Genomic DNA, 72089 nt, shown 5'->3' on the forward strand with positions numbered 1-72089 from the left:
CACCTTTAGCTGCTGCTAAGGTGATAGAGCCTCTTGAAAACCCCCATGTATTGGAAGTGGTTCAACTAGTTCCCAGAAACTTAAAAACTTCTGTCCTAGTACCAATATGGTGTCATACCATTAACCAGGTCACTGTTGTGACTCCAACTTCGGTTAACACTGAGTTGAAAGAACCTCTTGAAAACCCACCTAGAGTGGAAGTGGTTCACCCTGTGGATAGAAACTTATATATTCCTGTCCAATCTATTACACTATGTAAAAACTCTGTTGAACCTGACAAGAACCTTAGTTGTCATGTCACACACCATGTGTGGTGTATGTCCTTTAGAATAAAGGCCCCTTCAGTTAAACCTATAGTGGCTGAACCATTTGAAAACCCACTTACAGTGGAAATGGTTCCTAAAACTCTAAACCTGGATACACGTACAAACCCACTTACAGTGGAGGTCAGATTTCCATAGACCTGGTAAATCTTCCTTTCTTGGTTCAACTCCAGAACTTTTTGCTTTTCTATTGGGATATTTTTCAGTAATACCCCAGTGAGTGGGAACCTTTTTCCACACTCACCTGTCTTTAACTCTTTTTATGGGTGTCATTTTTAAGACTCTCCATAGTGTCTTTTTTAAAGTTATCATGTCTAACAGCTTATTGGCAATAAGTGCCTGTTGTTGCTGGGTTGCCCTAGGGGCTCCCCATTTAACTTTATAGTGCTAACCTTGAGTGAACTACAGTTCCCAAGTGTAGAAAGGATCTTTGGATCCCTTTTACATTTTATTCTGTGAAACCAGCACACCCCACCTTATGCGGAGTGCTGGGGAGATACAATGTATCCCCTTTCACATTTAAACTGTAACAATTCTGTTAAAGTGACAAGCTTACCTTTAATGACTGGTGGCAGTGATACCTTTTACTAATTTGGTGCACCTTTACCGCAGGCTGTAATCACAGCTGCAGTAAAGGCACCTAAGGCTGCTCATTTTACCAAAATGGCCCATGTCTTCTTTTTCTGCCATTTTAGTGTTTCTTGTCGTTTCTTGTTCCTTCCCCTGACATCCAGGGTGGGAAATTCCTTTGTTTGAGTTTTGTCTTTGCCGGGAGTCCCCTGGACACCCCGTCCAGGCTCCAGTCAGTCTGTAAGCACAGGAAGTGGGGGAGGAGTCCAAAACTTCCCCCTCCTTTGTCTTAGGCCTTCTTTCAACTGGGCCAAATCCCAGTGGGGTGTTGGCTGTCCTGATTGGACAGCCAAACGCCCCTTTCTTGTAAAATGCGGGGAGAGAATGCAAAGGTTGTGTTGCAGTTGCTGATAAATACTGGAAACCTGGAAGCTGAAGTCATGCCGACCACTGGAACTGAAAACCGAAGAGGATGACGAAGGAAAAGCGGCGGGAATGATTTCCAGCGGCCGGAGAGCCTGCTGTGTAACCAGAGCCTGCTGCAGCCCTTCCTTCCGATCGACCTGGAGTCTCCGAAAACGACGACCCAAACCCAGAGCCTGGTGAGACCCACTAGACTCAAGAAGCCCTGCATTTTGAGCCATTCCATGGGTTGCTGCGACCTTGCGTTCTTGCAATACCCCAATACCCCGGGACCTCCAGCCACTGTGCGGTGCACGGTCTTCCGAATTCCGAATCTCGCTGAATCTTTGTGGGCATCCTGGTCTATCTCCAGAGACACGAATCGAGTCCAAAAAGTCCCCTCACAAGAGTGCTGGACCTTTTAAACGACAAGAATTCAACCGTGATTTTCTGTCTTCTTCTGTGCTCCTTGAAAAGGTGCCAAACCCGCAGAACCGCATTCTGCTGCGAGAGAAATCTTGCCTAGAGCCTTCTTCATTGATCCTTGCTGCAAAGTCCCTTCTGAGGTCTTGTGTTCAGTCTCCAGGACAAGGAATCCACTGACCGGGTATTTGGCTGCAGTCCTTGAAGTTCTCCTGCTGCCATCTCTTCTTCATTGCTGAGGTACTGTGTTGGCTTGGGTATATACTTACCTTCAGCCTGTTGGGATTTCTGTGTAGTCCTGGGGTGTTTTCTTTGATTGGGAGGTCCCTCGTCCAGTACACCCAGTCCCACTGCTAGAATCCTGCTGGGGTGTCTTTTGTGAAGCCACTGGAACCTCTTCTAACCCTAGAAGTAAAGTACTCACTTGTTTGCCAGTTTTCCTAAGGAAACTCTGACTTTTGCTACTAAGAACTTATTCTAACACTGCTTGTTGGTCACTAGTCCTAGTGACCCCCCTTCTGCCACTGAGAACACTCATGCTCTAAGGGAAAGACTTTGAAGGGATTGGGACTTCTGCCTAGAAAAGAAATCAAGAGTTTTACTTACTTGTAAAGAGTTGGTGGGTAACTATAATTCTCAGAGTGAACAGTTACAAAAGTTCTTACTGATATTGAATGTGTGATGCACTATTCTTAAAAGTATGGTTAACATCTTTTCTTCCTTAGCCACTGTTTTACCAGTCTAAAAGAAAGTAGATGTAAAGGTATTTTACTCTCCTGTGATTAGGTTGTGCCTCTTTACAAAAGTAATGTGTTGGTTTCACCAGATTATTCCTGTAGGGTAATTGTATGAGTGTCCTCCAACTGTTGGTATCACCAGGTTAGTCCTGTAAGGATAACTGTATGAGTGTCCCCCAACTGGGTCTTGCTTCCCCTGACTTGCTGCTAGCCTGTCCTTAATAAGTCTACATTAGGTTGTTGCCTACCTAGAATAATTATTCAGTAAAGTGCGACATTGGGTCTTACTTTCCCCTTCATTGTGAAGTTAAAGTAAGTGGGTTTTACTTACCTTGTGTTAGCTGTGTGCCATCCAAAACAAGTTATCAGAGTTATTGCTTACCTCAATCTGGGGTTCTCTGACTTCCAAAGCATCTGTAATTGCATATTACATCCTTAGGTTTTACTCACCTGTTATAACTGTGTGTTATGACAAAAGTAGTTATAGGTTTTTACTGCACCTAGAATAAGTGTTTCACTATTCACTAAAAGTATATTGTCCAGTTGACGGTTTATGTGATTTGTTCCAAGAGTGACTGTACAACTGGAAGGGCCTACTGTCCTTATATTACCAAAAGTAATCTAAAAGTAACCATTGGTCTTTTACTCCCAAAGAATAGGCTTGACCTATACTAAATGTGTATAACAAGGTTTTGACTTCCCTAGAACTACTGTTAGGTGTTCCAAATAAAGTTTATACTTGGGCCTGTGTGCTTTCAAGTATAGTGTTGTGTTTTATATTGTGATTTCATATAATGTGTTAGTACTTACTTAACCCCTAGATTTATCTGGGCCTACCTGTATTTAAATAAATCCTTTATTTTTACAAAACATAGTGTTTCAGTGTTTCTTTGGATCATTTGTATTACAATGTTCACTTGTACTGTATCTACTGCCCTCTCTCCCTCCTAAAATAAGCCTGGCTGCTCTGTCTACGCTACCCCGAACAGCCTTATACTAAGGGTGGAGTCTTGTACTGCCTCAGTAGAATGGTTTTCTAGGCCCTTAATTGGACTTCAGAAAAACTGTCCTAACACTGTTGGCATGCGCTGGGATCAAGGTGGATTGCATTACATTGATTATTGATATACTTTGGGCCTCATTACACGGAAGGCAGAAAGGGTTAACGGTCACCGGTAATGGTACCGGTGACCGTTAACCCTTACCGCCTTACTACGAGGTTCCTTTGCGGGTAGGTACTTTAACGTCTGCTGTTTAGCAGGCGTTAAAAACCAACCCGCAAAGGGACCAGGGTGCTAATTACGGTACCGCAATTTGCGGCACCGTAATTAGCGCCTTCCCCATTCCCATAGAGTCCTATGGGGCAAAAATGGGAATGGGGAAGGGCATTGGGGGAAGGGGGAATTACCGCCCCGCCAACCTTGGAATAGGGCGGTAATTCCCCTTTCCACCAAGGTGGTGCCCGAATTTTACTGGCATGGACCAAGGTGCTAATAGCACCTTGGTCCTCCGCCTACCGTGTAATGAGGCCCTTTGTGTCCAAAGGAAACCATCCAGTAGGTTTGGTTTAGCCAAGGTAAAGTGTACTTATTGTATTTAACAGAAGAACCAACACCATGGCCTGCTTTAGGCCTGAGGACTACTCTTGGGCTGCAATGGAAAATGTTGTCAAAATGTGTATAGAGAAGGGTCTCAATTGTGAAGGAAGTAAGCTTGAATTATTACAAAGATTATGGGACCATATGCATGGTTTCAGTGAACCTGTGTCCACTTCTTACAATATTGCTGGCAGTGGGGATGATGAGGGTTCAGACAGCTGTCCAAACTCCTCAGAGGAGGAAAATGAGGGTTCTGATGAGGAGGATGTTAGTTCACCCCCCTCTCCTTCTCTTGCCTTTACCTTAATGCCTACCATGTGCTCTGAGATATCTAAGGAACTGAATTTAAGAACTTTCCTGTGGGAAAACAATATGAAAATGTGGGAATATGAGAAAAAGTATAACAGGTCTGTAGAAGACCATTTTCTGCACCCCTCTTCTTTTTCCAGGTCTTCTGTGTCTACAGCTTCCAGGTTTCCAGAATTGGTGAGTCCGTATGAGATGAAGTATGACATTGTTGTATGGCTGAAAACTTTTGACCTCACTTGTAAAAGGTTTGGTCTGTGTGAGAGTGATAGAATACCCTGGGTTCTTTTTAGACTTCCCAAGAGAGACTACCAAGTGCTCTTGGATTTACCTGAAGTAGAAAGAGGTAACTGGGATAGGGTAAAAACAGCTCTCATGGATAGATATAAGAAAAAAGCTGCTACATATCTACGCTCCGTAAGGGACTATTAGACTAGAGGTAGGTCAAAAAGTGCTGTCTCCTCATCCCTTAAGAAATCTGTCAATACTGAGTATAGCAGAAAAGCTGTGGTCTTAGACTCAGCTGGGCCCCCTTGTAAAAAGGCTGAGGATCTTAAACTTGAAGTAAGAGAGGTCCCCTTAGGAGACCCCTCCTTAGAGATAAAAGGCATTAACTGCCACTCTGAATGGCACTTGGGTGTAGCACCCATAACTTCAACTAGGAACAAAACCCCTAGGCCCACAAAGCTAGAGGTCACTCCTGCAACCCCACCTTTAGCTGCTGCTAAGGTGATAGAGCCTCTTGAAAACCCCCATGTATTGGAAGTGGTTCAACTAGTTCCCAGAAACTTAAAAACTTCTGTCCTAGTACCAATATGGTGTCATACCATTAACCAGGTCACTGTTGTGACTCCAACTTCGGTTAACACTGAGTTGAAAGAACCTCTTGAAAACCCACCTAGAGTGGAAGTGGTTCACCCTGTGGATAGAAACTTATATATTCCTGTCCAATCTATTACACTATGTAAACACTTTGTTGAACCTGACAAGAACCTTAGTTGTCATGTCACACACCATGTGTGGTGTATGTCCTTTAGAATAAAGGCCCCTTCAGTTAAACCTGTAGTGGCTGAACCATTTGAAAACCCACTTACAGTGGAAATGGTTCCTAAAACTCTAAACCTGGATACACGTACAAACCCACTTACAGTGGAGGTAAGATTTCCATAGAGCTGGTAAATCTTCCTTTCTTGGTTCAACTCCAGAACTTTTTGCTTTTCTATTGGGATATTTTTCAGTAATACCCCAGTGAGTGGGAACCTTTTTCCACACTCACCTGTCTTTAACTCTTTTTATGGGTGTCATTTTTAAGACTCTCCATAGTGTCTTTTTTAAAGTTATCATGTCTAACAGCTTATTGGCAATAAGTGCCTGTTGTTGCTGGGTTGCCCTAGGGGCTCCCCATTTAACTTTATAGTGCTAACCTTGAGTGAACTACAGTTCCCAAGGGTAGAAAGGATCTTTGGATCCCTTTTACATTTTATTCTGTGAAACCAGCACACCCCACCTTATGCGGAGTGCTGGGGAGATACAATGTATCCCCTTTCACATTTAAACTGTAACAATTCAGTTAAAGTGACAAGCTTACCTTTAATGACTGGTGGCAGTGATACCTTTTACTAATTTGGTGCACCTTTACCGCAGGCTGTAATCACAGCTGCAGTAAAGGCACCTAAGGCTGCTCATTTTACCAAAATGGCCCATGTCTTCTTTTTCTGCCATTTTAGTGTTTCTTGTCGTTTCTTGTTCCTTCCCCTGACATCCAGGGTGGGAAATTCCTTTGTTTGAGTTTTGTCTTTGGCGGGAGTCCCCTGGACACCCCGTCCAGGCTCCAGTCAGTCTGTAAGCACAGGAAGTGGGGGAGGAGTCCAAAACTTCCCCCTCCTTTGTCTTAGGCCTTCTTTCAACTGGGCCAAATCCCTTCTTTCAACTGGGCCATCTCCCCGCATTTCTTGTAAAATGCGGGGAGAGAATGCAAAGGTTGTGTTGCAGTTGCTGATAAATACTGGAAACCTGGAAGCTGAAGTCATGTCGACCACTGGAACTGAAAACCGAAGAGGATGACGAAGGAAAAGCGGCGGGAATGATTTCCAGCGGCCGGAGAGCCTGCTGTGTAACCAGAGCCTGCTGCAGCCCTTCCTTCCGATCGACCTGGAGTCTCCGAAAACGACGACCCAAACCCAGAGCCTGGTGAGACCCACTAAACTCAAGAAGCCCTGCATTTTTTTTTTTTTTTAAACTTTATTTTATTAACATTTTCATAGTATAACAAACAGGCTGGAAGCATTAACATAGATTCAACATGTCATCAGCCCTCAAAGAGGAAGAGCCCCCCCCGCCCCCCCAGAGAAGAAAAAGGAAGAAAAATGGAAAAAACAAACCCTCCCCCCCATTAACTTGGATCCAGTAGAACCCCCTTTGCAGGGAGATGCGTTGCAAACTTTGTATAACCGGAGTTCGGGAAAAAAAGCAAGAAAATTCCAACTGCGTGATAGGCTGTATGTCTTCCATTCTCCCCCGGGACGTGGGTCCTCATTTCCATCCACATTCCCTCCTCGAGCCTCAGTGGACCTCCCATCCCCAGATCTGCTGTACTCCGTACCAGTTAGCCTGAAAGGAGTTCATGTCATTGTTCATCATCGCTGTTAGTTTGTCCATCAAGAACATGTTTTTAACCTTGTGTGTCCAATCCTCCTTTGTGGACATCCCCCTGCTCTTCCATTTCTGGGCCAATGCCACCCTCCCGGCCCTCAGCATTGTTTCCCACATCCTCGGGTATCTGTGTACCTCCGTATCCTCTGGGGGGAGGCCCAGCAGTATTGTTAGGGGATTGTGGGGAAGCGATTCCTCCGTGACTTCGGCGATCCAGCCCCTTACCCTCTCCCAGTATGTTTGCGCTTTCGGACAGTGCCACCACATGTGGCCCCTCGTGCCTGGTTGGTCACATCCCCTCGGGCAGGCGGGGGAAGTTCCCGTGAACATTTTTGACAGTTTGACGGGATCTCTGTGCCACCCCTGTAGAATTTTAAAATTGTGCTCCATGTCTGCAGTGAACAGGTTCCCGTGGAATGCTATTTTGAATATCCTCGACCAGGAATCCTCAGATATTTCTTCCCCGGCCAGCTCGTTCCAGAAAGTGCGGAACCCCCTCCTCTTCTCCAGGTCAACCGTGTTGAGGATTCTGTACATTGCAGATACCGCCCCCTTCCTGGAGGTTGCAGTGTCGAGTAGTTTCTCGAAGGGGGTCATCTGCCTCTTTAGCCGCTGGCCCCATGCTTGATCGCACAGGATACCCTTCAATCGGAGATACTCGAATATGGAGATTGTTTCCGGGCCGAGGGCGGTCTGCAAATCCTCGTATGGTAGGAAATCTCCCTCTTTGAACAATTGTCCTGCCCATTCCAACCCTGAGTCCGACCAGGACTGTGCATTACGGAACCCCTTGTTTCCCAGTCTAAGTGGGTGGCCCCAAAGGGAGGACATCGGGGACGGCCATGATGTCAGGTGTGCCGTTTGGGGGCCCTCCCTCCATATTGCCCAGAGAACTCCCAGTGTTGGGTGGGATTTGAGTCTGTTCGGGATGAATTTAGGTGGGGCCCATAAGAGGTCGCGTACCTTAAGTGGGTGCGCATCCATATCCTCTAGATACGACCAGTATGTGCCCATCCCTTCCCTCATGTGTTCCAAGAGGACGCGCAATTGAGCGGCGCGGAAATAGAGGTGAAAATCAGGGAGCCCGAATCCCCCCTCCTCTCTAGGTAGGGTAAGAACGGCCTTCGCGATTCTCGGGGTCCTACCCTGCCATACAAACTCGCGCACCGCGTTCTGGAGGACCCTGAATGTTTGGTCGGGGACGATGGCGGGGAGGGCGGTGAAAAGGTATAGTAGGCGCGGGAGTATATTCATCTTCACTGCCGTCATGCGGCCATACCAGGACAGGATCGTGGAGCCCCATCTCCTTAAATCGGCGGTGATCTGTGACATAACAGGGTCATAGTTGGCAGGGGCGAGTTTGTGCAGGTCCCTGGTCAGGAGGATCCCCAGGTATCGAATTGAGGTCTTCCCCACCGCTATTCCCCCCAGACTGTCCCGGGAGTCTAGTCCTGGGTCCTGAGTTCTCATAGGGAGGAGGACTGATTTAGATGTATTGATCTTTAGGCCTGAGAATCTCCCAAATGCGGACAACAGGGACAGGAGAGGTGGGAGTGAGGATCTTGGGTCCACCAGATAGGCCAGAATGTCATCTGCAAACAGGGAGAGCTTGAATTCTACATCGCCTCTCCTGATCCCCTTGATGTCTGGGTGTGATCTGATTGCTATTGCCAGAGGTTCCATAGTTAGGACATAAATCAGTGGGGATAGTGGGCATCCCTGTCTTGTTCCTCGCGATAGAGGGAGTGGGCCGTCAGTCTACCATTCACTTGGACTCTGGCCCTAGGGGCCCTGTACAGTGCGGCCACCCAGTCCCTAATGTGGGTCCCGAAGCCCATCTTCCGGAGAGTGAGCTCCATAAACCTCCACTCGACCCTGTCGAATGCCTTTTCTGAGTCCAGGGAGAGGACGCTCGCATCTAGGTCCGACCCCTGGGCGTAATGAAACAGGTCTATGGACTTGCGAATGTTGTCCGAGCCCTGTCTCCCCCTAACAAACCCCACCTGGTCCCCATGGACCAGCTTCGGTAGGACCCCCTCCACCCGGCTCCCGATGACCTTGGCCAGGATCTTAACATCAATATTCAACAGGGAGATCGGGCGGTAGGAGGAACACTCCGTGGGGTCTCTACCGTCCTTGGGGAGCACTACAATAATTGCCTCCATCATGGAGTCCGGGAGTAGACCACCCTCCAGGACCGCATTGAACACCCTGACCAGGTGGGGGGCGAGGGCCGACCGAAACCTTTTATAAAAGTACACTGAGTATCCATCTTCGCCCGGGGAAGTGCCCACCTTCATGCCGCTGATCGCATGTTCCACCTCCTCCTCAGTCACCGGACCCTCCAACCCCTCCGCCATCTCCCTAGTCAGAGACGGGACCTGTATGGAGTTTAGGAATTCCTCGATCTCCCCCCCGTCCCCTCTGTACTCAGACGAGTATAGCCTTTCGTAGTATCGGCGGAAGGCCTCTCCAATGTGAGGAGTGTCATGCCCCAGCTCCCCCACCTCGTTCTTTACTGCCTTCACCATTCTACTCTTCTGTACTTCCCTCAGCCTCCAAGCTAGAATCCTGTCCGCCCTGTCCCCCTTTTCATAGTACTTTTGTTTAATCAGGTGGAGGCTTCTCTCTGTTTTGTGGAGGAGAAGGTCTTTTAGTCAGAGCCTATAGTCGTCCAGGGCTGCCACCCGGTCCCGGTCTAAGGGCTCCGTGGGGGAGCCTCCCGGTTGAAGTTGGGCAATTTTTCCCCTCAGATGCCTCTCCTGGGCTTCCCTTTCTCTTTTCCTCCGGGTTCCCAGTCGGATCAGGACTCCCCGCAGGGTTGCTTTAAACGCGTCCCACAGGGTGTGTGTACGCACCTCACCGTTGTCATTGAATTCAAAGAATTCTGTAATGGCGTCAAGGACTTCCTGGGCTAGGACCTCGTCCTTCAGGAGGGCGTCGTTACACTTCCATCTTCCCCTATGTTCGTTAAAGCCCCCTCTCGCTATGGTGACTCGAACCAGGTCGTGGTCGGACCAGGGGACTGGGTCCACCCTATGGCCAGAGATAAATGGGTACAAGGTTTCATCCACCAGGACATAGTCTATCCGGGAAAATGATGTGTGTACGGATGAGTAGTAAGTGAATATGGGGGTGTCCGTTCTAGGGGACGGGACCGTGTCCACCAGGCCCAGCTCCGCGTTGACCCTCTGGAAGCCCCGTGCCATGGTCTCATCGAGTGCCCTGGGGGCCTGGGGACCGACTCGTTTCCTGTCCCGTATTGGGTCCAGGACCATGTTGAAATCCCCCCCCACCACCACCGTCCCATGGACAAAGCCTTTAAGTTTATCCCTCACCTCTTCCCAAAACTGGATTTGGCCCTCATTTGGGCCGTAGACGACGGCTAGGGTGAGTGGGGCTCCCTGTAGGGTTCCCCGCACCATCAGGTAGCGCCCCTCAGGGTCCTTCAGCACTGCCTCTTTCTCAAGCCCCACGTTCCTTGCAACCAGGATGGCCACCCCTCTCTTTTTGTTTTTATGGGAGGCACTGAAGACCTCCCCGATGCCTCCTCCCCGGATTTTGGGTTCCTTCCCCCGTGGCCAGTGGGTTTCCTGCAAGAAGAGGATGTCGAGGTTGGCCCTTCTGAACTCTCTACAGACCAGGGATCTCTTTGTGGGCGTATTCAAGCCTCGTACATTGAGGGATCCCACTCCCAGGGCAGGTAGACTGTCAGCCATAGTCCCAGGTTCCCTCCCTCTCAGTCATTACCCACGTGTCTCTCCCCTTCGCATGCTCCCTTGGTTCTACTTTACGGATCTCACCCCCTCCCCCCCCGGTGGGCCTGAAACTCCCCAACTGCCCACCGTGTCCCAACAGTGTCTGAACAACCCCTACTCCCGAATATGCCCCCACCCCCCTACCCGGCGTCCAGCCAATTAGTTCTGCCATTGCTGGCTTTTGGCCGAACCACCAGCCTGCCCACCTCGGCCAGGCATTTCACCCACAAAGCTCATCCCCTCGAGCCCCTAACGGTCCCCCCCGGTCGTATCTCGACCATGTGACCCCTGTACTTGCTGTTCGTGGAGACGGTGGTAGTGGTACACTCTCCGAATCTGCGCATGTCCGTCCCGGATTCAGTAGGTCACCCCCGTTCTCAGTCCTCGGAGTCGTGCCGTTCTCCCTCTTTTGCTGGAGATGGAGTGTTCATTTTCCGAAATTTCCTTGCGCCGGTGCGCCTTCTCCTCTCCCCGGATGGACCGGGGCTGTTCATTCTGAGGTTTTCTGGTCCCACTGGGCCTCTCCGGGGGTGCGGTTCTGCTGTATATTCTTGAATAGCGTTCCGGATGTCGTCTTCCGTGATCAGGGTTGAGCGTCGGCCCTTGTATTCAAAGCTCAGGGAGAAGGGGTAGCCCCATCTATAGCGCACGCCCTGCTCCTTGAATAGTAGTGTGAGGGGTCGGCATGCTCTGCGCTTGGCCAGCGTGTAGGAGGAAAGATCCTGATATATAGAGACCTGGGCGTTGTTGTAGGTGATTTCTCTGGCCTTTCGGGCCTCCTCCAGCACCTTTGTCTTCTCGGAGTAATAGTGGAAGCGGACCAAAATAGACCGGGGGGCCCCCGCTCTGCCCCCTGCCCTATGCACCCTGTCGAATGTTGGCTCGGTTGTCATTGCCTCTGCGAATAGGAGGGTGATGATATCCTTCACTATTCGAATGACGTCCCTCTCCGTCTCCCCCTCCGCTTCAGGCACACCGAAAATTCTGAGGTTGTTCCGCCTCTCTCTGTTTTCAAAGTCGTCCATCTGTCGAGCCCTTTCCTCGTCCCTCTTCTCCAGGGCTTCCAGCCTCATACATAGTTGTATGTCCTGGGCTGCTGTCGATGATTGGTTGGCCTCCACTTGTAATAGTCTATCTTCGACCTTATCCACCCTCTGGTCCATTTTTTCAAATTTCTGGGCTATATCTGAACGCATGTCCCTGATTTCCTGCAAGATCGAGGCAAAGCCTCTTTCCATTGCTGCCGACGAGGGGGCCGCATCTTCCTGTCGGGCCATGGTTTCCTTGGGGTCCGCGCTCATGTTGCCTCTGGGGGTCTCCTGGAAACGGTATCCCTGTAGGGCTTCCCGCCAGTTCATCTGATGTTCACCTGCACTTAGCAGTGTCGAGCCCCACCCGCTCCGGGTCAGTATCCGAACTCCCTCCGCGGTTCAGATGGGGGCTAGGCTCATTCCTGGGGGTTAGCCTTTGCCTAGGGGGGGCGGGCACACGCCCCACCCGTTCCTGGGTGGGGGCCTCACACCCCTCTCGATGTCGTTCCCCGTGCTCCGGGGCTTCTTCTGGCCCGCGTGAGTGGAATCGGTATGTCCCGGGGGTCCTCCCCGCGGCGTTCCGGGGGGGGGGGGCGGACCCCTCCGCGTTGCTGCTGCTCACTCTTCTCGCCCCCCTCCACCGGGACCCCGCGGTACGCTTCTTCTGGCCCGTGCGGCCTGGGCCCGTGGGTGCGGAGGGCTCCTCCGCCTCGGTGTTGCGCCCGAGGGCTCTTGTGGTGTGTGGGGAGGTGGGGGCGGGCACACGCCCCACCAACGGCGGGCGGGGGCCTCTCACCCCGTCCGCCCTGAGTTCTTCTTTCCGCAGGCGCGGAGGGCTCCTCCGCCTCGGCGTTATGCCCGAGGGATCTTGTGGTATGTGGGGACGGGCACACGCCCCACCAACGGCGGGTGGGGGCCTCTCACCCCGTCCGCCCTGAGTTCTTCCTTCCGCAGGGGGGGGGGGGCAGGGCGGAATCAATGCGCCACGGGGGTCCTCCCCGCGGTGTTCTTGAGGCGCGGGTGGTTGTCCCCACTCGCGCCAGCGGGGGGGGGGGCAGGTCTGGGCCCCTCCGCGTCGTTGTCGTACACTCCCCTCGCCCCCCTCCTCTGGGACCCCGCGGTCCGCGGCAGCCCGATGGGGGCGGGGAAGGCCGAGCGCCGGGCCTCTCCGCTCGAGCGGGGCCAGCCACGGGGGCTCCTGGCCGGTCGCTGTGCCTCCTTTCCTCTGTTCCGGGTGGTGGGGCGAGGGGGGAGCCCGTCTCCCAAGCCGCCGCCGGGCCTCCGGGCCTGCGGCTACTCGTCGCGGCGAGGGGGCCTCAGACGCGGTGCTCGCTTGGACGCGTTCACGCGTCCGGGCCGCGTCCTCCTCCGCTGTGCCTTCCTCGGGAACCCCGGGGTCTACGGGCTCCGTTCTTTTTCCCACGGGGGGCCCTGGGGGTTCACCCGCTCCGTCCGCCGTGTTGGTCCCGCCGGGGGGGTCTCGGGGGGGCTCGAATCCCGCTGGACGCCTGGCTTCGGGGAGAGCAGCACGTTCAGGCAGCCATTGCCTGCGCGCCCCCTGGTGGCCTCTAGAAGCCCTGCATTTTGAGCCATTCCATGGGTTGCTGCGACCTTGCGTTCTTGCAATACCCCAATACCCCGGGACCTCCAGCCACTGTGCGGTGCACGGTCTTCCGAATTCCGAATCTCGCTGAATCTTTGTGGGCATCCTGGTCTATCTCCAGAGACACGAATCGAGTCCAAAAAGTCCCCTCACAAGAGTGCTGGACCTTTTAAACGACAAGAATTCAACCGTGATTTTCTGTCTTCTTCTGTGCTCCTTGAAAAGGCGCCAAACCCGCAGAACCGCATTCTGCTGCAAGAGAAATCTTGCCTAGAGCCTTCTTCATTGATCCTTGCTGCAAAGTCCCTTCTGAGGTCTTGTGTTCAGTCTCCAGGACAAGGAATCCACTGACCGGGTATTTGGCTGCAGTCCTTGAAGTTCTCCTGCTGCCATCTCTTCTTCATTGCTGAGGTACTGTGTTGGCTTGGGTATATACTTACCTTCAGCCTGTTGGGATTTCTGTGTAGTCCTGGGGTGTTTTCTGTGATTGGGAGGTCCCTCGTCCAGTACACCCAGTCCCACTGCTAGAATCCTGCTGGGGTGTCTTCTGTGAAGCCCCTGGAACCTCTTCTAACCCTAGAAGTAAAGTACTCACTTGTTTGCCAGTTTTCCTAAGGAAACTCTGACTTTTGCTACTAAGAACTTATTCTAACACTGCCTGTTGGTCACTAGTCCTAGTGACCCCCCTTCTGCCACTGAGAACACTCATGCTCTAAGGGAAAGACTTTGAAGGGATTGGGACTTCTGCCTAGAAAACAAATCAAGAGTTTTACTTACTTGTAAAGAGTTGGTGGGTAACTACAATTCTCAGAGTGAACAGTTACAAAAGTTCTTACTGATCTTGAATGTGTGATGCACTATTCTTAAAAGTATGGTTAACATCTTTTCTTCCTTAGCCACTGTTTTACCAGTCTAAAAGAAAGTAGATGTAAAGGTATTTTACTCTCCTGTGATTAGGTTGTGCCTCTTTACAAAAGTAATGTGTTGGTTTCACCAGATTATTCCTGTAGGGTAATTGTATGAGTGTCCTCCAACTTTTGGTATCACCAGGTTAGTCCTGTAGGGATAACTGTATGAGTGTCCCCCAACTGGGTCTTGCTTCCCCTGACTTGCTGCTAGCCTGTCCTTAATAAGTCTACAGTAGGTTGTTGCCTACCTAGAATAATTATTCAGTAAAGTGCGACATTGGGTCTTACTTTCCCCTTCATTGTGAAGTTAAAGTAAGTGGGTTTTACTTATCTTGTGTTAGCTGTGTGCCATCCAAAACAAGTTATCAGAGTTATTGCTTACCTCAATCCGGGGTTCTCTGACTTCCAAAGCATCTGTAATTGCATATTACATCCTTAGGTTTTACTCACCTGTTATAACTGTGTGTTATGACAAAAGTAGTTATAGGTTTTTACTGCACCTAGAATAAGTGTTTCACTATTCACTAAAAGTATATTGTCCAGTTGAGGGTTTATGTGATTTGTTCCAAGAGTCACTGTACAACTGGAGGGGCCTACTGTCCTTGTATTACCAAAAGTGATCTAAAAGTAACCATTGGTCTTTTACTCCCAAAGAATAGGCTTGACCTATACTAAATGTGTATAACAAGGTTTTGACTTCCCTAGAACTACTTTTAGGTGTTCCAAATAAGGTTTATACTTGGGCCTGTGTGCTTTCAAGTATAGTGTTGTGTTTTATATTGTGATTTCATATAATGTGTTAGTACTTACTTAACCCCTAGATTTATCTGGGCCTACCTGTATTTAAATAAATCCTTTATTTTTACAATACATAGTGTTTCAGTGTTTCTTTGGATCATTTGTATTACAATGTTCACTTGTACTGTATCTACTGCCCTCTCTCCCTCCTAAGATAAGCCTGGCTGCTCTGTCTATGCTACCCCGAACTCAGGTGGTACAGCCTTATACTAAGAGTGGAGGCTTGAACTGCCTCAGTAGAATGGTTTTGCTAGGCCCTTAATTCGACTTCAGAAAAACTGTCCTAACATGTACCATATAATCAGAACATCGCATGATATGGTGACGTGTTGTTGCCTTTGAGCAGATAGTACCTCATTTAGCAGAGTTACCCAATCCTGTGGACAGAGCCCAATCTTCTAGCATACTGCGCACAAAAATGGTGGCCTGATAATATCCATATTCAGCAAACTACTGCTCTCCCGAACACGAAAGGTACAGCGGGCCTGCACTTCTTACGCTCGTCACAGTAACAATAACGCATCTTCATACTGAAAATACTTCCCCGCTTGCCACAACTGGGACCTCATACCACCATCTTTTACAAACGTGGCCCATGACTATGCATTTCAAAGTCTGCACTACATGAAATATTAAAGAGCCCAGCCCTTGTACAGTCTGCAAATATTTTTGTATTGTGCTTTTAGATAAAAAAAAATTACTTTATACATATTAAATACACATTTAGAAGAGTAGAATTTGGGGGGCGTGGCTTGGAGCCATGATGGCTATAGAGGCGCTCTAGGAGCTCCCGGCTCGCGCCACGCAACCAATGATGAAACACTGATGAAACAGCATTCCAGAGACTACAAAAGGGCTCTACCGGTCTCCCAGATGCAGAAGCATAACCGGGGCACTTTCATCCATCTGCCGACCCGGGTTCGCAACGCAGCTGAAGCAGGAAAGATCCGACATACGGCGTGAGCAAGATGGCGGACCACCACAGCCCAGGATCGGGACCGAGACCCAAGCACTAGCATCAGCCCGCCTGCGGAAACAGCAATGATTTCTCTCCACACAGGCGCGGGCTCGCCACACCAAGCAGCTCCCCTGCAGATTCAAACGCAGCGGCTCCGATGAGTGAGGGGGCACGGTGGTGCTGTGGGCGGCCTGGACAGTGGCCCGACCAGCGGCCCTCAGGGGTTGAGGAGACAGCCCACTGCCGCCCGGCGCTCGAAGAGGGGACAGACACCCGCCACATCCGCAGGGACTCCTGCTTCCCCCCACACCCCGGTAGCTGCACTTGGGGACTACAGCCGGGTGGGGGCTCGATTGACTCTCCTGGCTCTCCTGCTGAGTCTCCCGCAGTGCCCATCTGGCCCGCTCGGGACGCAAGAGGAGGCCGTACTGAAAGACTGCAGCAATCATAACCTGAGTCGGAGAGGAGGAAGAAAGACCAACCTGCAGGCGTACAAGCAGCTGAGGAGGTTCACAGTGGCAGACAGGGGGACCTGGGCAAACGCTGCTAGCCGTGTCAAGGCTTTGGCGTGTGAAGAGGGAGAATCCGCGAGCCCTAGTGACAGCGCTGCCGAAGGCGGGTGGACGTTCCTGGAGGCAGGGCTACTGGAGAGTCGATGTATATACGATGAGCCCAACGCATGCCGGTGAGTGCTGCTGCGAGGGCATGCTGCGGCGGTCCACTGCCTGACGCCCGTCCGGCTCCCACTGGTGCCTCCCCCCGACTCTGCACCCCCCCTGTAACGCCATTTGCGGAGTGGAGGAAATCACTGCACCGGCCTGTCACCGGTACACTAAAACAGAGCCCTCTGGGCAGATACGAACATATTCTACAGAAATAGTCCAGCTCCAGGTATTGCGCGAAGTGCCGGCACTGTCCCATCTACTGGAGCTTGGCAGGGAACCTCCCGCTTGAGGAGTCACAGACCGGTCGCGGGAGTGACTGTGTGATGGAAATTGAGGGGACCCAGTGACCGGAGGCCATAATACGCCTGAGATACAGCAGGGGTACCTGATCCTACCCTCGCTGTACCCACGGTGCCCAGGGCGGCCACGAAGGAACGGGGCTTAAACCCAGCCCTACTAAACCGTATATATGTTTGAGGTGCATCGACGAGACTCAATGGTGTTGGCGGAGCCTATAGCAGCACCAGCTACATAGTGAAATCCTGATCCCTGCCATTGACCGCGGGATGGTTCTCCCCACGCCCCGCTGACACGGATGAAGGTAGGGTGGAACATTCTGTGCAGGCACGAAGGCCTGACTCTGAAAGCACGCCCCTCTGCAGGACACAGTGGGACCCACCGGGTCCGGCTCGAGCCCCCCACAGAGCATCTTCCCCGGCAAACCAGACACAGGGCCGGGCGGCCCCTAAGGGGATATCCGAGACCCCTCAACAGTGCCCCAGCGACTCAACCTCCTCCCCCAGGCACCCAGCACCACTGAAGGAGTAGCACCACGAGCACCCACAGGCAAGCCTTAGGGGCTGATGCAGCTCCAGAGGTCACAGGATTAGCCACCTGGAATCCCAACCTCACATTTCCAGGGCGCGCAAGTCCATCTACAAACACCTACCAGACATCCCTCCAGCTACGAACCAAGGAACCCCCCCTCGAATTTGACCAAGGCCAGGCGGGAACCGCAAGAGCAAAAGCAGACCCTCCCCTGAGGTGCCACATAAACACTCATCTTGCCCAACATGGCCAAGACACTGAAAGCCACAAAACAAACAGACATCTCTGCCCTGCTGTCAACCCCGAGTACGGACAAATTCAAGAGAGGGGACCGCCCTGAGGCGACGGCTGCATGCACACACGCAGAGGTGGACTCTGTCCCCATGGCACAGACAGTGAACAAATCTGATCTGCAGGAGCTGCTACAGGCCCTCACAAAGGAATACCAGAAGGGCACAGAGGAGGTCATGAAAAAGATCACAGTCTTGGACAAACAGATGGGGGAAGTGGAGGCAAGAACCGAGGAAGTGGAGACAACCCTGTGCGAGCATAGCCATTAGATTGGGGAGGGCGCGGACAGGATCACAGCACTCAAGGCCAGATGCGAAGCCCTTGAGATTACGCAGGAAGACGCTAAAAACCGCTCCCTGTCTGAGAGGGATTCCAATGGCAGTCTCAGATGCAGAACTGGACCCCTATGTCAATGACCTGTTTTGATTCATCCTGACCCTCCCAGATGAGGCCCCACTTGGACTGGACAGAGTGCACCGAACGAGATCCAGAGCAAATACAACCACCCCGCCCAACGTCCTAGCCAGAGTACACTTCTATAAAGTCAAGGAGGAAATCATGCGGGAAGCTAGGGACTCACCCTGCACTCTCTTCAGGTGACGCCTCTATTTCCCTGTATCAGGATCTGACCACCATCACACTCGTGAAGAGGAAGGCCTTACGACCCATCACGGATTGGCTCAGAGAGAAGAAAACCACCTATCACTGGGCATTCCCCTCGGCCTTGGCCTTTACCTGGGAGGGCAAACCCCACCTCATCCACACTCTACAGGAGGCTGAGATGCTCTTAAATCCGGCATCAGAAGATGACAATCCCGACAAGGACACATCCTCCCGGTCGGCCCGAGCAAGGAATCCTGATCCCTCCTCGACGCGCGTGGAAAGACGCCGCAGGCTCCGAGGCCCGCCACCGAAGAGCAAGCCGAATGGCTAGGACTGAGCCCACCTCCCGCAGAAGGGCCTAAGCTATGGGCACCGAGTGGGAGCCCACAATACGGTCTACACCCCATGGAAAGCGCAGATCATGCAATCGTAGGTGCGGCAAGCTGGGGTGCCGGAATGTCGCAACTCTGCTGTTTCACAATAGATCATTTGAGGCACTGTTGCCTCCAAGTTAGTCGGTTGTGTTGGCCCAGCTGGATACCCCGTTGGCTAAAGGCTGGCCCTAAAGACTTGAATTGTTTTGGGGACGGCGGGGAGAGGAGGGCGACAGGGGCAGGGGATCATGAAAAGGAACTCGACAATCGACATGGGGACCGGTTTATCGGAGGAGTATCAGAAGAGGCAATCAAAGGAATTCATTCGCAGAACCTCCGCGAATTATGGAGACCACTAAAGAGCTCACCATGGTAACATGGAATGTGCAGGGGCTGAATTCACCCAGAAAACGGAAGTCTGTGGAACATAGGCTGGCTCACCTGGAAGCGGACATTGTGTGCCTCCAAGAAAACACCTTTTGGAACCGTACGAGAAGAAAGTGAACTTCCGACAATACCCAATGAAACTCTTTGCCCCATCGGGCCAGAAAAATAGGGCGGTAGCCATTTTCCTCAGCCATGCAGTGCCACTAATACGAATCTCGGTCAAGCAAGACCCGGCGGGGAGATATCTGTTGCTCAAGGGGGTCCTGATAGACCTCCCCATTACCATAGCAGTGATATACGCCCGAACACTGCACAAGAATGCTTTCTCAGCAACATCCTCCCCACGCTCACCTCTTTCACAGAAGGGCGCCTGCTAATTGGAGGAGACTTCAATCTCACCCCAGACACTAATATTGACAAAACTCTACCGACCTCCAGAGAGGACTTTTCCCAGGCGCTGGGAATGGCAGAGTTCTTGAGAGACACAGGCACCATTGATACCTGGAGATTAGCTCATAGTGGAGACCGGGATTACACATTCTACTCACATGTCCACATGGGCTACTCAAGAATAGACCACCTGCTGGTGTCCAGCGCACTCTTCCCCTGCATTGAGGACATACAAATCGGCCGCAGAGTGAGATCCGACCATGCCCCAGTTATAGCCCGCCTGCTAGTCGAAGGCCTCCCTGCACCTCCACAGAGGTCCTGGAAACTCCAAGACTACATCCTAGCAGACATAGCATCCAGCAGCGAGCTCCAGGACTCCTTCTTGAATTACTTCGCAGAGAATGTGGCAAAGAGCAACTCCGAAGCCAAGGACTGGGACGCGATGAAGCCAGTCATCAGAGGAAGGGCCATTAACTTCAGAGCGGCACATAAGAGGAGGCACCAACTCGAACTCTCCAAGCTGTAGGCGGAGGTGGCGGAATTAGAATCACGATTCAAAAAACACCAATCCCTTAAAGTAGGCAGAGAACTAAAAAAAGCAAAGGCGAAGCTTGAAATGCACTTGGCAGACCGGACGGCACGGGCCCTAGCCTTCACAAAACAATATTACAACGTAAACAGCAATAAGGCTAACTGACTGCTAGTGCACAAAATGAAGAAGCTACACTCCCGGAACAAGATACTAACCCTACAAGACCGGAGCGGCAAGCCCTGTTGCACAGAAACAGAGAAACTGGAAATTATCACCAAGCACCACAAGGGGAGATGTCCGGCCCCACCACGAGTAAAGAGGCACAATCCCAATACCTGCGATCAGCCCGACGGGATCCCCCGTTCCCACAGCTTGACACCCTAGAACTCCCTATCACCACCGAAAAGTTGTCAAACACAGTTCGGTCCCTGAAGAACACCAACTACTCAATTCTACAAAAAGTACGCCCACATCCTGGCCCCCCACCTCGGGTCACTGTATAACTCCTTCTTGGCCTCCAGTTCCATTACCCCCCCAATGGAGGAATCCCTAACGGTATTGATCCTGAAACCGGGGAAAAATCCAGAGCTCTGTTCCTTGTACAGACCGATTACGCTACTAACAATGACGCCAAAGTCTTATAAAAATTTCTGGCACGCAGACTGGCCAAATTCCTCCCAGAATTGATCCACCCAGACCAGATAGGGTTCATCCCAGGCCGCAGCACTTTCGACAACACCAGGCGTACGCTAAACGTCATTGAATCTGCAGGCAGGACGGGGGAGCAGATGGCAATCCTGTCACTAGACACACATAAAGCATTTGACATGCTGGACTGGGGATATATAGAAGAAACCTTAAAACACCTACGCGTTGGCCCTAGGTTCCGGAAATGGGCCCTGGCCAATTACCAGCATTCAACCATGGCGCTGAGGATAAACGGCAACAAATCACCGAGAATCAAGATTACCAGAGGCACACGACAGGCTGTCCTCTCCTCGCTTATTTTCGCACAGTCCATGGAGCCGTTCGCCTGTAGAATCTGCCAAAATACCCTAATAAACGGGCTGACGGTGATGGGGGAACCTTACAAAATAGCTCTTTATGCCGATGACGTCCGACTGACCCTAAGCCCAAAACCTCCAAGGAGGCCTTGTGGAGCGAATTGGCCAACTTTGGGGCAGCCTAAGGGTTATCTGTCAATCTTGAAAAATCAACAGCCCTTCGGATTAATACTTCAGAAGTCTTGGTAGAGACACTAGCCGCCAGCCACCCCATCCAGTGGGCCAGTTCACACTTCAGATACTTGGGGGTCCAGATCCCACGCAGAATAGAGGAAGTGTACAAGTTAAACTTCCCCCCACTATTCAAGGAGCTGCAGTCAGACCTGTTAAGATGGCAAAAGCAAGAGGTGTCATGGCTGGGAAGAATAACAGCAGTAAAAATGAACCTGGTGCCAAGATTACTCTACCACTGCCCTCCCAATCTCCATCCCCAGGAAAGACCTGCAGAAACAAACATCATGAAATTCATCTGGGGGGGAAAGAAGCCGTGAAAAGCCAGGAGAGAGATATTCCGGAGCAAGGGAGTGGGAGACCTGGGGGCTCCAGAGGTGGACAGGTACTGCCTTGCGGCCCAGCTCTCACCGGCCTTCACCTGGAAGCTAAACACCAACAGACCTTGCTAGATGAGGCTGGAGGAGGACTGGTGCTGCGGCCCCCTAGAAGCACTCCCACACCCCTAAAGTGGGGCCCCTAACAGTGACCAAGAACACTGCAGAAAACTGGAGGAAGGCAGCTATGCGATGGAAGTGCAGGAGCACAATAGGCCCCCTGTCTCCGATCTGGGATAACCCGGACTTCAGCCCCGGAATTGCGCGCAATAATTTTGACAGCTGGAAGATGTGAGGGCTGAAACATGTGGGGGACTTCTAGAAGAATGCAAGGGGAAATTTGGTGTGCCAGAAACGGAAAGATTCTGCTACACGCAGCTTCGACATTGGCTCTCACACAAGTCGATGAAATCGTATGGCAGTAGAGAACTAACGGCACTGGAACGAACACTCACACCGCTTCCCCCCACGGGGAAAATATCAGCCTTGTATGGACTACTGGACAGAGGAGATCCCAATAAAAAGGAGGCCTACATGGAAAGGTGGGAAAGGGACATTGTCAGAGCAATCGAGATGGAAGAATGGGGTCATATCTGGACCAGAGTACAGAAGAGCTCGAAATGCGTCACCAACAAGGAAGGGGCGATCAAAACATGCTAAAGGTGGTAATTAACTCCGGAGACACTGAACAAGAGCCACCCAGCGATCTCCCCGCTGTGTTGGAGAGGCTGTGCAGGTACAGACACCTTGTTCCATTTGCTATGGACATGCCCGATGTCCATGAAATACTGGAAAGAGATTCTGGACCTCATTAAGCAGATCACAGGCCTGACGATTTCGTGGGACCCAGGAATAATTCTACTAGGCAATACAGGAGACAGCCAATTTCCGCTGACCGGCAGTTTGGCAGACCTATGCACCCAACTTCTCACAGCAGCACAGATTGCTATAGCAAGACTGTGGAAGCATCCAGAGGGCCCTGCAGTGAGCCTGTGGTGGGCCAAATGCTGGGACATCGCAGTGGTGGAAAAAATAACCGCTGTCCGCCTGGGAAATAGGAACAAGTTCTTTGACACCTGGGCCCCCCTTTTTAGACTACGCAGAGCAATTCCCCTGAATGGTGAGGAAAGCACCGTCCCTCCGCATGCTGTCCAAATATGACTAGTGAAATCCGAACCCCGGCCAGAGGCCCTCATCGAACATACCCCCCAGGCTCTGGTAACATGGAGTCAGGAGCATTGGCGCTCAATGCGCACACCCCGAAGCGCTCCTACCCCAGACGTTGATTAGCCAGGCCTCCCTGCAGAAATCAACAGTTCAAAACAGGACCCCCATGTCCAACAGCATCCCCGCCCGTTCTGTCCTCCCTGCTCCCACTGTCCTCTCTATCCCCACTTGGTTATGTTCTTGATTTGTTGTGTTTCATCTCTGTATTGATCTCTCGATAATCAAACGTTTGCTCTTGAGATGCCTGTTTACTGTCAAAATCAAATAAAAAGATTTGTTGAAGAAGAGTAGATTTTTACATAAGAAGTGAAATATGTCTAGTTTTACAATTATTTACAGACTTCCTTAGTTTTGTCAAACACAACTTCTCTTGATTTCACAACTGAGCACATTATGTTGTACATATTGTGTTTACATTATCATCTACATTTTCTACATTATACACTACTTATGCGCAATTTTTCTCCAGAGCCCCTTCCATACTTGGTTTAAAATTCACGTTTTAATAACGATTTCCTGTATACTTGCTAGGTTTTATTGTACAATACTACTAACATTGAAAATACAGGCTAAAAAGTAAATTAAAAAGAAGAAAAAAATCAAGGTTGCACGTATCTCATCCCTCAGTAAATTCTGTGTTTAACTTTTCCATTGCATAATGCCATACCTTGTATGAAGCAGTGTTCTAGAACAACAAACATTTAATAACAAAACACTTTTTTAATACACGTGTTAGGCAGAATCCTGTGCAGTTCCCTTAGGGAGCACTACACAAGATTAGGACTACAGGTGAGAGCAATAAATCCCCTTTTGGTATCAGTCTGTACCACAAAGATTTAGTTGGTAGCTGTGGCTGAGCAGTTAGACTTATCTCAAGAGGGAGATGAGTAGTATTCATTGTTTACACAATAGGCCCACTAGACTATGGCACAAGGAAACACTGATCAAAGCTCTGTATTTAAAAAGTAGATATATATGTATTTTAAACACTTCTAATAAAACACATGTATCACAGTCATCAAGCAAGTTAAATTGGGTCAAAGGGAAAATATACACACTTCCAAGTTAAATTGTAGACCAAGTGAACCGGAGTGAAAACTGGGCAAAACGGCACAGTGACAACTACACACAAGGGATCCTCTAACAATTACTCACAAGGGAGGGAAAGCACAAGTTGTATAGAAATAGGTTCTTACACACCCTAGCAACACTTCCCATCAGTTTGTGAACCAGTTTAAGCAAGGCAGTGCATCAGTATAAGCAATACTTAAATGAAAACTGAGCAAAATGGCATTTCACAAGGTTAAACAATGAGAAGGGAAGGGGTAGTTAAAAGAAAATAGGTGCACCACACAGTTCTAGCTGAGAATCAATCTAAAGAAGGCAGATCTAACAAATGTGACCAGAGTCAGTAGGCCTGTGCCAAAGTCAGTTGGTACAGGGCAAGGGCCCAGGAGCAAAATGTTCTTGTAGCTGCAGTCAAGTCTGTGGTTAACGAAGTGGAAAATGTGGATGCAGACGTTGAAAAGACAATGTTAAGAGAGAGAGGTGGCCAACCCAACAGGTAGGTAAAGGATGTAAAACACCTTTAGTGCTACCGCGAAGAAAGGGCGGCCTGGCGGAACAATGTACCTTAAAATGGAGAAGTGGCTCCTGCGGTGGCGGTTGTCCCTGGTAGTTCCTGCAGTCTGGGTGATCCAGCAGAGAAAGAGAAGCTCTTGACGTGGAGGAAGGTTCGAGTTACTGCACCACCCAGGGATGAAACCAGCCGTGGTGCTGCTCGACGAATAAAAGGTATGCTCCTTTAAATCGCGGTCCGGGTGGACTGGTGCCTGGCTATCCGGCCTCCGAGTACAGGGTACGGGAGATTCGACCAAGGCAGGTCCGGGAAGGCGATTGGCAAACTGGTTGGCCCCACCAGTTCAAGGGAAGAAGGCTCTTGCAGGTGAAGATCTTCTCTCGTTGTGTGGAGAAAAGTGGTGAGACGCTGCAGCAGGGCTTCACCGGTGGTTCAGTCGTTGCAGATGTCTTTGGCTTCTCTCCTCTTCGACTTCTTAGTTCCAGTGGCGACGTCTTGCTCTTCCAGTCCTCAGGACCCTGCTTTTATGCAAAAAGATCCCCATTCATACAGCCTAACTGTCACTCACACAGTGGAGTGGTCATCTTGGCGGGAGACCCTCCAGCCTATCAGGATAGAGTGCGACATGGGTTGCTGAGGCAACCCTGTCCAGGGGTCCTACTCCCCCTCCCACACAATGGACCCACCCCAGACTCAGTGGCGCCGAAAGGAGGGCTTCTCGGCAGAAGCCCGCCAAAAGGACGAACAAAGGATCCCCGACCTGGGTTAGGAGTTTAGAGGAAGACACGAGAAAGAAGTTATATTAAAGTCCTGGCAAATAAAACCCACCGGAGTAAAGTTAAGGTTGGTAAAAGGGATTTAAGTGTTTACAAAATTACTTTATAAGACTATGCCGTCATTCACACTGGAAGGGATGTTGTATATTTCAAACTAAAATCACCCCCATGCCATTTGGCTATATGATAATTAATTAAATTATTACTTGGTAAGAAAAAGTTAGGGATCTACTTCTGCATACCACAATAAATAACGGGAATGTATTAATTCAAACAGATACCCAAAATAATTGGTTCTGTTGGACAAGTTTACTTACATTGAACATCTCTGGGTTTTGTGCTCAGGAAAAAACATCAAGCCCACTGGGCCATCTCCTGGTAAAGGACAGGAACCTGGTCAGATTCCAACATCTATCCCTCTATTTGCCTCTTCTGGTTATGGATACCCAGCCTCTGTCTCTTTTCCTGGTTTCCTCTTGCTCCATCTGTCTCCCAGGCAGTGTTGGCTCTCCAGCAATTTTTCAGCAGTTCCCACTCAGATCATTTTGGCCAGCTCTTTTTTGTCAGCTCTTGATTCTGGACACACAATCCTCATTTTGGCAAGAGAACCCTTTTTCCCATTGTGCATCTCCTTTTAAACCCCTAATCAGACCCCAAAATATCTAAATTATCAGGTGACAGCTTATTGGCTCATGATTCAGATTGCACATCTGTTTGTCCTCCCCCTAAATTTTGCAGGAGCTGCTTCAACCTCTAGGACACCTGGTACTTCAATCACTGATAGCTCATCTGCCGCGTCGGATACAATCAGGGTGTCCCGTGTGAATGACAGCCTATCTTTCTTGTTACCTATAAAAGTCGAGAATGGACCTCCAGCGGTTCATGGTGGGGGTTGGAGTGGGTAAACATTTTTGTCAATCGTGTCTGTTCTCATAGGTTTGCTGGAGAGTTAAAGTTGCTTCCACTGCAGACATCTCACCCAATTTCGTTTGGAGATTGTAGAATAAATTTAGGAGTGAGTTGTTGTCAATTTTTGGGGATTTAGATAGATTACCCTGCCCTGCCTCCTCGGAATCCTGCCACCTTTTAGGAGTGTCTATGTCCTGTCTGTCGGTCCTCTCATTTGTACCCATAGTTTGTTTCACTGCATTCGTTGTAGGGTGACATGGCATGAACTTCCCCATTGGATGTTTATCAGAGTACACCTGTACTTGTGAACTCTGCATCGGTCGGGAGTGCGTTCCGGTTTTCCCATTACTTGGGGTCTCACACTTTTTAAAGGCTCATTGGCCTCATCTGAATGTGCTTTTGGTCAGAGAATGCCTTCATCACTCTCGCCATAGCTCCCCTCATCTTGTTTCTAGTATTCTAGATGTTTGCATGGTTATATACACATGTTCTGAGTAGCTAACAACCAGCTCTCTCCTTCTTCCTTTATTATTTGGTTCAAACGCACTTTGGCGAACAAGCTGTTTATATGTAAACTTGGGTGTTCAGCTTGCACAGCTCACACTTCATCCTGGCAAAGAATGGTGCACTGCCAAGCACTACAACAAACAGCTCAATGGGTCCTAGACCCACAGTAACTGTATGTCTTCCCCTTTACGTGGAATAACAAACATTAATGGCGCATTGGCTCGTCGTTAAGGCGCGCATTGAGTTCAAACTCCTTGCCATCACTGATCGCTGCCTTCACAACACTGCCCCCCCTTACTTCACCCACTGCATCACAAAAAAGCAAAATACGTGCCGCTTACACTCCTCCTCCTCCTCCTCCTCCTCACTACTCACCTCTAGAGTCAACAGGGGAGCTGGAGGTTCCAGTTTCACCGTCATCGCCCCCACCCTGTGGAATTCCTTACTCCCTTGCATCCAAGAAAAACCCTCATACCCTCTTTTTTAGAAAAAGGTAAAACTGGCGTGACGGCCCTACATGTAATGTTCTGTCAGGAAACCCACAACTGCCTCCTCTATAATGACTACAATGTATTGTTCCTCCTGTAACCCATTTGTAACATCTATAACTTGTACTGTACCGGGTAAGGGCACTATCAACAAATACAATAAATAAAACAAATAAATAAAATTAACAAGGCTAGGGACTACACCATTCGTCCAGTGTCCTATGGACCAATGTGCAATGTCAGATGTCTGATAGCAGATTTTATGTTAAAGCACTGTAATAGCACCTTAGTTAGTGCTAATATCGCCACTCTAATGCTCACCAGCATAAACAAAACTTTCCAGGTAGAGCACCTGGATCCCGGCTAGCAAGCCTGAAAACCAAGGTCGCTACCCAGACTGGTCTCAGAGCCCTCACCGACCCTCCAGAGCTTGTTGGCCATATGCTACTGATAGCAGACTTACCAGGGGATATATGGGAGCAATAATCCTGGCCAAATGCCAGTCAGGGAGCGGTAATCCGCACACCTGCTCACTCTCCAGGACACGGGATAAAGCGACAGCAAAGCGGCAGAAAAGCTGTATCCAAATCGCAACGGAATGAAAAGATAGAGGAATGGACCTCACAACGCACACTGATAACCCTGGCATCCGACCATTCGTATCCAACATATCCATAGCTCATTCCCTTTTCCCCCCAGAAAAGTGTAGAATGAGACCTGTTTGTTTTTGGCATAAAGATCCGCAGATTTATTCCACAATAAAACCAAATCAAAACCACACTGCACACATTTGTGGAAAAATTACTCATAAAATGCAGCGACTGCTCTGTGTCCAAAATAAACTGCTTCCCCCTTTCCTTCCCCAAGCGTCCAGAATAGGCCCAACTCTCCCAACCTTTGCATCCGAACCTCTCCTGCCCCTGCAGGTGCTCCTGGGTGGGGAGAGTGCCATTTCCTTGGGGGAAGCTGAGCCCTAGTTGTTCCTCCCAGACGCCCCTGTCGGTTAGGCTCCCATGGGATGCTGGGTCTGAGAAGAGCGAAGACCCTTCTTGCTTTCCCTTGGCTCATCCGGAGTCTGTCTCATGTGTTTGTCCGGCCAAACACCGCCACACCGCCTTGTCGTCCTGCGACGTCGACGACCAGGCACTTCTGCTTGTCCTGTCCGTAGGGTTGGTGGGTGGGAAAACGAAAAGCTCCCTCGCAACTCCTGGGCGGGTGTCCTTCGCGAAGGCTGGATTCTGCTTTCCTTGCAGATCCAGCCTGTTATAAAGAGGGAGACCCCTCCCCTTTCCATTGTCTGCCCTTTGCGGGCTTTCCCTGAGTTTCACTGCGCTTTCTTGTTTTCGTGGGCTTTGCCTGCATTTTGACGCGCTGGGCACGGCGCCTCCCCTTTCTCCAGAGAGGGGAAGGTCAGGAGGGGGACGCTGCCCGGGTTATCGGGGGCGCCTCCTCCATTTTGTGGTGCCTTCGTCGTCACCTTCATAACCCTGGCATCCGTCCATTCGTATCCAACATATCCATAGCTCATTCCCTTTTCCCCCCAGAAAAGTGTAGAATGAGACCTGTTTGTTTTTGGCATAAAGAGCCACAGATTTATTCCACAATAACACCAAACCAAAACCACACTGCACACATTTGTGGAAAAATTACTCATAAAATGTGGCGACTGCTCTGTGTCCAAAATAAACTGCTTACCCCTTTCCTTCCCCAAGCGTCCAGAATAGACCCAACTCTCCCAACCTTTGCGTCCGAGCCTCTGCTGCCCCTGCAGGTGCTCCTGGGTGGGGAGAGTGCCGTTTCCTTGGGGGAAGCTGAGCCCTAGTTGTTCCTCCCAGACGCCCCTGCCGCTTAGGCTCCCAGGCGGTGCTGGGTCTGAGAAGAACGAAGACCCTTCTTGCTTTCCCTTGGCCCATCCGGAGTCTGTCTCATGTGTTTGTCCGGCCAAACACCGCCACGCTACGAGTGGGTTACCGCCCACCGTGGCTCCCCCCTTCTTCCTACATTTCCAGGATTTTTGTGCAGATATTCCAAAAGAACAGATCCATGCCCAATGAGGTCAAGTGCACCCCATCCTTGAGGAAGTACTCTGGGGATTTCAGATTGATCAGGCCGTGCCTGATCTGCCCAAAGCCCCTGCCCCTGCAGAACTTTGCCATTGCGCAGTTCAGCTTCCTCCTGGATTTCTCCACCGCTGCGTGGTTATCTGCACCTCTCCATTCCGGCCTCGGGTTGATCTCAGACCAAACAATTTCTGTTTCCCCCAGTTCTCCTGCTAATTCCTGCAATGAGCACATCATTGCACACATCAGAGCCCCCCTCCACAAACTTGTCAGATCGTTACCCCCCAAGTGGATAACCAGTATGTCAGGCTTTTGCTCAATGCTCAATAACATGTGCAGCTGCCTCTGTAATTGTGCCCATTTCATACCCGGCATCCCGTGCCAACCTATCCTGAACTCACCTGCCGTTAGCTTTTCTTGTTCCTCTGTCCAGCTTGCCCCTTCTCTAGACACAAAAGAGTGTCCTGCCACCATACTGATCTCTTCCTTTTTCGATCAGGCGCTGGTGAAAAAAGAAGGAAAACACATAAATCTCACATTTTATCCGGCCTGATATATCTCTTGAAGCAACCAGATTCCCACCTCCCAATCTGCTTGATTGCCACTTCCCCCATGCCAACTGCTGCTGCGGATGTGGCAGCCCCTATCCGGAATGAGTGTGTCCCAAAGACCCCTTCCGACTGCCCAATTCCTTCTAATGCCATCTCCATCACTCTTTTAAACTGGAAGCGACTTAGGGCTGATCCATCCTGGTGGATGAGTAGTGGAGCCTCCTTTACTGGTGGAGGTTTCAGCTTGAGGTATCCTGACACCGCCCTGACTGGGCATATCATGCTCTCTGTGATGAGCTGTAATGACACCGTGCACCCTTTGCCTTCCTGATCCGTCTTTGAGCTTTTTAGCCATAAAGTCACTTGAAGCTCTGAACAGTGCACATCCTGTATTTGTAGACATCTCGTCCCCTTTGTACCTTTGTTCTCTGGCACCAGTTCACCTACCCTGAATGCCCCAAAGAAAGCTAAGGTAAAAGCAGCTCTGAATAATACCGCTTCGTAGTCCCCGTGGCAGATTTGCCCTAGAAAAACGACCACTTTCTTCAGCTTGACCACGTCAATGGGCCTCCTTTCATCCCCTCTAGATTTTACTTGTTTGGCCAATCCTTTCATCGCCATACCAATATAGTGTTCCTTCGTAGGGTCGTTCTCCACCCCTCAGTTTACAGAAGTGGGCGATAACTGGTAGATGGTGAGCCATCCAAGACATGGTTTTCCGCTCGCGCCAGCCCCAGCCCACAAAGGCCCTTACCGGCGACTCTTGTTGGTTTACTCCTAGTACCTCTTGTTTGAAATTCAGGTACCGCTCCCAGCAAGCCTTATACCTCCTTGCTGTGCCTGGTGCCAGAGCCGTCTGGATGAGGGTACTCAGATTACCCCAATCATGTCCCACCATTGAGTTTTGAACAGGGACATCACTTTCTCCGCTCCCGGGCAACACTCTTGGAATCTCTCCCACTGTAAACGAGAGAGAGCATGAGCTGCCGTGTTCTGTACCCCCGGAATGTGCCTGGCTCGCACTTCTATATTTCTTGCTAGCATGCATCTCTGAAGTTCCCTTAACAGCCGCAGAACCCTTCTGCCACTGGCGGAACCTTGGTTAATGATTTGGACCACCGCTAAGTTGTCCGACCAGAGCATGATTCTGCTGTTCGGCAGCTGTTCCCCGCACAGTTTAAATGCTACCACAATGGGGAAGAGCTCCAAAAGCGTGATGTCCTTAGTGACCCCTTTCCGATGCCATTCCTTCGGCCATGCCACTCCACACCACTTGCTGTCAAGGATTGCCCCAAACCCCAATGCTCCAGATGAATCAGTGAACAGTTTGCGTCTGTCCTCACTGTTCCCTTTGCTACGCCATATTAACACCCCATTAAAGTCGTCCAAAAAGGTGTCCCACATGGCCAGGTCGTCCCGCACCTCAGACCCTAGCCTGACGTGTTGTCCTGCATGTTGCAGGCCAACTGTTTTCAGTTCCACACTCCTTGCGAATGCTTTAACCACCGGGATGACTTTCCCTGCAAAATTGAGGGAGCCTGCCAGGACCTGGAGTTCCCTCAAGGTAGCCTTCCTCTTCCCTCTTAGACCCTTGATGATCCCTTTCAGCTTTACCACCTTGTCCTGTGGCAGCCTACATTCCCCTTGCACAGAATCAATCTCTATCCCCAAAAAGGTAAGACAGGTCACGGGGCCCAAAGTTTTCTCCTTGGCTAGCGGGACCCCCATTACCGTCAGCCTCTCAAATGTGCTCATGAGGTTTTCACACTCTTTAGACCCCTCCCCCCTGATAAACATAAAATCATTGAGGTAATGGACCACTGCCCCTTTTGTGCATTCTTGCTTCACTGTGAACTCCAGAAAGGTGCTAAATGCTTCAAAATAGGCACAGGAGATGGCGCACCCCATCGGTAAACATTTATCATAATAGTAAAGATTTTGCACCTTAAAACCCAACAAATGTTGACTTTCAGCGTGGATGGGTAGTAACCGAAATGCTGATTCAATGTCAGACTTTCCCATCAGAGCTCTCCTCCCTGCCGCCTTCACCACTTCTACTGCATCCTCAAAGGAAGTATAATGCACTCTAGACCTTTCTTTGCTAATCCCATCGTTGACTGACTCCCCTTCAGGAAACGAGAGGTGATGGATCAACCGATATTGCCCCTCCTCCTTTTTGGGCACCAGCCCTAGAGGTCATACTACTAGGTTTGGCATTGGTGGTTGCTTAAAAGGCCCAGCCACTCTGCCTAGGGCCACCTCTTTGGCCACTTTCTGGGCCACCACTTCCGGCATCCCTAACGCTGACCGCAGGTTGCGCGCTTCTGTGTCCCTTCTTACCTCCGTACATGGGATCCTGAACCCCCACCTGAAACCTTCCCACAACAATCTGGCATCATTACAGTTATGATAAATTTTTAACCACGGAGTCATTGCTTGCAAATTAATTGGGGTTGGCAGCCCAATTTTAATCAAACTAATACATCTTTGTTTAGGGGCCATTTTTGACATCATGTTTACAAACTCATTCTTTTTTTACCTTGTCTTTCCCTTTTGGACTACTGCTGCGCCTCCCTTTGCTAGCAGTGGCGCTACGTTCCATGCTGCTGCCTCCGCGAAGGTGCCTAAATCTGCAAGATTTACCAAAGGGGCAACCTTCCTCTGAATTGACCCTCCAGCATTCAGCTTGCTCCCCCTGGTAGCTGGCTCTGCTGTTCCAGGAGGAGTGCCCATGAAAGGACGCCCTCCCCCGCCGGGTGAAACCCTCCCCTACCACTCCAAACCTGGGGCTTCTCTACCGTGGCTTTTTCGCTTCCTTCTCCTGTGAGCACCAACTTTTCTAAAAACCCGCCCATATCCATTTCATCCCAGGATAGAGCTGGCCATACCTGCATTTTCAAGCGAAATGCACGGTCATACTGTAACCAACCTTCGCCACCCCGCTTCAAATAAATATCCTGGGTGTAATGACCATATGTCAACATTGATAAAGCATCCTGCGGCTATTTTTCTATCATTATTGAAGTATATACCAAAAATGCCTTTAACCAATTATGCATGGTAGCCTCGGTTTTGGGTGTTTCCTTATCCCTCTTCTCCTTTTCCTTTTCAGATAATTCCTTTAACCCGTTTCCCAGTGGCTCCATCCCCACAAGTTCAAGGATTTCTATGAATTCCTTCCTCCATACCCTTTCCTTGACTGACATTGGTATGTGCCAAGATAAAGAATTGACTGCTACCCTAACCGGGGTAAACGCCGGCATTGTTCTCCCATACTGGGTCATTGTACCCCACACCCCATCCTGGCCGACAATGGGACTAGGCCCAGGCAGTAACCCTGTGTTGGTCACCCCTTGCCCCCACCATGTGGATGGCTGAGCTGCACCCCCTGCAGCTAAACCCAACTGATTCCCCGGGCCACCCCCAATTATTGAGCCTGTGCCGGTCACCGGTATGGGTTGTTGTAATTGTGGAACTTGCAATGCATTGAGGCCCCCAGCATCAACAGTAGCCCCCGTGCCTACCCCTTGACTCAGTGGCTGCTGCAATCCCCCATTCAAGCTCGGTGACGTGGGCCACACCCCCAGCCCCTGGTTCCCTGACCCTGGAACCCCCGAGCTGGAGAGGCCCCCTGGTTGTTGGTAACCCCCCAGGCCCACAACCCCTAGGCCCGGTGCCAACCCTCTCTGTTGTAATACAGCTGCCCCATTTCCCATTTGGTTAAATGCATTGATGTTCCCGCTCAACAATTGACCATTTCCCCCGCTTCCCCAGGCTTGCATGCATTGCATCACCATACCTTTCACAGCCTCCAAGGATGTGGATCCCTCTTCCCTCGCAGCCACCGGTCTGGTTGCAGGCGTGCTGGGTGTCCCCTGCTTCCTTGGTGCTTCCAAAGGTCCAGGTGCCGGTACGGCCACAACCTCCTGCTTCCTTCCCTTGCCTCTTGCCACGGCTACTCTAGCTTTCTTGCTCTTGGCCACCTGTTCTTTGCTCGCCTTGGCCCTTTGCGTCATAACTCTTCTCCTCTTTCCAGTTGGCTCTTCTTCCGCTTCCTCGTGCCCCTCTTCTTCCTGTTCCTGCATATCCTCCTCATCTTGGAACATCAATGGGGATTCAGAGGTCTTGCTTGTCCCTGGCTGCTCTTCCTCCGGCTGCGTAGCCAAAGCCTCCATCCAATTGCAGCCGTGCTTGGCCACCACCAGTTTGGCCACTGAAATAAAAGCATCCAAATCCATGATTGTTAAATGTTTTTAACTGGCAGTCTTCAGGCAAAGCGTACCTGTTCTTCCTGGACTGCTTGGGGCTGTGCACTCAGCCCACCCGTGTTTCTCGCTGGCAATGAGGAGTGGGATTGCCGTGCAGGGCTGCATGTGCTGCACACGTGTTTTCTCAGCCCTGCGGTTCCGGTGCTGTCCAGGAGCAGTAAGCGAAAAGTTTGTTTTACTGCCCTTGCCCCTATTCGCCCCCAACGTTCCAGTTATGTTGTTGAGTCCTGAGCTGAGCAAGCTGCCCCTCGCCGGGTGTCTTCCAGCACCTGGTGGCTTTCTTTGCCGGGACTCCGGCGGTCCTCTGTTGTGGTTGCCGACCCCGGATGCACTCCGGTTGCTGCCTCTGTCCCTTCAGCTTCTTTCCCCCTTCCGTGTACCTTCGTAAGATGGATGTTGTGGCGCTCCTTCTGTGGCCCGCCGCGGCTCCGTAGCGGGGGTCTGTTTGCTATCGCAGCAGCAGCTGTGCTCCGCCGGTGCCGAGGAGATTCTTCGCCCACCAGCCACTCGTCGACAACGCTGCGGCTTCTCACACCCGCCGCAGTGATCCTCTCCAGCAGTGAGGCGTCCCTCTGATGTTTGCAGGCCACGGGTCTTCTAATCCACATGACGAACGGTTGTGAGCACGGTGTCGTCCCGACCGCTCCTCCGTTGCCTGTGCCCACGCTCCTCTTCTCCTCACGACGGCGCCGATTCTGCTGCTACTTCCTGCTTCCCGGTGCTGCAAGGGTTCGTCTTCCCCGCAAACAAACGTCCTCCTCTCAAAACGAAACGAAAAGCTCCCTCGCAACTCCTGGGCAGGTGTCCTTCGCGGAGGCTGGATGCTGCTTTCCTTGCAGATCCAGCCTGTTATTAAGAGGGAGAACCCTCCCCTTTCCATTGTCTGCCCTTCGCGGGCTTTCCCTGAGTTTCGCCGCACTTTCTTGTTTTCGTGGGCTTTGCCTGCATTTTGCCGCGCTGGGCACGGTGCCTCCCCTTTCTCCAGAGAGGGAGAGGTCAGGAGGGGGGCGCTGCCGGGTTATTGGGGGCGCCTCCTCCATTTTGTGGTGCCTTCGTCGTCACCTTCAGACCGTCAAGCCGCATCACTCACTGGCTGCTTCCGATAGTCAATGACTGCCAAGCCACACCACTCACTGGCTGCTTCCGACAGTCAAATACACGATCCGCTGCCTTCTCGGCCCGGCCATCATTTAGAATTTGCTATACTGCCGACCCCCTTCCCTGCGTGGGGATTGGTGTACCGTTCAAGACTTTTTATTTCTTTTTTTTTCCCTCTATTCCCCCTCCCTTCTTACTTCTAAACAATTTCCACCATTCAAACCTAAGCATTGGGTGGGCAAGCAAGGAGCTGGAGACCCACCGCTTAGCTGGTAGCACCAAAATTGGCCACTCCGTGCAACCCCTCCCCCGAGATAAACTTCACAGTCCCAAGCAAAGTCAGTTTCATTTGTATTACAAGAAAGCAAACAGAGTGAGCAAAACCAACGCCCCAGCATCACCAACACCTTTGGCTCAGCAAACTGTCCCCCTAAGGCCCCATCCCCAAGTAAGCAGAGGGAGGGTATTGGGAAGGTGTTAAGCACAAAGGCTTTTGTGAGCCGCAAAACTCAGGGAACTATCTGTCTCCCTGCCCCTCCCCAATGTACCTCCTAATACCTCTCCTTGGAGACCAAAAATGCAGGACAAAACCCAAACCAAAAGGAGTAATCTCTCTTTCTTTTTCTTGCTGACAGTTTTTATCTGTCAGTGGGGTTTTTTGGATACCGAGGCTTAGGGCCTCATTAGACGGACGGCGGTAAGTGTTTACCGGTACCGGTATTTTACTGGTACCGGTAAATCCTTACCACCTTACTACGAGGTCCCTTTGCGGGTTGGAGAATTTAACGTCTGCTTTTTGCAGGTGTTAAAAACCAACCCGCAAAGGGACCAGGGAGCTAATTATGGTACCGCAATTTGCGGTGCCGTAATTAGCACCTTCCCCATTCCCATTATGCCCTATGGGGCAAAAATGGGAATGGGGAAGGGCAATGGGGGATGGGGGAATTACCGCCCCACCAACCTTGGAATAGGGCGGTAATTCCCCTTTCCACCAAGGTGGTGCCGGTATTTTACCACCGCCGTCCGTGTAATGAGGCCCTTAGCCTCATTACTCCAATTTCTCTGGCTGAAAGTGCAGTCATGGTTTGCATTGCTTCTTGATCTGTGTTATCTTGTATTGTAGAGATGGTAGCAAGTGTCTTGTTCCGAGGATTTGCATTCTGATCCAGCCTTTGGCAGAAGTTCCTGTTTAGGTTTTCTAGATGGCCATCCAACATCTCGATGCCCAGCTCCCTGTGCGGGTCAGCTGTTCTTGTAAAAAGTGGGGCTTCAGCCGATATCCTCAGGGCTTTGTTTTGCACTTTTTTGAAGAGTCCTCCAGTTTGTGTCTGCACAGGTGCTCCATGCCAGAGAAGCATACGTCAGGGCGCATCTAATAATCATCTTGTAGATGTTGACTTTACTCCAGATAGGCACTGTGGGTACAGTGTTGCAAGTCTGCTGGAAGGGTTCTGTTGGGTGTTTTCAATGTGGCTCCTTCACTTCACTTCCAGGTAACGGCTGCTGCAGGCCTGCCAGTCGCTGTACCATGTCGACATCCTGGTCAAGGATGTTTGTAGGTTCTTTGCCACTTCCTTTTCCCTGAAAGACTGTGAGATGACTGCAACATCATCTGCGTACAGTGCCAGGTCCGTTTTGTGAAGATCTGTAGGGAGGTTGTTGGTGAAGGAGGATCAATCTAAGCATTGCCCAGGCCTATATACTGGAGGGTTATCTCTGTTCGGCACCGCCCCTCCCTCACCCACCGTCTCCCACTGTCACTTCCCTTTCCCTGCAAGTCCCTTCCAAGCATGCAGCGACGCATTCCCCCATTCCCCTCATACCACTTAATCATGCCACTCGTGCCGCAGTGGGTGTCGCTACTAGGGACGACAGCCCCTGCCAAATGCCTCCCAGGATCGGCGTGGCAGCCTGGCAGATCCTCCACAGACGCGAACAGCAGCTAGGAGGCCGTGCCACATGGGTATCGAGGAGCAGTCCACTGAAACTCCTAAGCCAGATCGTGCAGCATGGAGTCTCAAGTAATAGGATAGGAACTTCAGCGCCAGCCGCCCAAAGCTCAGGAACACAGGGCACCAATGGGAAACTGTGGCTCGGAGGGGACGTAACACCGCACAGATAATAAAGCACGCTGAGGAGAATGCCCGCAGCCACGAGGTAGCAGATCTGCACTATGGGCCGTCCCAACATTGACATGGACTGGGAGAATGCCTGCCACAAGGTGGCTGGCATTCAGTATAGCTGGGCCGCTGGGTGCATCAGAAATCCAAAACTCAGAAAAAGATTATAGCAGAAAGGATGTATGTCGGGCCCAGAGTTATACGGCCATTTCGATTGCTGCTCAGCAGCACCCCGTTTAAGTTACTTTTTATACATCCCCATTTGTTATTTTGTCCCCAACCTCCACACAATCCCAAATCAAACCTTATAAACTTCATATTTGAGTCAGCCTTGTCCGTTATCGGCAGTGACCGTCCTGACCATACATACATACACAATTTTGTTTTTAAACTGATTGTTATATTCGTAACAAACAGTTGATTCCTGGCTTGTCACACTTACACTTTTGCGAGTATGATGGTTGCAGCAAAGGCTTCACCGGAAAATACCATCCTGCTACACATATGTTAACGCATACTGAAGAGAAGCCACTTGTATTTTCTGCATTAGGGAAAGTGAATATCTGAAAACTGGTAATGCTGCGAAATTACGTTTATCCCAAAAATGTTGAATAAAAGATGAATTTGCGTTTGATGCTCATTTGGCAAGGAAAAAAAACGAAGCTCATAATGTCGAACAATTCGAGCGAGGGTTGTGGGGTGTCCCCCTCTCTCCTTGTTCGACATTATAGGTTTGGGGGTTGTGGGGATGTCCCCCACTTTCATAAGAATGAAAGCGGGGGACAATAAAGTAAAACAAAAGAAGACGAAAGGACCCTGCAGTGCCAGCTCCGACCCACGTTAGTGGAAGGGAACTGACATTGCTGGGATAGAGGGGAGTTGGCGGCACACACAGGAGTGTGCCGCCAAAAAGGTAAGTAAGGGGGAGGGGTAGGGGATGCAGGAGAAAGTTATCTATGTGATCACTGTGCGGTGTGATTTTCGAATTTGACATTTTAGTATTCGGAATTTCGCACTGCCCAGTAATCACTTACATTCCAAAATTACAGTTAATAGTTTATAAATTGTATATTAGGCTATATTTCATCAAAAGAAACACATGCATGAGGTTTGCTGTGGTAAGCTTTCTTTTTGCTCTGATTAATTTACTTGTTAATTTCCGTTTCTGCAGCACTCAAACAGATGAATGCCATGAAAAACAGAAGAGGTAACTTCATTTTAAAAATCAAGCCATTTGATAACATAACTTTATTTTAAAAATCAAGCTCTTTAATAACATGCAAATGCAACGCTTGGGTCCCACTTTTTTCATTTTGGTAAATTAGGGAATGTCTTTGTGTTCTGTTTTATGACATAACGAAAATGGTCAGTTCAGAAATGGCAATTATCCTCCCCACTTTGCACCTTTGAGTAATTTACATTTATTCTACAAGTAAAGTTAGAATTGCAAATTGCTTACAATAGGCAGATGTTTGTCTGCCCATTGTTTCCTTTTCATACAGCCCTATGTTTTACTCACTCTCTAAGATATAACTTTCTTCCTTAATCTGCTTTCCATTTGGTGAGCATTACCTGGAAGCAACAAAGCATTGTATGCATTTTACTTTAAAATACTTCAGATTGTATTTATATTTAGATATGTACTTAGGAAGAGGAATTGATTGTGCAGGTTCTTTCAACAGCTGGCCATGTTTGTGCACAATTTCTAGTATAGAGCAGCAGACCTGCAAGGAAAAGTAATTTGTATTTGTATTTGTATTTATTGGTTTATAAAGCGCTTTACACCAAAGCGCAGTACAAGTGAACAACTTAATACATAAAACATAAACGTAAACAATATAACAGTAGAAGCAAAGTTACAATAGCAAAACCAACAACAACCCAGATAAGGATATGATAATAGCCATTTTAAGAATGTTAGTGCCCCTGGTTACAGATATAGTTGGGGTCCCCTATAAGGTAGAAAGGCGACTTTCTGCAGAAACATTTGTAAAACTATACTTTTTAACCACATTCTTTTTAAAAATCTTTATTTTATAACATACATATCATATTCAACATATATTGCACATATGAGACATTTCATCCACTTTAATGTATATTCACTATATCCCTCTAACATCAGTATACACCCTCGCATCTTTTCAATTTGTACCAGTGTGACAATATCCACTGGCCTACGGTCCATGTTACTCATACTCCCCTCTATGTTGCCAAACACAACTTGAGAGGATTCCAAATGTCTATGGGTCTGCTAGCCAACGTGACCGTGGTCACGTAATGTTCTCACTGTCGTTAGCGCAAATCAAGTCTTATAGCCATTCCTTACTGGCGGGAGCAAGTTTTGATTTGCAATTTCTTAAAATACATTTTTTTACAATAATACAAACAGTGTTAAAAAATCCGCGTGTAACTATGGACACCTTAATTACTTCCAATATATCATCCAACATTTCAGCTATCTCCCTCCAGAAGTGTGCAATCAGGTGGCATTCCCAAAACATGTGAAATTAATTTGCCCCAGCCTTTCCACATTTGCCACAGGCATCACTAACTCCAGGGGAGAATCTTGCTAGTTTGGCTGGGGTATAATGTTACTGATTCAGTACCTTAAACTGTATTAGATATTGTCTAGCATTCATAAAATCCTTCTTAGTTAGCTGGCAGCACCTCTTCCATCGGTCATCTCCCAATGTGCCTCCCAGTTCCCGTTCCGACTTCACTCATATCATGTTTTAGGATCTTTGGTTACCTTGAAATATTCAATATAATTTGGACACCATACGCCTAGTTTCACCACCTGCAATTATCGCATCTACATGAGTCTCTGGTTCAATCGGGAAAGAAGGCCACTCACTGTGAATCGCCAGCCTCATATGATAATATTGCAGTACTTTACTGGGATTCCCCCCTAATTTGTTTGTGAAGTCCTCCAAGGACACGAATCGCACTTCAGGAAACATGTCCCCCATTGTTAACTGCCCCATTGTATCCTAGGCCTTCTGAATTTTCACATCAAGCGAATGGGGGAATGCCTGGAAAATTCCACAGGGGAACCATTTTTCTATAGGGGCCTGTCAGACCCAGACTACGGAACAGTCTCGCCCATGCATTGACTGTGGTCCTGACCAGATCAAAGATACAGGAGTCAATATATCATTTTGCTATAAATTAGCGATTTAAAGTCTGTAGGTGCCGCCCCATATTTTTCCAGAGTTAAGTGTATAATTTCGGAACCCGGTGAGTACCAATGCCCAGCAAATTGTGCCAGACGAAAAATAATATAATTTGAAGTCAGGTGCTGTCAGACCCCCCCTTTTCATAAGGGTCATTTAGCGTATTAATATTAATGTTAAAGGTATTTGTACCGTGCACTGTCACCAACGGAATTGGTCCCCAGGCGCTCAGGCGGATCTGAAAACAAGAAGGCAGGGTGGGTTAGTTGGGTGAAGAGGGAATAGGAGAGTGAGAGAGTGGTGTGCTGTTGGCAGCTTCAGTTCGCTTTTCACTGTGCGCAGAGCTTGGGTGTGAATATCGGATCGATGTGAGTCCTCGTGTGCTGTTGGTGCGATTTATGTGTTGTTTGTTTGTTGTTGCAATGTGGTGACGTGCGTGCGGGTTGTTGAGCGATAGGTGGTTGTGTGAATTTTTGTGTGAGTTAAATATGCAGAAATTTGAGCTTTGGGTTAGTGGCATAGAAGGACGAGGCTGTGGCTGCAAGGATTAAGTTCAAAACCCTCTGCATTGTCCACAAGGCCTTCTGGGGCCTCAATACCTTCAACTCTCTCTTCCTAAATATTTTCCTTTTCGAGCTCTTCGCTCATCCACCTCCAACTCCCTCAGGGTCACTCACTTCTCCAAGCAATGAGTTGGTGGTAGATCTCTCTCTTTGGCTGGGGCCTCCCTCTGGAACAGCCTCCCTGCCTCCCTGAAACTTGAGGAGAACCATCTCTTGTTCCGGAAGCACCTTAAAAATTTCCTCTTTGCTTCTATTTTTTCCCCACCTCTCCCCTGCTGAATTCCTGGCTTAAATTGAAACTGCACTGGTTCCTGGCGACCCGTCTGATCTCAGGCCCAGGCCCCGCCAGTTGCACACCTGCACTGCCCCCCTGGCAACCCCCGCACCTGGAGACTGTTTTCTGTATCCCCACAGTCCCCTACCAGCACTTCTTTATGCACTTACATTGCACTTGCCACCAGCTGGCCGTATTTTTTATTTATCTTATTTATTCTATTATCCCATGTACTGCACTTTCCCCACCCCCTTTCCCCTATGCACTTTTTCCCTTCCCCCTTCCCATGCACTTGCGTGATCTGAGTGACACCTGGCCTAGTAAGATCGCTGTCTGTCTTCCGTCTGTTCCCCCTCCCTTGCCTCGTCGCGCCTCGAATACCCTTGTGTATAGGCGGGTTATAAATGCCATATCATATCATATCATATATGTCCCATAGCTTGCCCCAACTGAACCTCACCACTCCAGATCCCAACAGAAATGACACCACGATTGATCTAACTTTGTTAAAGAAGACACACCCAGGCCAATTTGGGACATTGAAAAAGAAATATAACATGTTAGGAGCCACAAGCACTTTTTACATTTTTTTAAAAACTTTTATTTTTGTCGGCAGAGGCAAATAGCATACACATACATCAGGGCAGCCACAAATGATTAGATACATGTATAAATGAGTACAGTGGTACATAAAGACAGCGGCGTAGCGAAGAATGAGGAATGCAGCATCATGGAACATCCAGTGCTGTAGCACTTGACAGAGATGATTGCGGGGAATTGTCCACAGAGGAGGGTGCGTCTAGGCAGTTAAGGTAGCTGTTAAGGGCGGACCATATGCTCTTGGGGCGGGAGCGGGCAGGAAGCATACTGAGGTACTCTTCTTCACAGTTTCGGGACCATGTTAATAAGTTCAACCATTTCTGGAATGTTGGGGGGGGCACTTCTAGTTCTGCAAAACACATTTCTTAGCAATTATACAGCTCACATTTAAGAATTTTGCCACACTTTTAGCCCCCTCAGCCTGCCACAACCCAAACAGAACCCCCATCGTGTCAGGGTCAATAACAGCATCGCTGATTTCGGACAGTGTTTTCAGGATCTCCTCCCAGAACGCGACCAGCCTCGGGCAGCCCCAGAACATGTGTAAATGGCCTGCACCCTCTGGGCCGCAGCGAGGACAGAGCCGTGGGTCGGAGTGCCCAAACCTGGAGATCCTACGTGGGGTATAATACAGCGTGTTCAACAATTTGTACTGAATGGTGCAATAGCAGAATTTTAGGGAGACTCTATCAGTGTGAGAGCACATCTTTTCCCACAATTGGTCAGTGAGTTCCAACTCCAGTTCGGACGCCCAGTCGTCCCGAGCCCTGGAAGCCTGTGGAGGGGTACCAGTTAGGAGAAGCTTGTATAGTGAAGAACCACTCCACGGGCACCCCCCGAATTGGCGATGTAGGAAATCCCAGGGGAGTCCGAGGGCTCATCGGGAAATTCGGGCCAAGCACTTCGGAAGGCAGCCCGGAGTTTGTAAAATTGCAAGAGTTCCAATGGTGAACCCGAGTGACCCGGCCTCCATGTCTGCGGTGTTATGAATCGCCCGTTCGGGTAGAAATCAGTTAGGGCAAGGTACCCCAGGGCCTCCCAGTGCCGCGCCAGGGCCATGCCATATGTGGGTTCCAGCCCGGGAAACCGCCAGGCGGGGAGCCACTTGTAGTATGGGTCTTGTTCAGCGCATGTGGCGAATATCCGATCCCAGGCCTGCACCGTTAGCCCGTCAGGCCCCGGTGCCTTTCCTTTAGGGAAACTGGATATGGCCTCAACTATTTCATCCAGTGTGATTGGAGAATCTAGTTGGTCTCTTGTTACGGGGGAGACACAGGTAGTTGGTATCTGCTCGAGGAGATCCCGCATATGGGAGTCACTATGCTCTGGCGGTTGAGAGTACAGTTCCGAGTAGAAGCCTGTGAAGACCTCCAGGATTTGCTGGTCGGACCACCGCATTGCCCCCTGACTATCCTTGACGCAGGTAATTTGGGTTTGGCCCCATTTACCCCTCGCCAGAGCGGCAAGTGTATTGCCGGGTCTATCACCCTCGCCGTATATCCGTGCATCTTGTGGACAGCTGAAGTACTGGACTTCCCTAGTGGCTTGTTAGTTAAAAAATTTGAGCTCTTGGCTAATCTGGGAGGGAACACCCGGGTCAACCGACGCCGGGTGGGCTCGTTCCAGGTCACGCAGTCTGGTTTCGGAGCGGGTGAGGGCAGTTCTTATAGTTTTGAGGACTCCCGCCTGCCTGGAAATGGACATTCCCCTAATAAAGGCTTTGACAGCATCCCAGCGGATTCCCAGAGTGGTGGACTGGGGAGTATTGTGCTCAAAATAGGACTGGATATCAGCGAGGATGTCCGCCTTAAATATAATATCTTGCAGAGCGGACGACTTGAATCGCCACGTGTTGATAGTAGGGGCAGGTATGCCCAACTCCAGGGATATCAAGATCGGTGAATGATCCGACAGGGTGCGCGCCAGTATCTGTGTTTCCACCACTCTGCCCAGCATAGCACCAGATAATAGAAACATGTCGATCCTGGAGGAACTATCGTGTACTGCAGAGTAATGAGTGTATTTACTTTTATGTGGATGTAGTGCCCTCCAAGCATCGTTAATGTCGAATATTGTTCTGTGCGCCAGAAGGGACTGGGGGCTGTGCCAGTCCTACCAACATGGTGTCTAAAATGAAGTTCATATCCCCACCCCAGATAATCTGAACCCCCACGTACCCTAGCAGAATGGACACCACCATGTCAACAAAGTCGGGGGAATCAACATTAGGGCCATAGGTATTCACCAGCAAATAATCTCTGTTAGCAATTGGGCAATGCAACACAATGTATGTCCCCTCCAGGTCTATATAGCTCCTGTGGAGCACAAACTTAAGTGATTTATGGATCATCGTCAGCACCCCTCTGGCACATGTGGAATATGAGGTGAATGCCATACATTTGGTCAGAGGGCCAGTGGAGTGCGTCTCCTGCAGGAGAAATATTTTGCAGCCATATCTGCTGGCGTACGAAATGATTTTACGACCCTTGGTATAATTGCTCAGGCCCCGTATGTTCCAGGACATCACTGTTACAGGCATTTTAACAATCTAAGTATCATCCCACCACCGCTGTCGTAGATTAAATTCAAGGCGGGAACCGCCCCTACTGGGGCTCCCTGATATACTGTGGTCTGCCAATCCGCCGCCGCCTTTTTTCATAACACAAATCAAACCTGCACCACCCCCCTCCCGCACCACCCCATCCAAGCAGGCAGTGTAACCCCTCTCCATCCTCCAACCAAAACCAAAATGTCCCGTAAAAAAAAGGGACAGCCGGCGGTCCCCAACGTGGGTCCGCAACTCCAATTTGTATTTGTTTATTTGTAACACGCAAACCATCAGGCCCGGAGGCATCAGGGCGCAATTTGTACAAAGTTACAGAAATGCATATATACAGACATAAAAATTACATTGACAGAAATATTAACAGAGTTTCTATTTACAAATTATACAGTGGTTTCAGTGCTGCTGAGGCTTAACAGTGGTTATACCCATGGGGTGTACAGAAAATAATCGTAACGGATGTCAGCGGGCCAGAGTATGTAAGACAAAGGCGCAGAGCATGTCTTAGTGCTGGTCAAAGAGCCAGGATTTGGTTTTGGCCTTAAATGTGTTGAATGAGTCTTCGGCTCTGATTGTAGCGGGGAGGGAGTTCCATAGCTTAGAGGCTAAGACAGGGAAGCTAGAAGCCCCCGCTTTTTGAAGTTTAAACCTAGGGATCGATAGACAATGGGTCTGGGCAGTTCTTAGAGGTCGGGAGGTCGAGTGGCGAGACAGCCGACTGCAGAGGTATATAGGTGCTTTGTTAGCCAAGCATTTGTGCATGAGGGCAAGTTTTTTTAGTGAAATTCTCTGCTTGACAGGTAGCCACTTCAGGTTGGTTCTAGATTCTGAAATATGGTGGTTGCGGGGGATGTTTAGGGCGGCACGTACGGCATTGTTCTGGGTAGTTTGGAGTTTATTCAGGTTCTCTTGGCTGGTACCTAAGTAAAGAGCACTACAATAATCAATTTTGGCCATAATGAGGGTTCTAGCTAGTGTGACACTGTTGGGGTGGTGAGAAACGGTCTGCAAGCTGCAATACGTTTTCATGTGTATGCAGAAGTAGATCTGACTGCATTTATTTGTCAGGATAAGGATAGGGAGGTGTCAAGGTAAAAACCTAACGTTTTGGTATCTTTCGAGACACGTATGATGTTACCGTCTATGGTGAATGACTGATAGGATGTCTCTAGTTTGCTCAGGCGCTGTGCGGTACCCAGGATCAAGAGCTCCGTCTTGTCGTCATTTAGGCATAGCTGATATTGGGCCATCCAAGCTTGAATGACCTGGGAGACGTCGTTAAGGGCCTTGGCGTCAGCTAGATAATCACCTGTGATGGGGATGAGTATCTGGGTGTCATCTGCATAGTTAGTGTAGGAGACACCCAGATAGTCAAGCACATCAAAGAGTGATTTCGCGAAAATGTTGTAGAGTGTAGGTGACACGCAGGATCCCTGAGGTACGCCGCAGTGAATTGGGGAGGGGTCCGCCGCTGCGGAAGGGGCAAAGACCCTCATGGATCTATTGCTCAAGAAGGATTTGATCCAGGCCGTAGCAGATGACGAGAAGTTGGCAGCAGAGTGGAGGTGCCTGCATAGGATCTGGTGGTTGACCAAATCAAATGCGGCAGAGAGGTCGAGCAGTAGTAGCATTGCTAGTTTGCCCTTACCTTCAATACCTCGATTTGGGTTTTTAGGTCTATTAAAGCAGTTTCCATCACGTGTCTGGGACGAAATGCAGATTGTCGTAGACCTAGCAGATTGTTAGATTCCAAGTAATCTTGGATCTGAAGGTATGCTGCGCGGTCTAGAATCTTAAGCAAAAACGGTACCGTGGTGATAGGTTGGAAGTTAGTAGGTATGCTTGGGTCTAGGGATGGTTTTTTGAGCAATGGGATCACCCAAGCGTCCTTAAGAATGTCTGGGACAATACCTGTTTTAAAGGAGGAGTTGATGAAGGCCGTAATGAATGGGGACAAATCATGTGCAGAGTCCTTAATGATGGGAGCTGGGCAGGGGTCACCTTGGCAGTTGGATGGTTTGATTCTCAGGATGATATTTTCTACCTCGGTAAGGGTAAGCGGTGAGAAGGCAAATGGTATGGTGTTAGCAGTGTCTAGAGGGAGGGCCCTAGCAGGGGAGAGTGAGCGGTTGTCGAGCTTCAGGCAGTCCTGCTTGTCTTTAATTTTAGATTGTAGCGTAGAGATTTTATTTAGTAAGGCTGCTTGAATGTTAGCACACCATTACTATCTTTCGTGCAAGTGTCTGGGGGGGGTGACTGGTTTCTAGCTCTTTTAGGATTCTGAAGAGTTCCTTTGTATTCGAATCAGCTTGCAGAATGCGATTGTTAAGAGATTCTTTTTTTGCAGTGATGATAGCATCTTTGTAGGTGAGTGAGGCGAGAAGGAAACCATCTTTATGCGCATCAGAAGGGTGGCTTTTCCAGCGACTTTCAGCACAGCGTTTAACTTTGCGGAGCATTCTTAACTGTGGGGCGAACCATGAGTTAAGATGTGCTCGTGGTTTGGCCTTCCTAAGTTTGATGGGTGCTATAGAATCTATGGCCGTGAGCATAGTTTGGTTATAGATGTCTGCTAGGGAGGTAGGATCAGAGCAGGTGTTGGTGGCCGCATTGAGGGAAGGGAGTAACAGTGGGAGCAGTTTCTCCTTGCTTATGTCCTTTTTACTTCTAGTAGGGAGTGTTGGGGCTATCAGTGTCGGAGTTTGCAGGGTTGCTTCCTTGATATTGCAGTTAGAACCGGCTAACCAGTCAAGGGTTCTGCCTTTGATATGGGTGGGTTCTTGAATGTACAAGGTGAGGCCGAGGTCAGTTAGAACATTCTCCAGATCTATTGCCACAGGGTCTTTTGGGTCACCAAGACCTAAGTTAAGGTCGCCTAGGATGATAGTTTGTGAATTGTTTTTGGTTTTGTCGAGGAGGAAAGTGGATATTTCACTGACAAAGGTCGGTGCCGGACCTGGGGGCCTATAAATAAGGTGGAGGGTGGCTGTTTCGTTAGGTGTAAGTGATTGTTTGACTGACAGCGACTCGGCTGATTCGAGTTTGGAGTCGTATACCACTCTTATGTCAAAAGAGTTTTTATGGATGAAGGCCACGCCACCACCTCTGTGATGGGCAGTGGTACGGTCACATTGCGTGATGTCGTAGTCAGGCGGTAAAGCCAAGGATAGTGAGGGGCCAGATGCAGCATGTAACCACGTTTCGGAAATAGCGATAAAGTCGAGGTCAGAGGTGGTGATGAGGTCAGCAATGTCTAAAGGATGTGCTGTGAGGGATCTAGCGTTGATAAGGGCGCCCTTGAACACAGGCAGTTTAACCCCTGAGGTAGTGGTATTACATGTGGCGGTGGATGAGGGTGATCCAGGTGGTGTATGTTAGGTTTGCTTGGAGGCGTTGTTGAGGGTGTGTCGTAGGCGGAATCTATTGCCTAGTCTCTTGTTTCGAAGGAAGAGGGGGCAAGGTTGGTTAGGTGTAGGTTTCCTAGCGAAGTGTTCCAGCCATTAAGGAATTGGTTAATATGGTTGCTAGAGTAATGTAGGCCTGATGTGGTTACTGCAGGGCTCATTATAGGAGTCTCAGTCGGCAGTGCCTGGTGGTGTGAGTTCGGGCAGGCCAGACTATTGGGTGGCTGATCAGGTTTAACCCAAAGGGGGAAGGTGGTTATAGTGGGTAACTGAGTGGCTAGGGCAGACCCTAGGGCTAGAGTGTAGTATAGTAGAAGGAGCACACTAAACGTGCATGATGGTAGTGCTAGTTACCTGCGTAGGATACCTATGAAATTGTTCACACGGGTCAAGATTGGGTCTCATTAGATGGGACTATAGTAACAACCACCAGAGCGGCCCAGTGAATACAAGTGCCCGGATACCTAAATTCGATTTTAGCAGTGAGGGCTAGAAAGGCACTAAATTCAAATGCATACACAAAGCCAGAAAGGCACTAAATTCAAATGCATACACAGAGGGCACCTAAATTTGGTTTTAGCAGTGAGGGCCAGAAAGGCACAACATTCAAATGCATACACAAAGCGAGAAAGGCACTAAATTCAAATGCATACACAAAGCCAGAAAGGCACTAAATTCAAATGCATACACAAAGGGCATCTAAATTCGATTTTAGCAGTGAGGGCCAGAAAGGCACTAAATTCAAATGCATACACAAAGCCAGAAAGGCACTAAATTCAAATGCATACACAAAGGGCACCAAAATTCGATTTTAAGAGTGAGGGCCAGAAAGGCACTAAAATCAAATGCATACACAAAGGACATCTAAATTCTGACAAACACTAGCATAGGCTAGATATGAGTGTCAAAATGCAAGCACAGGCATAGGCTAGGTACTTATCATATCATTCATGGGAAAGCGTTGGCGTAAGGGTGATATAGATGTCTGAATGCAGGCACAGGCATTGGCTGGCTGCAAGGGTTACAAGTACTGATATGGCCTAGATGCGCACCTGTAGGGTAAGGTGCAAGCATATGCAAAATACAAATTATCAAAATGTTGCCAGGAGGGTGTATGTTCGGTGGGGCTGACTGCTACAGAGCAAGTTGGAGCTATGATGGCTTGCTATATAGGATGGGCAAAATTCGTTGGATACAGTTTACTCATATGAGTGGAGTACAGTGCCATAAGTGGAATACATTTCAACAGTGTATTGCAAGGACTGGTAATACACTTGCATAGATTACATAACACAGGCCGTGGGTCGGTGGAGGTGAACAGAGGTTGCATACAATGTTCATGGGACCGTAGATGGTAAATGGGTTGGCAGGTCCGCTGTGCTAGTCAGAGTTGGGAGACAAGTGGGGGCGTAATGTGGCGAGACTGTGTTTACAGTTAACTGGCAATGTTCCTGTAAGACTAGTCCATCCGTGCAGGGGTCGCATGGGGGAGAGGAGAAGTTGCCCAGTCAATCGCAGGATGCATGGTACGTAGTTCGGGCGTAGAGCAATGGCCCCGACCGGCTCAAGACAGGCTTTAGATAGGTTTGTGCCTTAAAATGTGTGCCTTAGATGGAAGTGCCGGCTCACGTCTACCGGCACACTGCTTCTTGGGATAAAGCAGTTGTAGCCAATGAGAAGCTTAGGTAGCCAGCTCCTGGTTGCTAAGCGACCGCAACGCACGCAGAGCGTCGGCCATTTTAAAGGGCATCTTGTGTCGGGAATGGAAATGAAATGCAAAATAAAGTCGCAAAGGCGATCGGCGGTCGATTCAGATTTGCTTTTTAGGATCAAGGTGCAGGGTAAGGCAGATGGTCTGCTTACCCTTGGGGATGCTGCCCCTCTGTGCCTCGATCGTCAGGTCTTCGTTGGGGTCGTGATGCAGGTGGAGTGGGCTCCTGCCCCTCCTCGCATCAGGGTAACAGCTGAAGAGCAGGCCTGGACAGGCTCGCTGTATTTAAGGGTTCTTTGGTGGAAGTGCCGGCTCACACCTACCGGCACACTGCTTCTTGGGATAAAGCAGTTGTAGCCAATGAGAAGCTTAGGCAGTCAGCTCCTGGTTGCTAAGCGACCGCAACGCACGCGGAGCGTCGGCCATTTTACAGGTCATCTCGTGTCGGGAATGGAAATGAAATGCAAAATAAAGTCGCAAAGGCGATCGGCGGTCGATTCAGATTTGCTTTTTAGGATCAAGGTGCAGGGTAAGGCAGATGGTCTGCTTACCCCTGGGGATGCTGCCCCTCTGTGCCTCGATCGTCAAGTCTTCGTTGGGCTCGCGATGCAGATGGAGTGGGCTCATGCCCCTCCTCGCATCAGGGTAACAGCTGAAGAGCAGGCATGGACAGGCTCGCTGTATTTAAGGGTTCCTTGGTGGAAGTGCCAGCTCACGCCTACCGGCGCACTGCTTCTTGGGATAAAGCAGTTGTAGCCAATGAGAAACTTAGGCAGCCATCTCCTGGTTGCTAAGCGACCGCAACGCACGCGGAGCGTCATCCATTTTAAAGGGCATCTTGTGTCGTGAATGGAAATGAAATGCAAAATAAAGTTGCAAAGGCGATCAGCGGTCGATTCAGATTTGCTTTTTAGGATCAAGGTGCAGGGTAAGGCAGATGGTCTGCTTACCCCTGGGGATGCTGCCCCTCTGTGCCTCGATTGGCAGGTCTTCGTTGCGGTCGCGATGCAGATGGAGTGGGCTCTTGCCCCTCCTCGCATCAGGGTAACAGCTGAAGAGCAGGCAGGGACAGGATCGCTGTATTTAAGGGTTCCTTGGTGGAAGTGCCGGCTCACGCCTACTGGCGCACTGCTTCTTGGGATAAAGCAGTTGTAGCCAATGAGAAGCTTAGGCAGCCAGCTCCTGGTTGCTAAGCGACCGCAACGCACGCGGAGCATCGGCCATTTTAAAGGGCATCTTGTGTCGGGAGTGGAAATGAAATGCAAAATAAAGTCGCAAAGGCGATCGGCGGCCGATTCAGATTTGCTTTTTGGGATCAAGGTGCAGGGTAAGGCCGATGGTCTGCTTACCCCTGGGGATGCTGCCCCTCTGTGCCTCGATCGTCAGGTCTTCGTTGGGGTCGCGATGCAGGTGGAGTGGGCTCCTGCCCCTCCTCGCATCAGGGTAACAGCTGAAGAGCAGGCCTGGACAGGCTCGCTGTATTTAAGGGTTCTTTGGTGGAAGTGCCGGCTCACGCCTACCGGCACACTGCTTCTTGGGATAAAGCAGTTGTAGCCAATGAGAAGCTTAGGCAGTCAGCTCCTGGTTGCTAAGCGACCGCAACGCACGCAGAGCGTCGGCCATTTTACAGGTCATCTCGTGTCGGGAATGGAAATGAAATGCAAAATAAAGTCGCAAAGGCGATCGGCGGTCGATTCAGATTTGCTTTTTAGGATCAAGGTGCAGGGTAAGGCAGATGGTCTGCTTACCCCTGGGGATGCTGCCCCTCTGTGCCTCGATCGTCAAGTCTTCGTTGGGCTCGCGATGCAGATGGAGTGGGCTCATGCCCCTCCTCGCATCAGGGTAACAGCTGAAGAGCAGGCATGGACAGGCTCGCTGTATTTAAGGGTTCCTTGGTGGAAGTGCCAGCTCACGCCTACCGGCGCACTGCTTCTTGGGATAAAGCAGTTGTAGCCAATGAGAAACTTAGGCAGCCATCTCCTGGTTGCTAAGCGACCGCAACGCACGCGGAGCGTCATCCATTTTAAAGGGCATCTTGTGTCGTGAATGGAAATGAAATGCAAAATAAAGTTGCAAAGGCGATCAGCGGTCGATTCAGATTTGCTTTTTAGGATCAAGGTGCAGGGTAAGGCAGATGGTCTGCTTACCCCTGGGGATGCTGCCCCTCTGTGCCTCGATTGGCAGGTCTTCGTTGCGGTCGCGATGCAGATGGAGTGGGCTCTTGCCCCTCCTCGCATCAGGGTAACAGCTGAAGAGCAGGCAGGGACAGGATCGCTGTATTTAAGGGTTCCTTGGTGGAAGTGCCGGCTCACGCCTACTGGCGCACTGCTTCTTGGGATAAAGCAGTTGTAGCCAATGAGAAGCTTAGGCAGCCAGCTCCTGGTTGCTAAGCGACCGCAACGCACGCGGAGCATCGGCCATTTTAAAGGGCATCTTGTGTCGGGAGTGGAAATGAAATGCAAAATAAAGTCGCAAAGGCGATCGGCGGCCGATTCAGATTTGCTTTTTGGGATCAAGGTGCAGGGTAAGGCCGATGGTCTGCTTACCCCTGGGGATGCTGCCCCTCTGTGCCTCGATCGTCAGGTCTTCGTTGGGGTCGCGATGCAGGTGGAGTGGGCTCCTGCCCCTCCTCGCATCAGGGTAACAGCTGAAGAGCAGGCATGGAAAGGCTCGCTGTATGTAAGGGTTCCTTGGTGGAAGTGCAGGCTCACGCCGACCGGCACACTGCTTCTTGGGATAAAGCAGTTGTAGCCAATGAGAAGCTTAGGCAGCCAGCTTCTGGTTGCTAAGCGACCACAACGCACGCAGAGCGTCGGCCATTTTAAAGGGCATCTCGTGTCGGGAATGGAAATTAAATTCAAAATAAAGTCACAAAGGCGATCGGCGGTTGATTCAGATTTGCTTTTTAGGATCAAGGTACAGGGTAAGGCAGATGGTCTGCTTATCCCTGGGGATGCTGCCCCTCTGTGCCTCGATTGTCAGGTCGTTGTTGGGGTCGCAATGCAGGTGGAGTGGGCTCCTGCCCCTCCTCTCATCAGGGTAACAGCTGAAGATGGCCCAACCGGGGCCAATACCCAACTTCAAATTAACAAGACTAAACATTGCAATCGCAGTGGGGTGCGCCGTTACAGTGTGGTGGACACTTAGACAAATATCAATGGCACTAGGGTACCAGCGGTACATTAAACATACATATGTAGAATGATCACACTCAACCCACATGGCCCGAGTTAGAGCGAACAAAAAGGGTACAGTCAATCAAAGGGCGGAACGCTCCGCATTCTGGCAGTCCGTAGTCAGGCCTGTAGGTGCAAGTGGGTCAACGACCAGCGGAAAAGTTAGTCAGCAATGACAAGCGGGTAAGCATGGCGGAGGACAGCCTTTGATCACTTACGGTGAATTGAGCAAACGTGGTCATTGCAGGTATTCAAAGCGTATATATCGGTGAGCCAATAATGTTACATTGCTATCAACACATGGAGGAACAAACAATAGTAAGCAGATAGCAGAAATACGAGGTGGTCTGGTACCAGGAAAGGTACATCGCTATCAGCACAGAAAAGAACAAACAATGATGAGCAAAGTACTGAGACACGAGGTGGTTGGAGCCTATTCGTCAACCAAGGTATCTCCATTGGGATTCGGCATTGGTATCTCGGCCTCTATAAATTTGACAGCCTCCTCCGGCACTGTGAAAAAGTAAAGTTTTCCATTAAAGGTAATCTTGAGCCGAGCTGGGAAAAGAATTGCTTAGGGGACATTGCGCTCACGTAGCAGTTTTTTGACTCCCAAGAATTGACGTCTCTCCTGTTGCACCCCAACTGAGAAGTCAGGGAATATACGGATGGTGTATGAGTCGAGGCGCAGGTCGCCTTTCTCGCGTGACAGGCGAAGGATGAGTAATTGAGGATCCTGGTGATGATGGGTCTGGGGAAGTCTCCCGGCTTGGGGCGATGCGATAAGGCCCGGTGAGCTTGCCCGACTGTGAAGTACGGGGATAGGGTAGGGTCACCCAGTAAATCCTTAAGTAAGTTTTCAACCGCCAATTCCATGACCCCTCTCAGGGCATTCTCGGGGACCCCTATAATGCGCAGGTTGTTTCTGCGCGAGCGGGACTCAAGGTCATCGCACTTTGCCTTTACTGTTTTCATGTCCCGAGACAGGGTGGCCACTGTATCCTGTAGAGTATGCAGTTGGTCTTCATTTGCCCAGATTCTGTTTTCCGCCTCAGTGATTCTAGCCCCTGCCTGGTCAACCCGAGTCTACCTCCAAGACACACTGACCATAAATAAAATGTACACCATAATCCAAAACTGGATGGCTCTGAACAGCTTATGCCTTAATGACGAAAAAACTGAGATTCTTATCGTAGGCTCCCAATCCAAAATAAATGCTCTTCACCCTGACTACGCAGCCATCAACATAGATGGCACCACTATTCCAGTACTTAAACATGTAAAAACACTAGGATTTTACTTGGACTCCAACCTCTCACTGACCAAACAGCACACTCTCATCTTCCACATCCTACACCTCTAAATCTATCTCTCTCAGCCGCCAATTTTTGACACCTGCCAACTGCATCACTCCAGCTAGGGCATTGATCCTTTCAAGACTTGATTATTGCAATGCACTACTTTAAGGCACATCCACTACCAACCTCAATACATTGCAGCTGATACAAAACAAAGCCCTAAGGGCTGCCCTTGGCTTAAGAAAATCCGATCACATATCCAATACTTGAAGAGAGTACCATTGGCTACCTATCAAAGCCAGAATCATTTTCAAAACATTGTGCTTCGCTCACAAATGCCTCAATGAAAATGCCCCCACATATCTTAACCAGATAATATTTTTTAAAAACAACACCAGACCTCTAAGATCTAACAACCATTCTCTTTTGACACTACTGCGTTTTAATAAAACCAGAGCAGGGGGGCGCTAGTTTCCAATAGCTAGCCCCAAAACATTGGAATTACCTCCCCCCCTCCATTATAAAAATGAGGAAACCCTCAAGGGCTTCAAAAAACTGTTGAAAACTTGGCTTTTCAACCAATACTGAAAGATGTAGTCAGCAGAGCGCTCTGTAATTATGTAGTATGATTCAATTCATCTTATGTATATACTTCTATTCTGTTCTAATAACTGTATCTGTATTCTCTGTTATCTGCACTCTTATATATCTGCGCCACTCCGGCCTCTTTAATGTATGCATTGTTAAAGCTGTCTGTAACCTCGCCGTGATACCCAAGGGTCTGGGCGAGTAACAAATGTAATAAAATAAAAAATTAAAATAAAAAATTCCGCAAGTCAGACACACTTTTTGTCACCTTCAGCGGATCAAGAGCAGGGTATCAGGCCTCTAAGGCCTCCATAGCCTGTTGTCTGGTCTCGGCATCAAAGAAGCTTACGAGGGACAGCATAAGCCACTACCGGCCAACAAGCACGCCCACGCAGTCAGAGCCAGGGCAACGGCCATCGCTTTCCAGCGGCATGTCCCCTGGCAGGTCATAAGCAGGAAAAAAACAAAAAGGGAGATCTGTACACCCCAACATCCTAGAGGTAAACAATATAGATATATTCAAAAAATGGATCTGAGGAAGTGAGGTTGAATTACATATGCTGATATAAATTCTTCATACCATCTGGTTTAACAAAAATGTATTCACTACAAGTTATATACAAATTTCATTGAAATAACATAGATACTGTATAAACAACATAATATATACTGACAACACCTCTCTCTACCACCGTACATACATACTTATGACTTCACATGCTACATCATATTTACCACATACTCTACCATATATAAACAATATACACTGTAGTTCCTTTCCTTTTCACCTATGTATAATGTTATCTTTGGCCCCATAATCTCATTTACAATGTGCCTTTCATTAGAGCCACTCAAATTTCTTTATGGCCTATGTCTACATATATTTCGGTCCGTATCGGCACCACTCATGCCCACAATTCTTAGGACCTTCTTCAGGATGATATATACATACAATAACGCAGTTCAGTGTCTGCTTATGCCAAAATATATAGGTGATAGATGTCTTCACATGTTCTACAGTTAACAGCCACCTAAAAACAACAAACGCACATAATATTATCCAGCCTCATTTCTTTGTCACAGCATATTTAATTTATGCTACACAACCCAAATCACTCCATTGTGCTGACTCACACTGACCTCCAAATCTTTTTTGATGGAGGATCATGTAAGTGTTGGGAAAACCAATACCTCTGGCTCGAGCGGACCTCGTTGTGGTCTTCGAACCGTCTGTGTCCTTCCGATTAGGATCAATTAAATAGCAACCTATAAACCATAGCCCCAGAGTTAACATTCCGTGTCCTAATCAAGGCTGGAACAGTTGAACTGTCCTGACACAACCCGGAAAAAAACAGGAGAAAACCCTTAGTCACTTACGTCCAAACAGGGCTGCAAGATGGCTCAGTGCTTTAACAATGCCAGACTGTCAATACAACCATGGTTCTATTCCACAGCATTTAGATCTACAAATGAATATCTCTTACTAGAGCCATATTTATTTGTTTGGGTTTAGTTCCAAATTGCATAATTATCATATACATGTAGCAATAAAGATACGCGCGCTCACCCATATTAGACAATTGAATCTTGTATCGGGCTCAATGTTGTAGTTATACGCACTTCAGGTTCTGCGGTCTCACCCCTGCATCTGTATCATAAAAAACCACACCTTTACAATATTGCCCCTTGAAGACATCCTAATTGCATAGAGCCATTACCATAATTATGCCCAAATGATAATGCATGTTTTTCAGTTTCCATTTAAATATATTGCTCCGTGTGACCGCCATTCAGTATGTGCTCTCTGCAACCAGAGAAGACTATCTACTATGGCCCAAATCCAGAGTTTCTAAAGTCATGATGGCATTACTAATGATCCTCTAATGCCACGGTCTTTCAATGGCAAAAAATGCCTCACTATTCGTTGTCACTCGTAGAATACGTCACGAAAAGTAACCCATTTCGATGAAATTTAATTTTGACGTGTTACTGATGCTGCCGTAGGTTTCCTTACCTCTAGGGTGCTGTGCAAACGTTCTTCCTGAGACCTTCCCGTCACATACCAAAACAACCGCAGCATTTCCAACTCATACGGAAGTAACCTTTCATGGAAATAAAAGGCGGGCTCTGTTCCGTGAGGACTCCGCCAGTCATAGAAAGGAGACTGCAGCGTAACAAATACTGTACCTCTCTTCCTACTGACGTGTGGTAACTACACCAGATAAGCATCATATGTCCAATACAATGTGATGCTAAAGTACTGTGTATTGGATACTGCCCAGTATTACACCACATATAATTAAGCTGCCAAACCATCAGGGAGAAAAAAACCTCCCTTTGTTTGGATTCAATATGTTCCTTATTGCAACACAAATTCTGGTTGAAGTTCTAAGAAACCCTTAGTGACTTCTCAGTTTCATATTGCATAACTGCAATGACCATTACTGTTAACACAGCATCAAGTATGGTGATTCATTTTCTACACAGTTGTCACCACAGGTGTCTGTCCTTATACTTCATAGGATAGAGTACAGGTTCTGATTAGGTTCAGAATAGTCTATTCCATTCTACGGCAATGTTCATGCCGGTCTTCACAGAATCAAGAGAGTGGATCCATCTTTGTTCTAATTTGTGGAGTAGACTACTCACATCTCCTCCACGTGTTGGGACCTTTATTGTTTGTAATGCAAACCATCTAATATCATTATCTGTGTGTTTTGCTCTCACGAAATGGTCTAGTAATGGCTTGTCCTTCATCTAGTTTTTGACACAGGACCTGTGCTCTGAAATTCTCATGCGTATTTCTCTCATGGTCTTGTCTAAGTACATCTGATCACATGGCCATAAAATGATATATACTGCATTTTTAGTAAGGCAGTTTGTACGGCCTCTAAGGGTCCACTTCATTTTCCCATGTTCAAATGTGTGTCGTGTCTCGGTATATGGGCATGCTGCACAGTGCCCACACTTTTAGTGACTTGTAGGGACCTATCACGGGTGGGAGACCCCACTGATTTAAAACTGGTTCATAATTTCTTTTCTCCAGGTAGGTATGCACCAATTTTTGTCTACGGTTACAATTACTTTTAAAGGCAAAAAGTGGCTTTTTTTCAAGGCTACCCGGGTGTTTCACTAGATTAGCACGAGCATACAGTTCGAAAATGAGTGGCAGGTTTACAAAGAATGCAGCAAATGACATGTTGGAAATTTTGCAAACTTTGCAATTCCTGCTTGAAATTACCCAAACGGTTTTTAATAAAAACGGGTGAAATATTGTAAATCGCAATGGTTTTTCAGTTGGGGTGTAGCTTTAGATCGTAGGTACAAAATGGAACTGAAATTAAGTCTCTAGCTGATAAATTGAGTGAGTTATGAAAAATCTACAAAGGTGCGTTTTGAGTAAAATAGAGCAGTGAAAAAGGAAAGGAAATCAGTTTTGACAAGATCAGTTTTACTCTGCTCGAATAGGATTTACACAAGGCAGAATTACTACAGAGATGGCGCTAGCACTAGAAATCAAAGGCAGGGTTGCAAGAATGATTCTGACGTTATTACAAGTTATCAGGGTAAGGATAGGATGACTTAGAGAGTGGGATGAGGATAAAGACAAGATAGGCTATGGGTATAGATTGGGTGGCAATTGATACTCACAGTCCACTTTTAAGTTTTTTGTTTCTGGACAGACAGCGATCTGGTCTCAACACAGATCTGGTCTAATAATGGACAGCCAGACAAAATCAGCAGGACAGGATCAGCTGGGCAGGGACTGGTTACCGGGTAGCACTTCTGGACTGGCAATTCTGGTCACTGGATAATATAGGTCATCAGGGTAGCAGGATGGCAGCAGCATGCAGTGAGTGGCAGCAAGCCATGCTGGATCAGGATGCCAAAGATACCAGAGTTTGCCCATTGTTAATGGGATATTTTGTGTTTTTAGAATTTGAGGTCTTGCTGGCGCAGGATCAGCAATGCGTGAGTTTTGCAGTGGACCCTGGAGTAGGATCAGCAATGTTTGACCTTGTAGTTGGGATCTGGTGTCTGGATAGATGGAACAGGATGCCGGCACATGAAAATCAGTAAGAGTGTCTGTCTCTAGAGTCTTGTCAGGGACCCTTATTTATAGTGCAAAATGACATCATCGAAGTATAGGCTGGGCAAGGTTAACTATGCACGCCCCTAAATTACTTGGATTGGGCAAGTGCACTAGTCTCTGCCTTGCTCTCAACTGGTTGGATTTCCAACGGAATGATGTCAGGTTTATTAGGTGAGTTTTACAATGTCCAAAAAACTCCCACATTTAATTTACTGAAAATCAGATTTTGCCAAAAACATACATTTATACACTTGCAATCTCTTGGCAAATTATACACACAGGTTACATATTATGTGCAGCACAGACGAGTCCAATCCTCAGGTCTGTGGGACCTTGTTTCGCCTTTCTGTATGTACAAAACTTTATGTTTAAAATATTAATACTTTCCTTGGAATCTGGCATATTTTGTAATTTATGTTCCCCATGAGCCAATGAGTTCTACCAAGTTTTAACAGAAAGCCCATAAAATTATATTTGAAACTGCGAACATTTTACATTTTTACTAATTCTTGCTGCAGAGATAAAACGTCTTTAAAGTTTCTTCATAAAATAGTCTTTGGCACCAAAATGCAGCCCATTGTCACTAGATCATTTTTTTCCTTCCTCCCACTGCAACCAACTGTCATTTCCTTCAAGGCAAGGTAGGGGTTTCTCATATTTATTGAAGGTTTTATTGCCCCTTACACTTGACAGGTTAGTGTCCCAGGACTTCTATTGTCCCAGCCTGGAGCACAGACGAATGTCTGACGAGCGTGTGCACTTTCTTTGTCCTGGTCCATTCAAAGTTTTTCAAGGTAGCAATTATCACTTATGTGTCCTGGATCTATGGTGTATCTCCCTTCCTTGGGGAAGTTTCCTGGCTGGCAACTGGAATGACTGTTTTTTTTTCTGAGAGCTTGCAAATCCAGCCCATGTGTTTTGAACTCTTTAATTTCCTATTTTGGGTCCTGAATTAAAACAAACCTTTGAAAGAAGATAGCCTATGTGTGTATTATCACAACTAACATAATCCCTTTACATTGCTAAGTAAGCAGGCTTTCATTCACAATTTATTTTTAAACAGGCCAATTTTTTCTTCAGTCAGCAAAGTCAATTTTTCCACATGTGTTAAAACTGCTAGCATTTCTTTCTTTAAATTCAATTTGGCAGCTCCCTCAACAGATGGAATTAGCGTCAAAGCAGCATGTTTAAAGGGTGAAAATGTTTCATTTTGAAGGGGATTTTTGGCTTTTGCAGCAATGCAGTGCTGCCTTTTCACTTGATCCCATTTATTTTTTTCAGAACACACTGGCATACTTTTTCAGTGTGTCCTCTCGTTTCATCTTGCCTGAAGTGTGCTGGGCAGGATGGGGCAGCCATCTTTTTATTACTGCCAAAATGCAGTGTTGAGGTCCTGGTGTGCACAGGCGCCAGTGCAGCCAGGTTGCTGTTTCTTGCGCAAATGCAGCTTAGTGATGTGGGGCAATGCCGTTGAGTGGCTCAATATATCCCACACACCCCCCGTCCTGGGCTTTAAAGTCGAGGGAGAGTCAGGCAAGTGGGATTTCTCCATGGGATACAACAGGAACAGGCAGGTATGAGTCCTTCTTCCGTCAGAGAATGGTGCGCCCTGCTCCTCTTGTTGTCTCTGGACGTAACGTATTACGTCACCACCTGCTTTCCCTGGGATCTTCCTTTCATGGTGTGGAGCGACATTCCTGGATCTCCTTTGGTTTCTCCCTTCCAGGTTGCCGGGCGGTTCTACTTTGTTATTAGATAGGCGCAATCAGTATGAATCTATGAAAAAGAATGCAAACCGGTTACAACAATTTTTCACTAAGTGCCCACCAATCGGGTTGACAGCAGTGGGATACAGAGGCATTTAATTACATTACTTGATAATGAAGAAAAATACTCCCTGTTACAGAATCATATTTATAAATCCTAGTAATTTCCCTTGTGGTTCTTCTTTTCCTTATTCTCATGTTTCCGATGTCTTCTCTGTTTGATTCTCTCTGGGCCCTTCAATTTGTTGCAAAGTGTGCCTAGGGTGACAACCCTTGGACCCATTTCTCTTCTGTCAATTCGCCTTTGGGGAATGCTGATTCTGTAGGCGACAGGTGAGATTTTGTCTACAATTTCAAAAGGTCCTCACCAGCTAGGCAAAAATGTGTGCTCTTTGGTCTGGTTTCTTTGGAAATTGTACAAGTAGACCCTTTCTCCTACTTGGTATATCTTTTTGGTTGTTTTTAGATCATACTGAGTCTTCATCCCCTCTGCAGATCATTTTAGATTCCACTGAGCGTACGCAAAAGCATGTTGAAGGTGTTTTCTCAGATTCTCAACATACTCATGAGTTGTGGAGGCGTTAATCAGTGTCTGCTCCTGTGTTCTATAAAGCAGATGCTGAGGTAGTACCATCCTTCACCCAGTCATCAGCTCAATTGGAGACATCTTGGTCGCAGAAGAAGGTGTAGATCTGATGGCCATCAGGACAAGCGGTAATCGGATGTCCCAACTTGGCCCAGAATCTACCACAAATATTTTTTAAATGCTCACAATAGTTTTATTGTACCTCTAAACTCCCTCACTAGAGGATGGCGGTATGCAATGTGAAGTTTCCTTTTTACCCCAAGTATCTCCCACATCTTTGTCATCACTTCACTGGTGAAGTGACTACCTCGGTCTGACTCAATCCTTTGGGGTAGGCCAAAACACGAGAAGATGTGATTGATCATCAGGGCAGCTGCTGCCTTTGCCTTACAATTTGGGGCCGGGAGACATTCCACTCATTTGGTAAACAAGCATGTTACAGTTAACAAGTACTTGTTCCCCTTAGAGGAGCGAATCACGGGCCCGATGAAATCTACTTGTAAATCTGTCCAAGGCAGTGTCACCCCCCTCTTCTCCAGCATTGGATCTTTCATGGATTCACATGCTTAGAATATTCCCCGTCGTCAGGCTAATATTCCCCGTCGTCAGGCTGGGAATGCCCGGTACATTATATAGACCCTTTCCCGTGGGAAAACTATTTTGACGTCCTATCCACCTCGTTTTGTATCATGCGTGCCCGTACCGTCAGGACGTCATGATATAAATACAGGCCCCGCCCCCGCGCTCCCTCAGATTTCAACCGTCTTTCAAAGTAGTGGGATCCTCGTGTTTACTACTAGTGAAAACTAGGTTGTTTTTTCTGTTTCGCTTCGGCGAAGTTCAAATTCTGGAGAATTATGTCTGGAAAAGCGTTATTTCGCCCGTGTGCAACATGTGGCCTCAAAAAAGTTTATGAAGGAGACGGCCACATGGACTGTATCTACTGTCTCCACCCGCTCCACACGGCGGATACATGTGAGATATGCCAGGGTTTCTCCCAAAAAACCTTAAGGACCGTAAAAGAAGGCTGGTCGACTGGCTTAATGACGGAGCGGGTGCCTACCCGGCTTCGGAAGTTGGCTCCACGGCCTCCAGGAGCAAGTCGGAGCCTCCATCGAAAAAAGGTACGGCCAGCGGAAATTCGCACTGAGGACAAGCATAAGGGGAAACATGCTGGATCTTCCTCATCACATAAAAAGCCCTCCTCCTCCTCATCATCTAAGACGGAGAGACGACGAAGTCTAAGGGCTCGACGACGACGACGTGCTTGTCAACCTTGGTGTCATTGACGATGCCTATTACCGTTCAGGCAGCAGCGGTTGGGATTCCTTCGTCGACGGAGACTCAGTCTATGGCTTGGCTGCCAGAGGTCTATGACCCGATCCCCCCTGAGGTCTTACTGCAGCCAGACACGGCCTGCTCGGCGGAAGGAGAAGGTGACACGGTTCTGCAGCCATCGGATTTAGGCTTACGGCCTTCCACGTCGGCGACGACGACGATGAGTGCGAGCGGGGGTATGGTACCTATATCATCCACGTTACTGACCCCCCAGACGGTTTTGTCTCTGGATGTGCTTAATACTCTTCAGAAGCTCCTGCAACGGCTGGATACGCAGTTCCCCCAACCTGGGACGTCATCGTCACTTTTTTCTGTACCTTCCGTCGACGAGCAAACTTGTACGGCTCGCTCGACGACTAAACACCCATCGGCTCCCCAGGTGGTAAAAGATCGTCCTCGAGCTCAGGAGGAGGGTGAGTTGTCGGAGTCCGACTCTATACTGGGTGACTCGGGGTCAGACATCTCCCTGTCACCGTTGAGGGACCCAACATGGAATTCGGATGTAGAGTTAGAGTCTACGAGGAGCCAGACACAGCCATCTCCCCCGGATGATGTGGGAGCCTTCCATGCAATGATGGGAAAAGCTTGTTCCGAGTTCGGCTTGATTCCTGAGGAGCAGACGAAAGACTGTTTCCTTTTTGACCACATGGGTCAAAGGAGAAAATCGGTATTTGCCATCCCAATCCTGGACCACGTGTGGCAAGAAGGTCTCAAGACGATGCGCCATCCGTTCTCGGAGCCAGCCATAAAGGGACGGATCGAGAAAAAGTTTAAAGCTCCGGAGTCCACTCCAAAATGTCTAACATCACAGCCTCTGTCTGACTCGGTTGTGTCGGCGGCAGCGGCTAGGAAGGCCAGGGTACAGCAAAAATGTTCAACGCCACCGGAAAGCGAGGCTAGGAGGCAGGACGCCTTTGGAAAAAAGGTGCTCTCGGTCGGAGCGACGACAGTAAGAGCAGCCAATTCCTTAGCGATCGTGTCACGATATGATAGAGAAATGTGGCACAAACTAGCCCCTATCCTAGAAAACCTGCCAGACGAACACCGAAAAGCAGCTATGTTACTGGTGCGGGATGGCGAAGAGGCCTCGAACCACGCTATTAATATCGCAGTTGACCTAGCAGAGTCTGGCTTCAAACAAATCAACCATGGAGTAGTGCTTCGTCGACAAGCGTGGCTCAAATGTACTACTTTCCGTCCTGAAGTCCAGTACAAAGTCCTCGACATGCCATGCGAAGGGGAACACCTGTTTGGCGAAAAGGTTGATGAAGCGTTGAAAGGGATGAAAGAAGACACGGATACTGCTAGGTCCCTCGGCGCCCTTCAAACGGGTAGAAACTTTCGCTCTTTTCGCCCCTTCAGGGGTGCTTCTGGAAACTCCCGCTTTGGAGCCTCGAGGGACCGTGGATTTAACAGGCCCTCGTACTCTTCACAAGGGTTCAGAAGAGCATCCCAGTCGGCACGTAGAAGCAGGGACTATCAAGCCTCCAGGCGGCGAGGCTCGGGTCCGTCGTCAACGAAGAACAAGCAAACCAGCAACCAATGACGGCCTTCGGAACGTCCTGGGGGGTCGAGTCTCTCATCACTTCGACCGATGGAAATGCATCACCACAGATCGATGGGTTCTAGACACGATTCGCATGGGTCATGCGCTACAATTCAAAGACAAGCCTCCGCGTCTTCCTCCTTTATTCTCGACACAGCCCCACCTCCGAATCCTACGACAAGAGGCGGCGCTTATGTTGCGAAAAGGGGCGGTAGAGAGAGTTCCTGTGGCACAGGAAGGACAAGGAGTTTATTCCAGGTTCTTCGTTGTCAAGAAGCCAAACGGCAAATGGAGGCCCATTCTCGACCTGAGGGTACTCAACAAGTGGCTAAAGAGCCTAAAATTCAAAATGCTAAAGCTCCAAGAGGTTATCAGGTCGGTGCAACCCATGGATTATCTATCATCACTAGACCTTCAAGATGCTTATTTTCACATCCCAATACGCCCACGACACAGGAGATATTTAAGGTTCGTCGTCGGGAGAAAGCATTTTCAGTTCAAGGTCCTCCCGTTCGGGCTCAAGTCCTCCCCCAGGACGTTCACCAAGTGCTTGGCCCCTATAGCGGCCCATTTAAGGAAGGATGGTCACCATGTCTATCCATATCTAGACGACTGGCTGGTCAGAGGTTCGTCCAAGGAACAAACACGAGACAGTCTAAGGGCCACAATGTCCCTCTTACAGGAACTGGGCTTCGCAATAAACTTCAACAAGTCCTCCGTAGAGCCTTCGAGGACCTTAGTCTTTCTAGGAGCGGAGTTTCATACACACACAAGCCTGGTGAGACCATCCAGCGAAAGAATTCAGAAACTTAAAAGCAAGGCGTCGGAATGGAGAGGCGGTACCAAGGTTTCAGTGCGCAAGTACATGTCCCTGCTAGGGACCATGTCGTCCTGCATTCCGTTGATAAACAACTGCCGTCTGTTTATGAGACCTTGCCAGGAATTTCTAGCGGACCGTTGGGCGCAGAGCCGAGGTCGCTGGTCCGACAGACTGGTCGTCGACGAACAACTAGTTCAACCACTCTGCTGGTGGAGAGTGTCTACTCATCTAACAAAAGGAATGCCTCTACTGGAACCAGAGTTCCAAAAGACGGTGGTGACGGATGCATCGCTAAGCGGATGGGGAGCTCATCTGGATACGTTACAGGTACAAGGCCAGTGGTCGTTGCAGGAGTCCTCCCTGCATATCAACCTGCTAGAACTGAGAGCAGTGCGATGGGCTCTGAAATCTTTTCTTCCTCAACTGAGGGACTCGGTGGTGCGTGTCATGACGGACAACACCACTACGATGTTCTACTTGAGGAAACAAGGAGGGACACGTTCCAGGTCCCTATCGACGGAGGCACAGAAAATCTGGCATTGGGCCCTGCAACACAACATGAAAATCTTAGCATTCCACCTGCCAGGCGTGAAAAATGTGGAAGCCGATGCCCTCAGCAGAGAAATGAACGAAGTTCACGAATGGGTGCTGAACGACCAACAACTACAACATGTATTCAAGAAATGGGGACATCCTTCCATAGACCTTTTTTGCGACGAAGAACAACAGGAAATGCCATCGGTACGCAAGCAGATGGCCTCAGCAGGGTTCACTGGGGGATGCGTTCTCCTTCCCATGGACGAACAAATTCCTGTACGCATTCCCTCCATTTCCCCTTGTCCGGAGGACGTTGCAATGGATCCTCAGGTACCCATGTCGGGTAATTCTGGTGGCCCCGTACTGGGCCAGACAGGTGTGGTTTTCAGACCTGCTACACTTAGCGGTGGTGGAACCGATGAGAATCCAGAAGGCCCCCGACCTTCTGTCTCGACAGGAGGGTGTCGTTTGGCATCACGACCCGGACAGCCTCAAGTTGACGGCCTGGCTCCTGACTTCGCCGAATTTGGTCGGCTAACGATTCCAGAGGACTGTCGGCGTATCCTGCAAGCGGCAAGAGCACCTTCCACAAACGCCTCATACGCGTACAAATGGAGAAGTTTCTGTCAATGGTGCGAGGATCAACCAGGTTTGGCCCCGCAATCGATTAAGCCGGAACACCTCCTTCCATACTTGCTGTTCTTAGCTCAAAAGGGCCTGTCGGTGTCGTCAATAAAAGTACACCTGGCAGCCATTTCCAGGTTTACTCGTCAACGGCATTCGGCACCATTGTTCAGCGACCGCCTGATTAAGCACTTCCTTAAAGGCCTCTTTCGGAGTTTCCCTCCAGAGAAGAAATTTCCGCCGGAGTGGAGCCTCAATCTGGTCTTAACGTCTCTTATGAAGCCGCCTTTTGAGCCAATGTCATCATCGTCTCTAAAGTTTTTGTCGTGGAAATTGGCCTTCCTGGTGGCCATCACTTCAGCCCGACGTATTTCAGAAGTTCAGGCTCTAATGGTAGACCCACCATACTTACGATTTTTCAAGAACAAGGTAGTCCTAGCCACTAACCCACAGTTCATACCAAAAGCTCCTTCGGTGTTCCATAAACACTCCTCTAGTGTGTTGCCTACGTTTTTTCCGGAGCCATGCTCGGGAGCGGAGCGCATGTTACACACATTGGATGTAAAAAGGGCCCTCAAGTTTTATCTTCATCGTACGCAACCGTTCAGAGAAACGAGACAGCTGTTCGTGGCCTATGGTTTGGGTGCTAGAGGAAAAGCCATTTCAAAGCAAGGACTGTCAAGATGGGTGTCATCTACCATTTCGTACTGCCATTCCAGGGCAGGGAAACCTCTTCTACGACGGCCAAGAGCTCATTCAACTAGAGCAGCGGCATCGTCGACGGCACTGTGGGCCGGAGTCCCTCTGGGGGACATCTGCATGGCGGCTACCTGGGCGGCGACACACACCTTTACCCGCCATTACTGCCTGTCGCAGCAACATGCCGAAGATACCCGGATGGGACAGGCGGTGCTCCGACACCTATTCCAATAAGGTAAGCCCCGGCTGAGGGGTTGCATCCTGTGGAATTTATGACTGTATGTGGTTCGTTTTCCTATGTTAACGATTTCTAATGTATACATGATCATAGGGAACGGGCTTTGCGAAGAAAGTATATGGGTTTGCATGCACGCCTCCTCTTTGGGGGTGGTACTGCTATGTAATCTATTCTAAGCATGTGAATCCATGAAAGATCCAATGCTGGAGAAGGGAATAGTTTCTTACCTGTAACTCCATTTCTCCAGCATTGGTATCTTTCATGGATACACATGCGCCCGCCTGCCTCCCCTGAACATGCAAACCGGTTCCCCCACTACTTTGGGGGCCGAAATCTGAGGGAGCGCGGGGGCGGGGCCTGTATTTATATCATGACGTCCTGACGGTACGGGCACGCATGATACAAAACGAGGTGGATAGGACGCATAAGCGTCGAAAAAGTTTTCCCATGAAAGGGTCTATATAATGTACCGGGGATTCCCAGCCTGACGACGGGGAATATTAGCCTGACGACGGGGAATATTCTAAGCATGTGAATCCATGAAAGATACCAATGCTGGAGAAATGGAGTTACAGGTAAGAAACTATTCCCTTCTGGAGGGGAGCTCAGTGTGAGTGAAGTTGGCTAAAATTGTGAACACACAAGACACCCATTCAAATATTGGGCAAGGTCATGCCCCATGTGTGGCCAATATGCAACCTCTCACAAGATTTCTAGAGTAGTAAGAAACCCCTGATGACTGGCTGTGGCCACGTCATGGGCGTGACTTAGCATCAGGCTTTGGAATGAAGTAGGGACCACCCACTGGTCACAGCCAGATATGGATCTCCTTACCAACAAACCATCTTGGATTCACATTTTTTTTAACATTTCATCAACACCCTGAGGTCCTCTTTCCCAATGTAATCGGTATCCATCAGGAGAACGTTCGCAGGGTCCTCAATGTGTTGATAAAATTTACCAATAATCGGATCCCCTTTTTGTGCCGTGATTAAATGTGCATCTACGGTCTCCTTACTCCATTGGGCAGTTGAGAATTCATTGTGAGCATTTGTCTGGGACCTAGTGATAGCAGTGACCTGGATTTCCCCCAACAGGGACTCGATCTCGAGGAGCTCCCACTGGATGGCTCTGGTTTTGGCCAGCTGATCAGGTAGGTCATTACCAGTTTTGTCTGGCCCCTCTATTCTGGAATGACCCTTGATCTTTTTCCAATAGATGGTCATCCTACTAGAGGAGACCAGATCATCAATATTTTGGATGAGCTTGCCGTGTTTGAGCGGTTTATTATTCACACATAGCATGCCTTTGGTTTTCCAATTAACCAGGTGCTCCACGAACCCGTTCCGGACATAATCTGAATCAGTGATTATGACCAGTTTGTGGAGTTGGTGTTGGGCGGCAGTGAGGATGGCCTGATGAATTGCCATCAACTCTGCCACCTGACTAGTATTGGGACCGATTTTGTACCCAGCGGAGGGTTGCAGGGCATTATTCACCCAGGCATTCCTAACGCCGCCCACCAGTTCCTTTCCCCCGTTGTTATCAACATGGTAGGAGCACCGTCCACATAAACTGTGGGCATTCCCTTGCACTTGTCTTCTTCATAGACTTTGTGCGGGGAATTCAGGTACGCCTCCATGTTGTCCTGGGTTTTAAGACTTTCGTCCTCGAGACAGTTTTCTCTGGCACAATCATGCAAGTCAGTCAGACCTTGCGCGAGCGGACTCTTCTTGTTTTGGCCATATCTGACCTCCACAGGAAAGCCTTGCATTGACAGAATCCAGGAAGTAATTCTGGAATTACTCACGTTTCCGGCCCGGATTCTGTCACTTTCGAGATATTGCAAAGGCTGGTGGGGAGTCTTCACTATGATGTGTTCCCCCTGGATGAACGGGCAGTAATTTTTCAATGCCCTCACCATTGCCAGAAGGACCTTCTCACAATCGTTGAATTTTTCCTCAACAGAGGATAAAGTCTTGCTTGCATAGGAGATGACTTTATTGACCATGTCATGCTTTTGATATAATACTACGGTCAAGGATGCATTCGAGAACCCTGTCTCCAAGAAGAACTCCTTGTTTTTGACAGGGTTAGCTAGCCAAGGCGCTTGTGAGAGGCTTCTTTTGAGTTGCTTTATTGCCTCGGCTTGATCTGGACCCCACTCCCACTTGACCCCCCCGCCTTTCGTGTTATCTCACGCAGAGTTGAGGGGTCTTTTTTAAGAGTGCTTCCACTTTATTCTCCTGGGGACATAGACCCTCAGGAGTTATCTCATGCCCGAAGAAGTTGACACAGGTTCTGCACCACCGTGCCTTTTGGAAGGGGAGTTTTGCTCCGGAAACCTTCAATTGTGTCAGAACATAACGGATTTCCGCTATGTGTTCCTCCACAGTTGAGCTTTTTATCAGGACACCATCCACATAGGCCAAGTTACCCCTTTCACCCAAGTCAGGCATGGCGGTGTGTAAAAAGATGTTGAATTTGTTTCTGGAGTTGATGTATCCGAAGGGAGTCCGGGTCCAGGTGTACTGATGCCCCCCGAAGGTAATGGCCAGCTTGTATTGATCCTCCCTACTGACAGGCACAGTCCAGTACCCATTGGTCAGGTCAATGGCAGTGTATACCTTTGGCCCCTGGATCTGGGCCAGCCCCTGGTCAATGTAGGGGAGAGGCCATCGGGACATATGGACCCGTTTCTTTAGCTCCCTAAGGTCAGCACAGAGTCTCCACTTGCCGTTCTGTTTTAAAATCCCCAGCACCGGATTATTAACGGTGCTGTGGACTAGACGAATTATCCCACGGGACTCAAGGTTTTTGATTATTTCTGTCATGGACTCCATGGATGCGAAAGGCAAGCGGTATTGCTTTACAAACACTGGAGTAATTCCAGGGACCGTGGGAATTGTTGTATGGATTTCGGTGCGACCACAGTCATACGAGTCCACCGCAAAGAGATCTCGAAAATCTAAGAAAACCTGTTTCAACCTTTGCTTTTGCTCTGGAGTCTCACAGGCATCAGCTAGGAAAGACTTCCGGTTTTGCTATCTCAGCGGCCTCCTCCAACTGGGTGGAGAGGTCCTTGGTGAGAGTATTAACCTGGACAGAGGGTTTCAGGTAGGCGAGGCTGTCATTGCGGACCTGGAAGATCACCTCATCCTGCCTGATGTCACAAGTCACCTCTTCCTTACCGTAAGAGCAGGAACAGTACACCAGGATATTCCCCCCTTGCACGTTGAAGATCCTGTCTGGTGGTGAGTCATTGTCACTATCACTGTTAAAACAGTCATTGAGGATTGGTCCTATCAGTTCATTACCTAGATCCATGGAAAAATGTTGGTCATCAACCGCCATTCCAGTAATGGTGCCTGCGCCCAGAGTGATACTCCTAAGGTTGCTGTTATCCATCAATATTGGAATGGTGTTGTGTCCTACATTGATTAATGGTGTTGGGTTTAACCGCAACTCCTGCTGTTGGAGATGGGCATTGAGGTGTACATATGCGTCAGGATTTTGCAGTTTCTGACCTCTTAATTTTTAATTCGAGTGGGAATAGTCGTGTCCGTCCTGGGATGGTGACCTCCTCTCCAATCTGAACTTCAAGTGCATACGGCAGCAATTGGGCTGACCAAAATGCTTTCTCTGAATCATCAAAATCCATGGGATTAACCCCTAGTCGGGACCAGGCTTTGTAATTTATCAGGTCCAAGTTAATGGCTAAACTATTGAGAATGTCCCTGCCTAAATAGAATGCAGCAGGGACATCTCACACGACCCAACAATTATGTACTATGCTTTTATTTCCGATAGAGATTTTGAGCATACACCTGCTAGGTAGGAGATGTTTGAAATTGGGAGTTTCCAGGCCCCTTTCCCACTTCTCCAGCATGGGGTCTGGCATGGATTCACATGCTCATGAATATTCCCCGTCGTCAGGCTAGGAATCCTCGGTAAAGAAAAAATCAGTTTCAGTTTAATTTCTGAACTGTCTTTCTACTAGTAACCAATCACTGGCCTCTGGGTCATACTGCCCCCAGCCAATAACTGCCCTCTACCTAAGCCCCTCCTCTGGCAGCCATCTTCAGATTTTTACCGCACATTCAAGTGCTGGGAGTCCTTGTGCTTAGCTCTCAAGCGTTTACTGCGTTTTGCATTTTTTCAAAGACTTTACTCTTATATTTTCGGTCAATCGAGCTTCAAGCTCCACCGACTTCACTTCTGATTCACGGGGACCCATCTTTGGAATTTTCTACGCTCCTCAGGGGCATCTTCTCGTCGTGTTTTCCACTTCTCTGAGGATTCCAGAAGATCTTTGAGGCCTACCCTGCGTGGACATGTCCCAGGACAAGGGAAGCATGACGCCTGTTGGATCCAAGTTGTTCAGGAGCTGCCCTGGATGCAGACTCCAGAACATCTTTAAGGAGGATGAGCACTCTCGCTGCCTCGACTGCCTTCACAATGACAAATTGCACGTGGAGAAGGACTGTGCGTTTTGCAAGAACATGTCCGAACGGACTATGAAGGATCGTCGTATTCAACTCGCCAACTGGCTGGAGGGGAGAGCCCAGCAGCAGGTGAGAAGAGGAAGAAATCCGAGTGGTTTTCTAAGACCTGGCGACGGGGGCCCAACAAAAGGCAGAGCAGTGCGAGTCCTCGGGCACCGGGAGCGCCGATCGGTCAGGCTCCTTGGCTGCCAGGCAGGGCGCACTGTCACCGACGACATCAACCACGAGCCAACACTCTGGCTCAGTAAAGAGGAAGTCAGAGAACCCGGGTAAGCTTCGGGAGCAGCCCCGGTCGATCCCGATTGAGACAGCCGAGGGGGAGCGAGGCGATGGCCCTCCCCCCAAGGTGAAGGCCTCAGGCACGCCCAAGGTCGTGAAGGCCCTGATTCACCCAGCTAATGCCTCGATTGAGGGTGTCGTGGCGGCCCTGGTGAAATCTACAGAGGGTTCCCCAGTGGAGGTGACTTCAGGGGCTAGAGTTTCCCTGCCACCCAGGAGGGAATCATCGTTTCTGCCTATCGAGAAGACCTCCGTGAAACCCCAGCAGGAGAAAGAGGGGGGGCACGGTAGCCATAACGGACACAGATACCACCTCTAAGGATGAGTTGGCGAGCGTCCAAAGGATTCTGGACAAGAAATTCGAGGAATCCAC

Source organism: Ambystoma mexicanum, chromosome 1p (assembly GCF_040938575.1).
Source record: "Ambystoma mexicanum isolate Mex_15411 chromosome 1p, UKY_AmexF1_1, whole genome shotgun sequence".
NCBI classification, from domain to species: Eukaryota; Metazoa; Chordata; class Amphibia; order Caudata; family Ambystomatidae; genus Ambystoma; species Ambystoma mexicanum.